Genomic DNA, 72,089 nt, shown 5'->3' on the forward strand with positions numbered 1-72,089 from the left:
TGAGGTCCCAGTCCAAAAAAGTAGAGTTCATTAAAATTAGAAAAAAAAAAAGATATCTACAAAACAAATATGGCTATGGGCAGCCACTACAAAATAAAGACATAAGTCGGCAAGCATGTTATGGTTACAGTCACATTTTTAAATAAACAGGGACTTACGTTGGAAGAATGAATGAAATGCGAGTGAAATGTTTCGTGCAATTTCAACAGTATGTGCACCTATCTGTTAATACACACACAAACTAGACACAGCGTCAGAAATGAACAATGAATTCATGGAATATAACGGGTGGCCAGGAGTGTAATACGAGCATGAATACGTTTAAACAGTAAAATGCATATGAAAGAGTTCGTAGTGGCCGCCATTAGGACGCGGTGAGGACAGGCCTATGAGGTACGTCATCACAACAACCAATATAAGCTAGTTCAGAGTGTAAACCGGTTGCTGAACAATGCAGGTTCATATCAACAATGGACAGCAATAATCAGTGAGGCAAGTACATTGTAGGCTGTAGACTGCAATACTTCTCATTTACAGTGCTGAAAATCTATTCCGGCATTCAGTTTTTCACAATTGCTAAAACACATTTTTTGAAACCTTCCACTCTTTTCTCAAAACTGTAAAAACGAACCCCCATTCCAGTATCCATTGTTTTTGCTTCTGCCTTCTCACCTGTCAACATAATTCATAGCAGAATTAGGCCACATATCCAGTTCAGTTTGTCACGCTTTCCTTCTTCCAAAAGGCCGCCAGAGAGAACACCATACTCATGATCAGCCCCTCAGCAGACTCAGACATTTCTCTATGGTAATGAAATTGCCCAGAATGAACGAGGCATTTATTTATTTCACCTTCCTTGTGCTTGGGCTGGCTGACAAGCGGCACACTGAGGACAAGAGTGAGGCATCCAGGCAGATAGCATCGCGGCCTGTCGGTGATTAGCTTCGACGTGCCATTAATCCTTTCTCTGGGTGTCTGCACAGTGGTGAAAAAAAAAACACCACACAGCCTTCACAAAAGCCACCCTTTTCAGGCTCAAACACCTCATCAGATAACGATTGACTTCGGGGTGGGGTGGGGGTGGGGGGCATTCAAGGCAAAAACCTTTGATATTTACCTCTGAAGACATGTCTCCCGTTTGGAACAGACATTCATGGCCATGGGCTGGAAAATCTTTGTAGAAGTCAGGTTTGGTGGAATGAATAGATAGATAGATAGATAGATGGATTGGTGGATAGATGGGTTGGTGGATAGATGAGCTGGTGGATGGATGGTTGGAGAGTTTGTGGTGGATGGGAGTAGAAAGGGCAGGCTGTGGTCCCAGCATCAAGATTTGATGCTGCTCTGCCTGTTTCCCCAGCAGCTCTGCAGCCTTCCACAGCTAACCTCTAGCCAATGGGGAACAAACAGCTTTCAACTAATGATCTGCTTTGCATTTCACTTAATTAGGTGTGTTTAAATAGCACACAGCTGTAATTAGCAGCCTCGTCTAGCTACCTCTTCAAAACACACACATACATACACACACACACACACACATTCAGAGAGACAGCCAAACACAAATATCTCAGGACACATATGCACACACACAGAGAGAGAGTATGGACCCCTCTAGGTTGTCTCTCAATCTGGATGTGGTATTGTCTCTGACCAAGTAAAGGCAGAAAAAGGACATAATGCCGACCGTGCACTCATGAAGGCGAACTCTTTCTATCTACCCCGCTACTCTCACGAGGCCCCGCAGCAACTGCCTCCAACAAAACCTGTCTCCCGCCTCCTGCTGCACGGACTAAAGCAGCAGGTCTGGGAGAACAGTGAATCTAGGAGATAAAGAAAGAAGTTACAAATTGCCAGTGTCTCCATGGTGACCTTCAGTGGAGTGTGCGTGTGCTGGGATATGTGTGTGAGGTTGGTAGGGGTAGGGTGGAACCTTTTGGGGCTCAGTGCAAGAAGCTGCACACTTCTGGGGGCCTCTAGCTTTAAGTCAGCATTAATTAGCTTTTTATGTTGAGGCTGCTGTATGCATGTATGTGTGCACGTGTGAAATTGCCGTATTTGTGTTAGTGTGTGCATATATTTATGTATGTATTTTCCCCATGTTGCAGCTGTGAACCTTGCAGAACTATCTGTTCCTATTTCTTATTTTCTTTTTTCAGCACTGCACATAATGTAACATCTGGCCCTAATTAAGAACAGGATTTTGGGGTATGGGGGGTGGGTAGCAGGTCACGGGCCCCAGGCACATCCTCTAATGGGGAATGATGTACACACACACACACACAAAAGCATGTTTGTGTACACACATAGTCACTCACATACACAGACATGTAAACAAATACAGACACACAAACACACAGGGGAAGAATTTACAGATCCAAACAATGATGGAAGTATGTTACAGGTTTAGACACATACACACACACACTTGCAAGCAAACACACAAAGACAGCTATACTACAGTGGCAGAAGGCTTGGGCTATGTCGGCTATGTCAGAGTCCACTTCTCAGATGTGATGTGACATCCTGAGCACAGACTCTAATTAGACACATTGAGGATGACCTGCGGTGATGGAGGAGGAGGAGAAAAAGGAGGGCAGTGATGAAGGCCAGAGCTGATACAGAAACTCAACTACAGCTGGAACTTTTCTTCTTTTTCTCCTCTCTCTTGACACCAACCCGTCTTTCCAGCCCCCATGGCCTTAAATGGGGTCACGCCTCCTTACCTTCTCTGCCGCAGCAGCAATGTCTCTGCGTTGCTCTCCTGGGTCTGCGCAGTGGGTGAGTAATGTGTGTTTGTGGGGCCAAGGAACAGAAGCAGCAGAGAAGGGGGGGGGGGTACAAAACACCCCTCTCAAGGGCTTTCTGCTGTATGTCTGGTCTCATGATTGGCAGCCTGCATGTTCCAAGTTCGCATGTGAGTCTGTTTGTGTATCTGAAGCGTTATGGTCAGGCTTGGAATTTCACCATTCTGGGGGCAAGGCCACTTGGCCTTCAGTTGGGCATATTTGGTGGAGGGCACAAAGGCCACATGTCAGGGCACCAAGGCCAAAGTTAACTATACAGTAGTAGGCTATAAAAATTATCAAAGTTGTATTTAGCCTATTCACTGCAGTAGACCTGCATCACTGTATGAAACATTACAAAAACATGAAACATGACATTACATAGAACTGTAAATCATCTGATTATACAAGGATACAAGGAAGTTTATTGTCACATGCATATAGTTACTGGAAGTAAGAAATGCAGTGAAATTATGTCTGGTGTCAGCCTATTTGTGCATTTATGGGGGGGGAGGGGGTAGTAGAAGAGGGGTTTAGTAGATTAAGTGGCAAGGGCTGCATAAGAAAGGTGGGGGAGGATTGGGATTGGGCGGGGGGCACCAACAAGGAGCACCCAAGAGCAACAGGGGCAAGGAAAAACTCCCTTACCAAGGAAGAAACCTTGGGCAGATCCACGGCTCAAGGGGCTAACCCAACTGCCAGGGGTCTTGGTGTGTGTGTTGGGGGGATGACAGGGGAGATGGGATAGTGTGCTGTGTATGTGGGGAAAGGGCAGTGTGCAATATGTGTGTTGGAGAAGCTTCCTGATGAAATAATGTGCTGTGTATGTAGGGGGCAGTGTACTGCAAAGTATGGTGAAGGGACTTACTATTGCAGAGTACTGTATGTATGATGTATGTGAGTGATGACAGTGAAGATGTGTGTGTGGGCGGAAGGGGAGTGGAGCAGTGACTGTGTGTGTGTAGTGTGTGTGTGGGGGGTAGGTGGGGGCAGTGTGCTGTAAATATGTAGAGGATGTGTGTTGGAGAAGATCCTGAAGACAATGTGCTGTGGCTGTAGGGAGGGGGGGGGGGCAGTGTGCAGCAAGTATGTAGAGGAGGCTTACTGTAACAAGCAGTGTGCTGTATGTATGTGAGGTGATGACAATGATGATGTAAGTGTGTGTGTTTTTTGTGTGTGTGTGTTGGGTATGGGGGTGGGGTGGGGGTGGGGGCAGAAAGGCTAGGCAATCAAGGACATGGGTAGATAGATGGAGGAGAAATCAAAAATAATAAATAAAAAGTTCTATGGAGATGTGCAAAAGTTGGAGAAATCAACATAGTCAGATATGTGTGTGTGTGTGTATGTATGTGTGTGTGTGTGTGTGTGTTTTGACGTGTGATGAAATAAGAAAATAAATAAAAGGTCTGTAGCATAGGGAGAGGGATGTAAAAGTGCTAAAAAGTCATGTAGGGTGTGTGTGTGTGTGTGTGTGGGGTCATGAGTGCTGAGGAGTGAATGAGTGCAAAGTCAGTATAGTGTGAGTTCAGAGTTGGGAAATGTTTGAGAGTGCTGAGGAGTGAATGTGTGCAAAGTCAGTATAGTGTGAGTTCAGAGTTAGGATGGCCTGGGGATAAAACTTCTCCTGAGTCTCTCAGTTCTGGCTTTGTGACTACATGGCGTCTTCTTAATTTCAGCGGTAGGAATAATCGATTGTTAGGATGAGAAGAGTCCTTCAGAATCGTTTGGGCTCTTAGGACTACTCTTCTGGAATAGATATCTTGTAGAGCAGGGAGTTGAGTTCTTATAGTACGTTCAGCTGAGCACACTACTCTCTGCAGAGTACTACAATCTTTAACTGTGGAGTTCCCATACCAGGAGAAGATGCTACCAGTTAGAACACTTTCAACCGCTGAAGTGTAGAAGGCCTTCATGATGGATGTAGAAACTTTGAATTTCCTTAGCTGACGAAGGAAGTAGATTCGTTGTCTGGACTTCTTCAGAACATATTGAGTGTTAACAGTCCATGTTAAGTCTTCAGTAATGTGGACACCAAGGTATTTAAAACTTGTGACTCTCTCTACAGGTTGCCCGCTGATCATTAGTGGGGTGTAACTGTAGTTCTGCAGCTGCCTTCTGTAATCCACTACCATTTCCTTGGTTTTAGTGATATTCAGTGTCAAGCTGTTAGATTGACACCACTGTGCCACCTCATCAACCTGATCCAAGTAGGCTGTTCATTGTTGTTACTAATCAGGCCCCAAGATCACTGTGTCATCTGCAAACTTGATGATGGAGGTATGACTACTGTTGGCTTTGCAGTCATGTGTGTAGATGTTGTACAGCAGTGGACTCAAAACACAGCCTTGGGGAGCACCAGTGCTGATGGTTAATGAGTCAGATGTCAGACCCCCACTCTAACCACTTGTGAACAGTTGGTGAGGAAGTCAAATATCCAGTGACACAGGGTGGTGTTCAGTCCCTAAAAGGCCTTCATCTTTGTGACCAAGGTGAGAGGTACTATCGTGTTGAATGCTGAACTAAAGTCAATGAACAGCATCCTCACATAATTCCCATTCCCCTCCTCCAGGTGAGTTAAGGTGGTGTGCATGAGGTTTGAGATGGCATCCTCTGTAGAGCTGTTGGCTCTGTAAGCAAGTGGGGTCGAAGGAGGCAGGGATGGATGAGCAGATAATGTTTTTCACAAGCTTCTCAAAACACTTCATCACTGTAGGCGTCAGGGCTACTGGTAGTCATTCAGACATGATGGACTTTTGTTTTTTTGGTACTGGAACAATAACAGACTGCTTGAGGCAAGTAGGAACTGTCTCTTGAGCCAATGATGTGTTAAAGATATAAAGTGAACACAGGAGCTAACTGAGCAGCGCGGGATTTCAAAAAACCTGTTAGAAATTCCATCGGTCCAGCAGCTTTTCTACAATTGACCGATCCCAAGCCCCGCCCCCTTTTACTATGTCACAATGAGGACGTCGGAGGACCTCGGTCAATTTTGAATTTTATAGTGTTCATTCTGTAGCCTACAATACGCTGGTTATGTGAATGCTAATGCTTCTTTTGCGAGTAGCCTAAGTAACTAAAAAATAACTAAAGAGCTCAAAAAGGTTCAAATATATGCCTGGGATACTTGTAGAAGTGACATCGATATCCTGACCGTGTGAAGCGTTGACAGACATAGGCCTAACTTTGCATAACTTTGGATAGGCTGCTACTTTTCAGTAAAGAAATCTGAGTGTGTACGAAAATGTTCCCTTTTTGTGTTCATAACTACATACAAAAACATAACTAAACCTGGTTTCCACTGTTGAAAGCGACAACATAAGCCCACGCAAAAATTATACCTACCTTGCAGGAACTGAACTCACACTCATACAATTGGAAGTACGCGCAAATAGGCTACACCTTCAATCGCGTATCGCCTTACACACACACAATAAGAATACTTTCAGCTTTTAGGCATAGGCTACCTTGCCATGTTTAACTTGGGATAGAAGACTGTTCACAGAAATAAGCTAATGACCATTTTTTCAACAAACGGAATAGACTACTGCGATGCATCATTGATGGCTGAACGAGAGATAGCCAAAGTCTTCTAAAGATCAAATCATGTGCCGATTGAAAACCTTGCTGTATAGGCTATGCAGTCTCAAAATCGCCAATATTAGGCCTACTACATTGCCCACATTTAAATTAAGTATAGCATAAGCGGGCACTGATTAAGTCTTGTGCAAGACAAATCACGTCTGCAAACTGCAGATATGTCGTGCGTTGTATGGGTAAACTCGGGTAGATCTAGTGGTTTCTTTTCAATAGCCTACATTTGTATCATGTTTATTTGAACTCTTCCTTCTAAAGCAGCCATTCAAAATAATAAGTAGGCTATCGGCCTACCCGGCTTAAGCTATCTCTCTACCTCCCCAACATGAGCTGCTTACCAGGCTAGCCAGTAGCCACTCTCGAAGTTAGCATTAGGAACTTGGATCTGCAGCACTTGGACCCGTCTTTAATTAATCCTCGAAATATGGTTAGATTTTTTTATGGACACGTCAACACCATATGTTTGCACAGACCTGTTTATTGAATCAGTCACATCTGCAGCAAATAAGGTAAACTACCTGCTTGTGATAATGTGCTAATTGTTTATCCCCAGTTAACATGCATCCCATTAAGATCCGTAACACCAGATTGGTTTGTCCTCAATTTGTGGTGTTCCACCTCGTTGATAACAGCAGACATTGTGAATGTGTCCTTCCAAATACTGAAGGCCTTTCTGGCCTCTGTTTTTGAATATATCAATATTACTTGGCTTCAGAAATCTAGCATACACTGTTACACTCTGCTAAATGGTGCTCGCACTCCATGTTGAACACGCGTTCTCGCACATTTTCCTGCAAACTTGTCCGACTTAGCAACAGTAACTATGGGACTGACAATGGGAGGAGGGGCTTGGGATCGGTCAATTAACCCTCCTAAAAGCATTGCTCACATCGACCTCAGAGACACAGAAAGGTGCATCCTCATTTGCTTCACATGCTGCAGCTAGTGCAAGATAGTCTGTGTTTTTCATGTCAGCGAGCATAAAAAAAGCATTAAGTTCATCAGGGAGGGCTTTACTCACATTCATCATAGGAGGGGACTTTTTTCAAAGCCAGTGATGGTTCGAGTCCTTTCCACACTCGTGCTGGATCACCCTCCAAGAAATCAGCTTCAACTTTGTCTCTATAGCGCCGCTTAGCATCTTTAATAGCTCTGCGTAAACTATAAGATGCTGCTGTGTAATCCGTCATATCCCCTGAAATAAGCCCAGCATTATAAGTCATGGTGCGTGTCTTTAATGCCGTTCTCACTTCTCTATCCACCCATGGCTTCTGGTTAGGGAAGCTTCAGATCTTTACAGTTGGGATGATGGAATCAGTTAGCATATTGATGTAACTCAATGATACTTCTGTAAACTCATTGATGTCAGCAGAGTTCGTCTTGAACATCTCCCAGTCAACGTTGCTAAGGGCGTCCTGTAGCCTGGCTTCCGATTGGTCAGTCCAGCTTGACCTCCCTTCGTCACTGGGGGTCCATCTGACTTTCTGCTTGTACATAGGCAGTAGGAAGACAGCGGCATGATCTGATTTTCGAAAGCTGGTAGAGACTTAGCTTTGTAACTGTTCTTGAACTGTGTGTAGCAGTGATCCAGTGTGTTGTCACCACGTGTAGGGGAAGCGGAATGTGTTGAATAAATTCAGGCATGGACGGTTCAGATGTACTTGATTGAAATCACCAGCCACAATAAGCGCAGCTTCAGGGTGCGGTGTTGTTGTTGTCTATTTAACACTTCTTGCAATTCTGAAACCGCAGCATCTGTGTTGGCTTGTGGAGGGAATGTAGACAGCGTTGAATATTACCGAAGTAAACTCACGGGCAGGTAGAAGGGTCGACAGACGATCGCTAGATGTTCTAGATGAGGCGAGCAGGACTTTGAGAGAACGGTGACATTGCTGTTCGTCATGATGCAAACACCGCCACCTTTCGATTTTCCAGATTCCTCAGTCCTGTCAGAGCAAGCAGCAGAGAAAAACTCCACCGGAGTGATGGCACAGTCCGGTACAAGTTCAGTTAGCCATGTCTCAGTAAAGCATAGAATGTTACAGTCCCTGATGTCTCTTTGAAACTGTATCCTCGCTCTTAGTTCATCCATCTTGTTCACAAGAGACTGGACATTGGCTAGAAGAATGCTAGGCAGTGGAGGCCTATGAGCTCTATTCCTCAATCTGTTACGGGCCCCGGCTCGTTTTCCTGTGTTTTTTTCCTTCTGTGCCGAGATGCGTCTCCATGGTTCCCTGATGCATCTCGGAGAATCTCAGTCGGCCAGGTAGAATCGTCGATTAAAACATCCCGAAACAAAAAAGGCAATTCATTTCCGATGTTTCTGAGTGTAACGCCATCATACGTAATCAGTGCAGTGGAAAAGTGCAAAAAATTAGGGGTTAATACAAGGTAAAAGAGTAAATATAAGCACAAATTAGGCGGAACAACCATCAATCTAATATTTACAGATATCTAGGCTATATATAACATTTATTTTATATTTGGCCTGTTATGAAATCATGTATTGAACAATTTAAGCACAGCTCAGCTTTAAGAAACTCAAATAGCCTAGATGCATGCTTAGCATTGTAATTATTAAAGGAAAATTCCGGTTTTTAGCACTTTAAGGCCCTTTTCTGGTTTGTTTTGGATGAACTAGAGTGGTGGACACCGAAATTTTGACGATTGGTCCTGTCTCGACCTGTCTTGACTCGTTTTGAATCGCCTTTGACTTCTCAGGGTGGCTGGCAATGGGCATACTGTAGTAGGCTACTCAAACATGTCCTAAAACAAACCTTAACGTTCGTTTTCAAAACTGTGCAACTCACCGAGTGGTTAGTGGTGTTCGTTGATGTTCCAAAACAAGTAGCGTAGCGAAATACAGTTTCTGTCGTGTTTTATTTGCCATTTTGTAAAATCCCATTGATTTCTGTTGGAAGACTCATTGCACGATAGCTGCGCCACCGTCTATGCTTCAGGTTCAAATATTGAGCGGTTGTGAATAGTTCCACAATGGCAAATAAGACGGCTGGAAATCATACATTACGGCGATATATTTGCGTTTAATAATCAACGAACACCACTAACCACTCGGTGAGTTGCACAGTTTTGAAAACGAACGTTAAGGGTTGTTTTAGGACATGTTTGAGTAGCCTACTACTATGACCATTGCCAGCCACCCTGAGAAGTCAAAGGCGATTCAAAACGAGTCAGAAAAGTCGAGACAGGACCAATCGTCAAAATTTCGGTGTCCACTCTAGTTCATCCAAAACAAACCAGAAAAGGGCCTTAAAGTGCTAAAAAACGGAATTTTTCTTTAAGGCTACTTTCACAAACTCTTAGTCAGCTGTCCTCTGATTTACCAATATCTAGGCGATATTTGTAACATTTATTTTGTATTTAGCCCGTTATGAAATCATGTGGAACAATTTAAACACATTGTAAAACTTAAAGCCCAAATTTGGAGACATCCATGTATGTCAAACTTTACTGCAAATTAAAAACTGTATTACTCTGGAACGGCTAACTGTACAGGGGACTGCTTTACACCTTTGTGTTCGGTAAGGTCTCCTGTTTATTCTGATATATGGTTTGTCATGTGTTAAAAGAAGGGTTCATAAAGTATTCCACCGAGATAAATGGGTAGGGAGATCATGGGACGCAAAACCTTCAGTAGAAAGTATGATTAAATTGAATTATATTATTTACTTTTCTCGCGAACCGTTCAACACAGCACTTGACTTGTGATGTCTGTGTGATGAATAGGCTACTTCGCGAGTAGTTCAACTGAGAATGGGTGAATTTGGACGCACTTTCTTTCTTGCGCTGTCACTTTCTCCACTGCGTAAAAGACTAAATTAATTTGCGCTGTGAATGCTAAGATAATTTTGACAGGCCACAGGCTAAATAAAAATCGCTATTAGTAGGACGCAAAGCAGAATATTGAAAGAAGGGGGCACCAAGGCCACCGTGGCCTATAAACCTCACGACCAACCCAAGGGGCTACGACGGCCATGGCCGTCGTGGCCACCGTGGCCACCGTGAAATTCCTACCCTGGTTATGGTAGCACTCAGTCATCCTTTCCCTTGCTGTAGCTGTTTGAGATGAGTCAGTGGGGGCGGGGGGTAGGCAGGGAGGAGTGGTGTGCATCCTTCACAGCCTCCTGTGAGTGTGAGAGGGGTTGCTCAGGTGAGGAGGAGACTGAAGGCCTCATGTGGCCTCGCATGGCTCCTGCTTTATGTAATGGGAGGGAAGAGGGTCAGATGCATTAGGGCCTCGAACAAGTGCTCCATTTTTTACTCTCCCTCAGACTATTTCTTACTTACTTTCTTTTCTTCTGCCTCATCTCTCCCTCTCTCTTTCTATCTCTCTCAATTAACTTTTGATTAAGTTGAAATGAGCTTTATTAACATGATAAACATTTTATAAAGCGGAACATCTAAACATCAGGTTTACAAAATACATTGAATACAATATATGGCAAACATAGATACTGTACATCTCTGTCTGTGACTTTTATCTTTCTTTTTCCTCATGTTTCACTCTCTGACTGTCTCTATGGCTCATTTCCTCCTCCTATCTCTCTGTATGCACTGTATTCAAATGACTTCTCTGTTCTCATCCCACTCATTCTCTTTGGCTCAGTTCCAGTAAAATGGGGGCGCAGAAGTAGAAATAGTCACCTTTATTGGCTCTAGCATTGGCTCTGGTATTTAGCTAGTGATGCAGGCTGATGTTTCTATGGTGCTTGATGGATTTTTTTTCCCAGTAGATATGGTAATAAACCTGAACTTGAACTTGAAACAAAGGTTTTCAAAAGACAAAGGTTTTTGAAAGTCTCTCCTTCACACCGTCTCTTTCAGTCTCTTTCTCTCCAACTTCTCTTCCCTCTCTGTCTTTTGTTCCCTCCGTCTGCGATGGCCAGATTGATGTGTGACCCAGGTGCCCAGCCACGGTGCTCTGATGAAGCTGAGAGCCAGACTGGCAGCAACACTTGCAAGCAACTAATGGAGCAGGCAGGGTCACCTTCCACTGGCCAGAGATGGACAGAGAGAGAGATAGAGGGAGAAAGGGGGTGGAGAGAGAGAGAGACATGGAGGGACAGAGGGATAGAAGCGTGACGAGGTCAGAGAGAAAGAGGGATAGTCAGAGAGAGAGAGGAGGTGGAGGGAGAAAGAGAAGGGATATAGAGACATGATATAGAGAGAGGGAGTCAGAGAAACATGAGAGAAAGAGTAAGGGAAAGAAGGAGAAGAACACTGAGATCAAGGGAAGGAAAGAGATGGAGGGACAAAGAAAGAGAGACTGAGAGGAGGAGGAGAAGCAGAGGATAATTTTAATTTAATGAAGAGATTAATAATAGATACTTGGCCAAACATCATTATGCCCTTTTCAACTGTAGCGCAGTGCTAAAAAGCATTTAAGTTAAATAAATAAGTGCTAAACTTAGATTAAATAAAGTTCATAATTGCTCATTAGAACTAAAATTATCTTGATGTTATATAATATTAGAATTTAGGAGTAAGCTCAAGAAATAAGCTTATTGTAGTTCATCTCCATTCCATTGATTTTGGGTAAGTGAAAGGGATTATGGGAGTTGAAGTTTGATACACCATTCTGTTTAATTCATGTAGGCTATGTGTTTAAATTCATTTTAAGAGTTTTTGTTTAAAATATTTCATTGGTAAAGTAAAATGTATAGTGTAACATGTAATATGTAACATGTAAAATATATTTCATTGTATGACCTTTGTATGCATGGAATAGACCTCTCCAGAATAAGTCCCGCCTCCTAACTTCCGTATCCATCCAACTTCCTGGCGTCGATTGTCTATGGGAAATAACATGGCGTTTTGATGATCGTACCTGTCAAACTCTGTAGTTGACAAAGTAGAGAAAGCTGCTGGGCAGATTGGCCTACACACTTCTGCCATCTAGTTTCCACTGGATTTTTTGACCGACAATCAAAAAATCCAGTGGAAACTAGATGGCAGAAGTGTGTAGGCCAATCTGCCCACCAGCTTTTTCTACTTCGCTACCTACAGATGTTTTACCGGTATGATATTTTCAAACGCCATGTTATTCCTTATAGACAATCGACGCCAGGAAGTTGGATGGATACGGAAGTTACGGAGGCGAGACTTATTCTGGAGAGGTCTATTACATGTGAGGTGAAAGGTCGCAAACCGCGGGAGAGAGGAGACTGGATAGTTGATGAGAAGCCTCGTTGAGGACTTGCTCCGTGCTTTAGTTGCAAAACTTTAAAATAGAACGTGACACACGTTGTATATTTTGCCAGTCGGACTTCGTTTTGGTTCCGTGCAGTCGGACTGAATTGGAAATTTGAAAGCCGAAGACTTTGTGGTTGTCGAGTTGATGTTTTGCCAAAGTTGTCATCTCGCCACTGAGAGAATGCCTGTAAGTGAGCTGTTGCCAGTCCATGGTCATCGCGTGTGAGAGACTGCCTGCCTCTGCCGGTGCTGTGACTCGACGGGAAACCTACCACTTGGGATTAAGGTATCGTTATTTGTTTCTCTTGCTCCAAAGGGAGTGAAGGGGTCATTCTGTTTTTGGCCACGCCGACCACAAGCGAACGCTCAGGCCTGCAGCGGTTAGCTGCTAGGTTTTAGCTCATTTGCCGGCTAGGACTGGGGTGGGTGAATCACGTGTGTGAGTGAGTGAGTGCGTGTGTGTGTGTGTGCGCGCGCGTGGGCCTGCGTGTGTGTGTTTCATGTTAATGTTATGTACTGTACTTTAAGCTTACTGTTAAAGATGAACTGAACTGGAATTTGAAGTAAAGGTGATATAACAGATGTATTTTATTTCTTCTCATTGGTACAATGATTAAAATGGCTGAATTTATTAAAAGGGATAAAATTGTACGTTGAAAGTGTTGTTGTTGTTACATGGGCGCCGCCATGTTGGATTTCAACAATCGGCTACGTCACTGGCATGGTAAGCTACTCGCACTAGCACTAGCAGCCATAGCAGATAATGAGTCTGAGGCTAGCTGACATGGCTGAGGAAACTAACATTAGGCCTAGCTGAGTTACATATTGGCCATAAGCTGTTTATCATAGGCTAGCCTACATCACAAAATCTCATACAAAATGAAACCAAACTAGTGAAACAAAGGCGAACACTTTAACAGGGGAAATTAATTGGGCATGAATCATACTGAACGCTATTTTGTCAATGAGCAGAAACACACACGACATTCAAACTATTGATAAGATGTGCACTATGGAAACTGGTCTGTAACTTTGGACGAATAAATGCCATTGACTCGACATATCCTGACTTAAAAAACCCTTTTCTTGCTTACTTTATCGCAAACTCGGTGGGGCAGCTTGTAGTCTTTTTCAATTCATAGAAGGGCGAGCCCACAGTCTTATGTGCCATGGAGCCTAAGTTTCAACTTTGGCTTCGTTCACCCAATGCAGTCACTGGTCGCAATTACAAAGTCCGGGAAGGTGTGTTCAATCTTTTAAAGTTTTAAGTGCAGTAGCCTATCTGTCCCCTTTGAAATAATATCTCGAAGTAGCCTCAGATGAGTTCCAGTGTTAGGCTACCATACGATCCAACCTAGGAAAGGGCTAGCAGCTAAACACCTTGGAAACACTCTTATGTCAAACTCCACAAGCTAGCACTCCGACCATAGAGAGTATAAACCATGACTCGAGACGAAATCACAGATCGATAATAATGCATTTACTAGCTGGTAACTAAACCACAGCGGGTCTGTAAACAGAATCCAATGTCCCTTTCTACTCACCCTGAAGCCAGTTGTTCACCGTCTCAGGGCAGATTGTTGATGCGAGGGAGTTTTAACTCGCAGTGCTGCTATCCAAGAGACTCGTGCAATATCAACATCCACAAGGTAAAAATCTGCAAACTCTCTGTAGCGGGGCTCTACAGTCAAAATGTCGAATGAACTGTCTGGGGGCAGGGTTTGTGCATGTGTGTGTGTATGCTTGTGAGACGTTCCTCCACAGGTGCTGCCGATAATGGAGACAATTGACAAGACCCGTGATTGGTGGCTGCAGGGGATAAAAGCTGACTGGGCCCTCTCATCGGTGCGTTCCCTTTATCTGCAACAGGCGTCCGGATACTTCACGCACCGCAACCCACGAGCGAGGCGCCGGGATTACCGCCTCTGACTTCCCAGCTACTGGCGGCGAATTGACCAAACATCCGTTCGGACACCGTGAGGGCGCGAAAGGATTATCCAACGCACCCGATTCTTCACGTGAAGGAAAGTAATTGTGCTGTTGTCTTGTGAGTGGGTTTTACCCCGCGATTTATTGTGGCTACTTTGCTGATTCACTTCCTCCTCCTCGCAGTTCCTGGTGGAGTGCCGACTGTTGACATTCAAGAAGGAGCATTGGCTAATTTAGAGGCAAGCTACCCTGTTTCAGTGCGAGAGACAAGGAGGCCGAGGCGGCGGCGACTTCCTGGTTCTGTGTTGTGGATTACGAACTGTGGGCTGGGTCGTGAGTGGTTGCTGGACTATTCATTCATCCTCTGTACAAACAATTGTGTGTTACTAGGCTGGCCATAGGTAAGATAGAATGTCAGGCTGCTCGCTACAGTTTCTTTAGAAGTGTGTGCAGGGTGGGGAAATCCATTGTGTAAACAGGACTTTAACGTAGTAGCAATTAACTGTGTGTGCGTGTCACCCTTTGGATTGCGTGTTGTGCTAGTTCGATTGAATACTTCTACTATTTACATTTGTGGCTATTCTGCCCTTGTTTTCACAATAGTGTGATCTTTTGTGGGTGCGTGTGATGTGATTTTGTGCACAAGTGTGAATCGCTAGTAATAGGCCTACCTGCGTTAGAGTAACTGTGACTATATGATTTCTCTCCCCTCTAGAGGGCGCCAGATCCTCCACACTGGTTTAAAGCAGTATTGTGTAGCTGCTTGCACTTAACTAGCTGCTATCCCTGAGATCTTTCATACTGGTTTGAAGTAGTTAACTGGCTACTAGCCCTAGACCTTCCACACTGGTTTAAAACAGTATTTTGTAGCTGCTGACATTTAACTAGCTGCCATCCCTAGATTCCCCACACTGGTTTGAAGTAGTTAACTAGCTACTTTCTCTAGATCTTCCACACTGGTTTGAAGCATCAGGACCTAGTTACTTATACATATATGTATTGTGTGTGTTTTTATATGCCTTTTTTAATGTTGTAATAAAACTGAGTTTTATATATATCCAGTGTGTCTGTTGTTGTACCTCAAGGGTCAGTAGCATAATTCCTGCTCCCGTTACATCTCCACTAACGTTAGCCTAAAATAAACGGCAAACTCGTGTATCCTCCGTGTATCTAGGGTCAACTTGGGGTGACGAAGTTTTTAACAGTTTCAAGGGAGGGAGAGAGCCCGTGTGAGTTGCTGTTACGAGTGCCAGTAGTCCAGACTGCATTAGCCTACATTGCCGTGACGATGCGTGTTATATAGCTTATTTGTATATGCACTGTAGCTTCGCATAGGCCTAATGTAGTAGTGAGTATGCAGTTGTGTGGAGGATGTACAGTAGGCAATGTGTGTGTGTGAGGGATAGAGGGAGACAGAGACAGCATGCGTGTTGCTGTCTCAAGCGCCCCTCGTCTAGTTTTCTACATGACCTGTAGGCTAGGTCTACAGTAGCCTGTGTTGTGCCGCACAAAATGTATCTATGTTCTACATTGCACAAAATGTATACCCCCCCGAAATAAACACATACATAAATAAACATATTTTCTCCGTCACTTTGGCTTCCTCGAACATTTTCCCTACGTTTCGCCACTGCTTTGCAACAGATAGATTCCAGTGTCCATGCTCTGGCAGCACCCACAGTCATTTTCACCTAAATGATCCTACTGAAGGTTGAGCTGGAGCCTGAAACCGATCGTCCCCCATCTAGTGGTAGTCAAGACACTACAGGCCTACAGGCTCAAATGTGTAACCCATGCCATTAAAATTACTAATTTTCGTGTATACATAATATGCTGCAGCTGTTGCCTATAGAACTTCTCAGGTCCTACCCAGAGCCATAGAAAAAGAGAGTTGCGACACTCTTTGAAGTCGCCGCCACGCGGTCACGTGGTTCACGTACGCTTCAACAGTTCCAAACAGCTCTTTGCGTGTCGTGTTATTTCAATGGGATAGACAGCAGCGAGTGCGTTATTGAACGGGAAACATTACAACAAACCAAAAACGTGTGTTATTACGTGTTAGCATGCTTACATTATAGTGTCAATTATATAGTGCGAGTATAATTAGTTTACAACATCGATCTAAAATATGTTCTTTGGTAGTTCTAACATTGAACGTTTGTTTCCTTGCTGGACATGAGCTGAACTGGATTCCTACATTTGCCTGTATCACGCTACATACTTTACTTACATTGTCAAAACGTAGGCTATTCATTTTGTATCCTTTTTGTGTGTGGACATTAGATCCAGTGTCCTTTTCAGTTCGTTTGGTGAGATGAAGGTGCCCCAATCTACCACACAACTTTGATCATTGTAAGACTAGCAATAAACGTCTATCAAATATATAAATATATGAATGGCATTCAGTAGCCTAACACCTTAAATTTTAAAAGTTTGATCAATGCATTAAATCTGTTCAGTTCTTTTAGAGAAATAGCATAAAGGTGGCCACCACACTGCCTTGGTAACATTTTAAGACTAAGCCATTAATATGTCAAACACATAGGCTAAATAAGAATCAATAACAACTTAAATGTGAAAAATTGTATTAATACTGCAAGATAAGACACCCACTGTTTCAATAACACACTTGTAACTCAATAAGCAATCAACTATTTCAATAAAACTTACTTATAACTTATATATTTCAGCCGGCTGGTGAGACTATAGCATGAAAAGGATGACTGATACATGTTAGGTTTTCAATAGAATTTTTATTAAGTTTTCAATGTGTGTTTAAAACAATAATAGGAACAAATGCAAAAAAGACTGGGAGGAAGGTATGGTGACACTGCAACATAAAAGGAGGTCTGACACTCATTTAGGTTTCCAAAAAATAAAAAGATTTCAGTTTCCAAAGTTTGAACAACACGTGTGTGAACTACACAAAAGACAAAATGTGGAAGGGATGTAGCCCTCCGTGTACTCTGTACATCTATAAGAGGGACATGGTAAGGAGGATGCAACATTTGGCTGGAGTCGGGAGTGTTATGGGAGGTGTGGAAGATGCTGGATCAACACAACTCCATTTGTGTAAGGGCCCCATCGTGTGGACCTTAAAGGACAAGTTTGGTATTTTACACTTAAAGCCCTGTTTTCAGATAATTTATGATTAAATAGAACGTTTAAGATTGAAATTTGGACAGATGCTGCTGTCCTGAGAATTTTCGGTTTCTGTGGTAGCGCACCCCCCTCCTCCACAACGCTGCATAGGTGCACTGGAACAATCCTTCCTAAAACGCATTAAATTTTCTTTAACAAAGACGTGAAACTCACCGAATGGTCAAGGGTGTTCACTGATATGCTCACACAAAAATCGCTGCAAAAGATTCTTTCCAACAGGTTTTATCGTAGTTTTTGTCCAACTCCATTGACTTGTATTGGATGTGCTGTGAGGTACGGTATTACTCATCTGCCGGAAAACGGATATGGAGTTGTTTGTATTCTTTCTGTAGTCTTATGCAGTCGCGGTATCGTAGGCTACTACACTATCCAAATTATTGTCACGTTCAACCATGGCTAATGCTAAAATGCCTTGGAACTTGCACGATGTGAATGATAGCCTACGTGAATCATTACGTTTTCATCATGAAAGTTCTACAGCCAAAAAAATAGTAAACGTACAAAATCATGTAGCCAAATTATTCATGTAGGCTAGGTTTAGGCTTATGATGTGAACAGGTTATGGACATAACAAATAAGTTCATTTTCCGCCTGTTACAAACGTTACGTTACAAAATGTCAACCTTACCCCAAGTTCTTCCAACTCTGTCGTCCCAGGAGGTAATGTGGGAACCGCTGTATTTCTCAGGCGAAAGAGCTTTTTGGGGGCGATTTCTTTCGACCTCCAGCAAAGTTCAGTAAAATGCAGACCGCAGAGACACAGTGATCAGTTTTCTGCAGATTCTCAACAGGTGTGCTCACATTCAACCCCAGAAATTCCAGCCACAACTTTAGCCTTTCTGGATCGTTGAAAGGAAGTCTGTGACAACTTTTTTTGCTATGAATTTTCCCGCAATTCAGAACTCCACTAAATCGCCTCATTTTTAGCTGTCTGTTGCAAAATACTTCAAGACAGCGATCTTCTGCTTCTTCCGTGTATTCAATGAAATGCCAGTGGTTTGCTTGTAATTTGCAAGACGGTGTAAGGTGCATTATCGCCACCAACTGGTCTGGAGTGTCTATTATTCAAGCTCTAAACGGAAGAATGTACGGGTGTGAGGCGTTTGGAAAAATAGCTCCACAGTTTTACAACGCATGGTAAAACACCTGTTGGAAAGCATCTTTTGCAGCAATTTTTGTGTAGGCATATCAGCGAACACCCCTGACCACTCGGTGAGTTTCACGTCTTTCTAAACAAAAGTTTAATGCGTTTTAGGAAGGATTGTTCCAGTGCACCTATGGCAGCGTTATGGAGGAGGGGGGGCGCTACCACAGAAACCGAAAATTCTCAGGACGGCAGCATGTGCCCAAATTTCAATCTTAAACGTTCTATTTAATCATAAACTATCTGAAAACAGGGCTTTAAGTGTAAAATACCGAACTTGTCCTTTAAACATAAAAAATTATCTTATCTGACCATTCCAGTCATATATCGCACACCCTTCTTGTCCTCTGCATCCTTGGTCCTGGATAAGCAGAACAGGCACAGTGGAGAATGGAGGGAGAGAACAAAGCAGGTAACACTCGGTGTATACTTGGGACAACACATTAAGTAAGTAGCAGAAACCTAAGCAAGAGGCCATCTCCAGCAAGAGGCCAGCAAGGGTTTTACATACCCATACACAGCCAACCATTTGCAAGGCTGGTTGGGGGTGCCACAAGTCCACAGAAAACTATAACAATAACATGAAGAATGATTTTGTTGGGGATTACTTTCAGAGTGATCTACAGTGGGCAGTGCTTCGACTTGGCCAGCTTCACTCGCGGTCCACGCGTGGGATCACGCGACTTTAATTTGTATTTTCCCAGTGTGACGCTGCAACAACCCAAACAACCGATAGATGGCTCAAGTGAGCAGGGTGTCTCGTAAAAAGAAATGGAGCCTGGAAAACCCTACACAGACTTCACTACAAACTTTAGCAGACTGGTTTAGAAATAATTTAATAGCCAGAAATATGCCTGCCCTGCCCTAATAAAGAAATATTTGGTTAACTGCGAGTGAATCCCGTTTGCAGCCGTAGAAGAAACATGAGGACAAATTAAACATTCTGGTTTTCTCCGAGTGCAACGATGATAGACAGACATCATCTGGACAAAATATAGAGCATATTAACCTCCGTTGCTCAGCCAAATGCCTTCCTGTTACGTCCTGTTATCACGGAGTTACAGGCGATAAACGATTTTTGATGGTCACAAGTTTACTTCATTAGCGGTTTATTTTTTTGATTGTTAAAGAGTGTTTTTCATTTAAAGGTTTGACTTCGTGCTTATTCAGTAGAGCATTTAGTGCTCTTCCCAATCCCAGACGTTCACATTGCATGTTTGTTTGTAATGGATGCAACCGCGAGATACGCTTGTCATAGGCGCCGATACCGTGGGTGCTCCGTCTCTCGGCACCCACTGAAAACATCGAGCACCCACGTGTGACAGCTTACAGTCCCGGCTAAATTTACATTCATTTAAAATCAAACATCGCAGTTTATGTTAAATTCAGCATCTCTCATAATGTGATTGGATATGTTGCTGTCAATTCCCTACTTCATATACTAACCACCAATGAGAGCGTCTCTCGTATGAAAATTCCTGACACTTCCCACCTGAAGAATTAACGCAAGGCTTTGTCGGGTCTTCAGCCCCGAATGTTATAAATGTATATAGCCCTGAATATCATTTTAAAAGTAGTCTGACAAAGCTTATTGTTTTGTGACACAGCTAAACACTGGTACCTCATAGAACGTCTATAACATAGCCTAGCAGATAGAAAGAACTCACGCAAATCTAGCCTACAACACGCAGACAGCTTTATGCTTGGGGAGAGAGCGTCTTGTATACAAGACTGTGCTTTATGATTGTTGCCTTCTGATGGTCTCTTGCTAATTCACTGAACTGCATTAGGTGACACAAATGGTATTGCCTTTATCTTATAACTTTGTCTGAGCGCCTGAGACATTCGAAAATTAAGAATTTAATTAAGTTTATTGACTTGAAAAATACACTAATTTTTGCAAACTCCCTTCATTCAACCCTTGAAGACATCGCGGTCTGGTGCGCTATGTAGATCGTTTCTCGTACCATTTAATTTCTCAGAATTTAGGTCTACTAGGCCTACAATAACGTCATCACCAAATACATCTTTTATTTTTAGTTGATCAACCACAAAGAGTAGCATAGGCCTACTGTGCACAGTGCACTGACGACTGTAGCAGCCCAACGTAACCAGTTGTTGTAGATGAGAGGCAACCCCTTGTTTCAGATAGCCTGGACAACATGTTACCTGGGTGTTGCCTACATTATTAATTAATGGTAGCCTACAATAGTTAATTGATTCGCGTAACATATTAGTTGGCTCAAAGAGTAGGGAATCAGGATGGAGAGAGTCACGCGTGTGTTGCTTTTTCTTGGGATCGAATCCAGTTTAATGCTAGTTTTCAAAACATATTTTTTACATGTCTTTTGTCCAGTGGCTGTAATGTAGCCGAGCACTCATGGCGCATGATGGCGACTTCAAACCGCCTAAAACAACTTGTTTGTGAATGTCTGACAACTGCTGCAGCACATGCACGCGCAAGGAAACCAGTAGGTGGAGAAACCAGAACGAACACAACACCGGAACGATTTTAAGGCTACTCAATGGTGCTATTTCACACGCATTATAGCGACCCCCACTCACCGGGGTTAGTGGAAGGTGTTAATAGACGATTGGCGTAGCCTACAGTGGACTAGGGCTGTCAAAATTGCTCAAAAATGACGTTCGAATATCCCCTCTAAAATAAACACATGTATTCGAATATATTGGAATATCTAGGCTATATTATTTGCGCATTATGTCGTGCGCATCATTTCATCTGTTTTTAACTTTTTGTATGGTTATTGCTTGACAGGGGGGATCCCAAGCAGCTTTCAGCCATAAGGCATTTCCTAATTCACCTGACACTGATATTCAAAATGTTGAAACTATTTCGGCATAGCCTATAAGCAGTTTAATTAAATGTAATGTTAGTTGTAAACAAACGGGCTACTTGGTGAGGCTTGGCCTCACAGATGCGCTCGTGCCTTAAATGGCAATACAAATCTTCACGATAGGCCTATTAACTGACCGCCCGATTCACGTTGGCTGGGGGGGCAGGGGGGGCCATCAGACATTTGTTCCCAAGGGTCTATGAATTAACCCGCCCTGCACCCCAACTAACGCAACTTTCCACCTCTGAGATAGCTGAAAAGAAGTCTAGAGGACTCTAACTCACTAGACCTACTTACTGTAGGCTGCGCAAACCACAAGCCTGCATTCAAGGCAGGCCTTCTGTTGAAGAATTTTATATAAATCCTGCACTAACAGTAATCCTCCTACCCCCGCTACCACAGCTGTGGATAGTGTGGCATGCTCACGCTTTATGTCTCCTTCTTGCAAACTAGGCCTATAGCCCAACCATTTACGTCTTCAAAAAATAACAACTTGCCAGATATGCCTTCATAAATTTGGGCTTCATTCAGCATTTTGTTCTTCCACTGGAAATGACTCTTCTACATTTGCTGCCTGCTGCATCCTTTCTGTTTGTATTGTTTAGAAAATGTTTGACGTCTTGAGTTAATGCATTAAACATTGTTTGCTGGTAACCAGCCACAAATAGCCTACAGATTCTTGCGTGCGTTCTCTCCAAAATGTGCCCGTTCTATAGGCTATCCAAGTGCATAATTCTGCGGCATAAAGCAGATGTATTTGTGTATTGTACAGAAAAATAAAAATAACCTGTCAAGCAGTCAATTGACTACATTGCAGTCAATAAGTAGTGCAAATTATGAAACCAAAACGTGGGTCATAGTTGTCTAAGCCTCTGCTGTGAGGCCAAACCCATGAACAAAGACGCATTGATATCTGCAATAGTTTTTTTTTTTTTTTTTTTTGGCGAAACAAGCTCACAGCCGAACAAGTCATACTGAAGGGAGAGGCAACTGGCATGTGATCTCCCCACGGGCCAATGGATGTACAGGTTTTCTCCTGTGCCTACGATATTTAATCCAGTGTTTTGTCAAGTTGCAAAATGCTATTCGTTTTAACAAATTTTTATGATAGTATGTACTTTTTGTATAGGGTACTATCTTAATTGCTTTATACTCAATACTTGACCAATGGCTATTGCACCTGTCTATTGAAAGTGAGAATGTGGCATGTGATATACTGTGTAGGCTTCATAAAATAAAATAAACAGATTGCTAATGGCCTACAAGCTGATCTGGGGGGCGTTTCCCGTACAACTACGGAGGTTAGCTTTTTACTAACAGGATGCATCGTTCAACTAACCAACATGTAAGTTACGACTGTTTCCCAAAACTGGCGTACTTACTGTAAGTTTGGACCATGATAGTTTCCAAACTTCAGTAGTCTGGACTAAGGTGGTTAATGACGTTTAGTAGCACGTGAACGGGCACCTGCACATACTTCTGTAGCGCATTGCGTTAAGGCCGGCAGATGACAGCCGCCGTTGCACAGCAGTCACCGGTCCCCTGTCCAAGAGTTCGAATCTGGGTTAAGACGTTGACAACAATATTGCCATCGTTGTTTACCTAAGTTTATATTTTGTGCAGATCATATTATCAAAATCAGAATCAGCCTTCTTGGCTCGGTTTGTGTAAACTAACAAGGACCCCCCTCCATGAAAATCAAAGGCTACATATTCTCAGCTGACTCGTCAAAAGTGCGCACCACCTTATTATTATCTGCAAGTGTGTGACTTTTTACTTACGTGCACATGGCTGCAAATTGACTTTTTAATTTATGTATTTTCTGCCTTGGGCATTTTAAAATATGGATGTATGGTGGTTAGAAGTGTAAATATCAATTAGAAACCTAAATATATTTATAATTATTAATTTGCAAACAAATAACTGGCGTCAGTGACGTCTTTGACATGAAGATCCCTGGAACTATGCTTCTAGCATTCTACCACAGGTCGAGAGGTGTAGTTGTAACTACACAACTTTACGATAGTGGTTGCGAACGTTCGTTGCTACTATGGTTTTGGGAAACACTAACGTAGTGGAACGATGCATTATTGGACTATGTAAGTTCCAAATATGAATGTAATTCTGCGGCATAAAGCAGATGTATTTGTTTATTGTACAGAAAAATAAAAATGACATGTCAAGCAGTCAATTGACTACATTGCAGTCAAGAAGTAGGGCAAATTAATTTACGAAACCAAAACGTGGGTCATAGTTGTCTAAGCCTCTATTGTGTAGCCTGTTAAAAACGTCGCCAGATAGTATTAAATCGGCAACAACATTGTTTTCTGCAGAAGCCTACCCAAGGCTACAGATTCATTCTGAACAGTTATTTCTCTACTGGCTCAATTATCACACCACTGTTTTGATTTGCGTAGTTGCGTTAACCCAAACACTGACAATAATGTAGACAGCAAATTTCGATTTTGATTTTCGTTACCACCGTGTAGTCAAGCCTTAAGCCATACCCAAGTAGCCTAAATCGAGGTAATGTTTAATTATGCATGATTTATTTTGTTATTGAATTCGTAGGCTGGGATTACTCTCGGCAACAATTATGTTTAATGGTAGATCCTGCTTTTTCAGAAGGGACCGCAGGCAGAGCGATGTACAGTGGTAGAGCGACGCACAGTGGCTGAAAGTGGTACTAAAGCTTCACGCAGTTTCACGCCGTGTAATGCGTGAATGAAGTGGTCATTTGAAAGTGATGCCCACTGTATGCCCTATTAACCTGACTACACTTTTCAGTTATCCAAAAAAAGACATTTGTCCTACTTACAAGATCACTGACCTAATGAAAGGCAATGCCCTCCTGTCACGTCAGTCTCTTCCATGCAAACTTCGCTATGTATTTGACAAATTACTTGGCAGATAATGCAATCAAAATTATTACACCAAGAACACCAACACGAAATGTAAAATTACTGAAAACTAAATGTACTGAAACCGATCATCAGTTGGAGCAAAAACTCCTACTATAGGCTACAGACGCTATACTGTCCCACAACCACGCTCGTGCCACACCCGCCTACTGCTTGTGCCACTGTCCCGTTTGGAACAGTGATAGTGGCACAGGACTGGGCTGGCAAGGGACACAAGAGCCACGCACCAGTAACAACAACAATAACTTATAATAGTCTAGGTTTTGCTCCTACTGCTTCCCCTGAAATTCATAACTGAAATCCTCTCGTTCACGAGTCGTGGACACTAGCCTACTTCATGTCATGTTCCGCCCATGGTTCAGTTCATAACGCCATAAAACTCGCCATCTAGCAAGCTAATCTATATCAGGTTTAAAGACAATAATCACATTCAATTCCTCCATTTTTCACCTGAAGAGCGTTAATCACAAACCCATTGATAACCAGCACATCTGAATATAGAGTTACCATGCTATATGAAATGTATTTTATCAAGATAAAGTTTGTGTTCCCCCTCATAGCATGTCTAACGTTAACACTATGTGAATGAGCTGACTAGCTAACGTAAGCTAGTAAGCTAACGCAATCAGGTTTGAAAAATATAGCATTATAAACATAATAAAAACCTGTTGACAACCAACCTATCATCTAAAGTTGCCCTACTACAATAGGCTAACCAAATGTGTTTTGTCTGAAATTCATTATTGACGTAGGAACATTATCTTTAAGCTAGCCTCTCTCCACATCAAGGTTTGCAGGCTAACTTTTGGCTTTAAAATTTCGGTCAACATTTAAGCAATAAATATCAGTTAAACAAGCAGCACAAAAAACTCAAAGAACAATACCAGTATCTACTAGTGCAGTTGGTATAGGAAATGCATTTGCCAATTGAAAAAAACGTCGTACCTTCATCTACTTACCACTGACAATATCAGGCAGAAAGCAATGGAAGTGAACGGGGCTAAAGCCGTGAATGTCAAAGTTAGGAACTTTTGAGCTCTGCATAACGCCGAAGTAGCTAGGAAAAACCGCCGCCATTGTTTCCTATGGGAGTGTCGCCACTCTGTTTTTCTACCGCTCTGGTCCTACCATGCCAGTGACGTCATTGAAACGGGCAGCGTTCTAATACTAACAAACACAATTTTGGTGTTGCTTAAAAAAGGCTACGTATTTTTTAGTGTCATTTATTTTTAATTGTCATCAACACATTATCAATGTTGATTCTTTCAGTTCAGTTCAGTTCAGTTCATCTTTAAATGTTAGCTGTGAGGCTAATGTAGCCTACTAGTTTCTAAGCTCCTATTGAGGCTTTTGAGGTACGTGTAACACTTTGATTTCTTTTACATTTTGTGGATATTCCAAACTTGAGGTTTGAGGTGATTTAAATAAGCTAAGAAAGTATTTGTTGAATACTTTTCGTCATTGATACATTTGTATCTTATTTTTTTGTTTATATTGATAATTCATTCTTTTGGTAAATTGAATATTTCTATTCAGTAAACTCTATTTTTATTTAACATTTTAATAACTGAGTTCTGAGTATTTACTTAGATACCATTGGGTAATAGATTGCATGTGTAAATGCTATTTCATGTGAATATGGTTTAAGTCAGTTGCGCACAAGTAAGTATACAGGGTTAAGATTTAAAAGTTTATTAGTTTATTCAAAGTACAGGTAAAGACACACAAACAGACATTTAAACAGAAGGTCAGCAAGAATTCTATATATTCTATATATTTTACTGGGATTAGTTTAAGAACACGGGAATGCCCTTTAGTACTAGGAGATAGGCCTAGGGGGGCGCTACACAACTTTTCAAACGCAGAGGACAACAAGGTCCGGGAAACTTTGGTGTTGAGGAGGCAGCCGAAGTCATTTTTCAGATGGAAATCTCTAAAAAAAGCCAGAAACCTGACAGGCAGAGCTTGTGGAAGAATAAACAAGAATGGTCTGGCTGAGTGAGCAAGCTAATTAACTTGAAAAACTATAAAAATGTAAATTGCAATTTGCTACTATGGGCGCCTAATTAAATCCAGTGGAATGTTAAGGACCAAATTGAATTTGTGAGTGGAGAGAGCGAGAAATATGATTTCCCCTTCCGGTGTATCGATTGGCCACAGCGGACCAATTACACCCATGCAGAGAAGTGGAGGTGGGCGATTGGAGCACAGGGAGATACCTGCGTGGTGCTTTGTGTTAAAAACAGAAAGAATAAAAATAAGAACTAAATACATGTGGAAAAAATCACAAAGCTCCACTGACACTTTCTTGGAAGTTTAGCCTAGTTTTATCGGGTAGTAATTACAACTGATACTTGGTAGGTAGTGGTGACTTCATAAAATATATGGGTTTCAATTCAGAGAAAACATCCAATTTTTTCTCAGTAGACACCCTTTGAGTCCTTTGGTCAGTGATGATGAATGGATCTAACAGATATCTTTATTGCTGCCATTGCAACATCTGAAACATTTGGAACAATGCATTTTACTAGCAATGACTACACTGTGAGTGTATATACTGTCCCCTTGCATGGAGCAAAGCATAGAAAATAACATCAACCTGTTAATTCCTTTACAATACATAAATGGATATAGGATGACAAATTACAACCATTGCAGTGTAGGCTATTAACAAATGCTTTCCTGTATACATGTACTCATTGTGAATAATAATGACTGCAGTTTATGGTCTCTGTGTGTTTCACTGCAGTGTGTTGTCTCTCTGCAGAATATTTTGTGGTGTTTTCACGTCTTCAAAAATTGTCTTAAACTGTTTTTGGGTGGTAGCAAGCAGGACTGCTGAAGGAAAATGTTGTTTATGTTTATTTATTCTTTTTATTTTACGAGAGTGCAGCTCTGAATATTTAAGCTGCCATTATCACAGATGGGAACAAGAAGGCTCGGGCCTGTGTGTGTCTTTTTATTGGCCTAATAAACAATAATCACCCCCAACTCCCTCATCCCGAATAAGGGCACACAGCCGACGCTTTCTCATATGGCTATTCATATAGCTGATGTGAGTGATTATGAACAAATGGTGAAGGGTGTTTGAAAAAGAGACAGATGTTAGGACAAATAAAAATCTTATTTGCTTATCATTCCCTCTCTCCAGCCTTTGACTTCCTCTCTCAGCTCTCTACTACTATTTACACAAGTGTTTTTTTTTTTGTCTCTTAACACCCCCACTTTATGTGTGCTGTGAAGAGGGACATGCGCTGTGTGTATGTGTTTGCATGAATAGCTACAAGCAAAATTCAGCACTGTGCAAAAGAGCCTCCCTGGACAAATTTACAAGTGGCTATTAATCCTTTTGCTTTCTTCCCTCAACCCTTCCCTCCTTCCAGCCCTCTCTCTCTCTCTCTCTCTTGCTTTCTCCCCTGACGCTACTTGCAGTTTGTTATCTTTGATGCCCCTGTAAAAGTTTTATCTGGGAAAAAGAGAGAAATGACCCTGTCCGCCAGCGGCGTGAGTTACGGGTGGCCGTAAACAAAGTTGAGCAGGACGATAAATAGCTCCCAAACTGCAGCGGTGGTGGATGGCAACTCCAATAACAGATTAACACGAGCAGGGTTGGGTGGGCCACCGACAGTGTCACACAGCCCATGCATGGCATCCTCGGGCTCAGCCTCCAGCAGTCAGGGGCCACTCGGGAGGGAGGAGGAGAGCCAAATGGGGAGGCCATGCCCCCACAAGCAACACTTAACGTAGTTAACACAAACACTTAATTAATCATTATTTTTAAGTATGTTTTCAACATTAGTGCGTATGTCAGGTTAAAAAACATTTTTGACAAATGAAGGGACATGAAGCAAGATAGTAGTGAGTAGTGATTTTTCTTGAAAAATCAACTATAAATACAATAGAACAATATTTACAGTTATTTTAATAACTGAAACTCAATGTTTTTAACCTGACATACGCACTTTAAGGATTAACTAATATGTATTTCCTCGTCTTATTTAGTAGGTGTTATCAGTGCATTTTCCTTTGTTATAAATTATGAATTCCTGATGTGTACTGAATTCATGATAAAGGTACAACTACGGTACAAATTAATAATGATGAATTAAGTGTTTGTTAATGCTTAACTAATACTTAACTAATGCTTAATTACAGTGCATGAAAATGCACTGTACTGTTCTTCCTAGGCAACTTCTTCTTATTATGACCGCCGCGCAGCGAATATAGGTTTAGTCAGATTTTTTCTTTTTCGCATGTCCAAATTTCCGTCAAGGATTCCCGGGACACTGAAAGACCGGGGTACACGAAACTTAGTGGGCATGTAACCCTACATAGATAGCATGGAACCATCGTTTTTCGTTTTGATCTGTAGCCCCCCCCGCTGGACTGGACCCCCCGAAAGGAGGGTAGGGCAGACACAGTTTTCTATGAATATCTCGAGAACCGTAGGGTTTAGGAGGATCATTTTTTTTTTTTGTATGTTGATCTCAAGGGGCCATGTCAACCCATTCCATAACCACTCATTTCATGTATAGCGCCACCTAGTTAAACACAAAAAAGTATGGAATGGGTTATGTCAGTCTATGTATCAGCCCAATGGCTTTCCAAAAACCAAAAGTGTATCTTGTAAATTACCCCACTAATAATGTCCGGAATATTACCAAACTTCTACAGTAGTACAAAAAGTGTCTGTACTCATCAAACGAGGCATTGGAAAGTTTGTAAGTAGCCTACACCAGGATTTTATTTAAATAACACTTGCCTGATAGTGGTAGCAGCAGAGAGTAGAAGCTATGTCGACATCACTTCCGTGACTTGTGAAAAGCCCGTAACAGTCCTTTGCAAAACTCATAAGTGTACGTACAAGTGAAAATACAAGCATTTATAAAACGTATGCATCGCTTTCTGCCAGGACTTTTACGGGCTTTTCCCAAATCATGAAATGACGTCGACATAGCGTTGCAGTAGGTGTTGTTTATGAGTATGAGCATGAGTATGTTTAGACCCTTTTAGTACTACTGTAGAAGTTTGGTAATATTCCGGACATTATTAGTGGAGTAATTTACAAGATGCACTTCTGGTTCCAAAAGTGCTAACGCTAAGCCATTGGGCTGAAACATAGACTGATAGCGCAAACTTGACCAAGGGAAAAAAGCTTCTGGGGGTGTGTTTGGCTCGTGGTCATCGTGCAAATGACCCTAGGGTGAAATTCACTCCGAACCATTGCTTTAGACTCTCTGCTCTCCAAAATCCCTCTAACGTCTATGATTTCTTTTAACTCAAAAGCTAGTTAACCAAAGATGAAAACTTTGGGTGAGATTTTACCAACACAGACTAGGAAGCTTTGTCTGTAAAGGGTTTATGCATGGTCAGTGACAAACAGGCCAATGGTGACTTGTTCTGCTGTAACATGCATTCTGCTCTAACATGCATATAGACAGACTTAACAAAACATTACAAGCACCGAAACATGAACAAGGAAATGTCCATGGGTACTAAAATATAACAAGCCATTTTCATTCATACCCATCTTGCCACTAGACGTACCACTGCTACCATCGCTGCTTTAATGCTTTACTGTTTTTTTTTATATTCATTTACACTTACCAAGTATTTCTTTATGAGTTTCTCAAAACCTTCATTTAAGTACACAAGTGCTTTCAGGTTGCAAGCTCTCAACAAGCCAATGGTATGATTCTGCAAAATAGGGAAATATGATTGAACACTACTTTACTTACATTTACAAATTAAGCATTTTAATGTTTACCTTGCCTCCAATGTTAATTTTGAGATTTGGGGATTGGGATTTTGGGATGCAATGCCTGTTACTGGTCCATGGATAAATTTACCTTGAAAATCAATGTGTTTCAAAAAACTCTCAATACATTGGAAATGCATTATAAGAACATATCTGGTTCAAGAGGGAGGTGGGACATGTGGCAATGCATGTTTAATCATAGCAGACATAAACTTTCAGAAAATGGTAGGCTTTCCCTCAATATTACAGCCGAAATTAGTAGAAATAGTCTTTCTAATTGATTTGCCTGGTGAATCAGGTGAAAAGCCTATTAGTCTTTCTTATGTAGGGAAAGATAATTACACCACTAAAACCATACCTTTTCTCATGTCCTGCTTATTAAACATGCAAAGACAGATGTCCCACCTCCCCCTACGTCACAGACAGTACATGTTCATAGACAGTACTTTCCTGTGTATTAGCTGCCTCGTGTATAAGCTGCAGGACAGTGTTTTATTCAAGTTAAAAGAAACAAAATCATATTAATACCATATTAATTGCCCCCGTGCATTAACTTCATAGCTGAAGAATTTTGCAAAATCAATGTATAAGCCGCTGCTAATAGTTGGGAAATTACGGTAATGCATTTCCAATGTATTGAGAGATTTTTGGAACGCACTGATCTTCAATGTAAATCTATTCATGGGATTGAAACAGGCAGTGCACCCCAAATATGTCAATGTTAACTTTCAAATTCATGTCATGTCAGCAAGGTAAGACCTTTCAAAAAAAGTTAGCAGGTGCATGGTAAGGTAGCTCATGGCCTAATATTGGATCACAGGTTTTCAAAGTGGGAGGCACAAAACAACTTCTCACTAACCTGGTCAATGGCAGCCATGATCTCCTCCCTTCCAACGCACACACAGCAGACCTCCTGGAGCAGATGATGTCGAGTTCTGACATTCTGACAACGTTATGAGGGGAGAGGAGATAGAAAGAACAACTAACAATACAACCCAGCATTTGGAAATACAGAAAGAATTACAATTAGCATATAGTATAGGTGTCTGCGACCAAAGTGACCATGAGCTAACCTGTAATACTTTAATAAATGAGACCTTGATGACACTCCGGTCTTGCGCTCTTTGCACTGTCACATAAAGGCCTGTGGGGAGAAAGAGAAAGTATATCAAACTCAACAAATTTACACTAAAATGTGTAAAACTATAATAATATTAGATCACAGAATCAATTGAGCATTTTAATAGAATTGAACTAGGAAGAAAACCTTTAATTAGATTGGCTTGTTTGTGATTTAATTAGTTACTTGTTTGTGATTAACAAATCATTCAAACATTTTGGAGTATGCAGCCTCTAGCTCCCAAATATAGTGGTTGACAACAAATGTGTGTGCTTAAAATGGACAAGTTTCCATGTAAGAAACTGCCATTTGCTTTGCTCTTTTAACTGATATATAAGCCGGATGAGAGCCAAGTAGCCTATGATGGCAATAAAAAATAAAAAAAAATCTGATGTTCCTGCAACTGCTGTCCTTCAAAGATTGCAGCTAGCAGCTACACGTGGCTAATGTTACAGAGAGACTTGGCAAGATGGCAGAGTTTGCTACACGAACATTAAAATGATTCAAATGTTTCTTGACAGACTTTAGAGTCTGCATCAAGGCTAATTGTTAATGACACACAAGGATAATTTGGTTGAACAGAGTGGGGTGCACCTACGTTTAAACATTAAACTTTTCCGATAATCCAACTATTAGTATTCACATAAACCCAGGCAGGGTTTGAATGGGGCTAACGTTAGCTGCTATCTTATCTTAGCAGTTAAATACATTGAGTCATCCTGACCTTGGCACTTCTATGAACATTCAATTGTGTTTTATATGAAATAACCCCATCAATGCACCACCCCTGTCTATCTTCAGTAGGGAGTAAAACTAACCTGTGAAACATGATAGAATTCTAGCCTGAGATGACTTAGCAGCTAGCCACCATGACAGATTTAGTAGCTAACATTAGCTGCTCGAGTTTAGTAACACATAACACTTACACATAAGATCTACTAAAATGATTATTTAAGTTAATAATCAAACTCGCTAAACTCAAAACAAAAACACTATGAACAGCAACAAATATATACCTTGCAATTACAGGATCCAAAAATGTTCCGTGAGCAAGCGAGGAAAAAATGGCGGACCTTCACTTTCTCAACTGTCTCTGGCGGAGTCCTCACGAGTCCTCACGATGGTCCTCATAAGTTGTGAAATAATGCTATGGCAACCATAGAGGGACAAATGTCCTAATCAAATGCGTTTTGTTCAAGAAAGTTGTGTAGAGCCAATGCAAACATGTTAAGTTATTCTGCAAAAATGCATTATTGATTTGAAATAACACAACTAACTCAATTTCATCTTATAAACTAATTTTGTTCTGTAAATCCTACGAAAGAGGATTTATTAAGATGAACAATAGTGAGATTTCATTTTTTTGAGTGTACATACATCGATGATCCAGGCTACTAAGAGGAGCACAGAGAACACACAAGGTGAGGTGCCCCCTGCCCACCACAATAATTAATCTTTAACAGGTGCGACTGGACCAGAAGGTTGGTCCTTCTCTGGTAAAAAAAAAAACAAAAAGGTAAGGAAGGGGTGCACAACATTGTTTCTGAATGCTCCAACATGGCAGGAGATCACAGCATCATCAGTGGAACAAACTGTGATTTCTGGTATTTCGCTGCAAACAAAAAGCCACTTGATTCATGTAATTCAGCTTTTTTCTCAGTGTGGAAACACAAAATGGTATGGATTAATGCCTCTTCCTACATAATGGATGCAGTCGTTGACGTCAGTGCAACACAATACATGCAGTTATGGCTTTACATAAAAAATGTTATGTTAAGAGCTGATAAGTGTATAGGCTAGTGTTAGAATGCCAGTGATGTCTTTGTGTAAGCCAATGTGGGCGAGAGATTGAAAACTGTGTGACAACTCTTTGTCTCAGCTAGGCCTTAATGTTATTCTAAATAAAGGCAGAGAGAGAAAGACAAACTTTGACAATGTTTATGGCTTCAAAGAGACTTCTTCCAAAGAGCACAGAATAATCTGGGAATATAATTGAAAACAGGAGGAAGACCGCAGTAGTCCTAATAAAAATAATGAACAAGATGAATTTGAAGAATTTCTAGTTACCAAAAAAGCCTATAGCTAATCTTCATATTTTCTTGTTACATTTTTTTTATGAAAGACCGATGTCTTGTATGGAGTTATTATGTTCATGCATACAAGATTACCAGGTTTGGAGTGATAATGTGACTAAATCATCCATCTCAGATATTGTGTGACAGGCAGTGGAAGAGAAATCATGGTATGTTGGTATAAAGAAAGGAAAGTGCATAGACAAGAAAGGAATGTAATGCAATGTTCACGATTTGTGCTGTTAGGACACTTCCCCATTGATATTGGCCAAGTTATATCTGGGTAGGGACACAAGCATTCAGTTCTCCACAGACTTGTGTGTTTTTTTATTAAGAGTCCCAGATCTGAGGGAGCGGCGTAGCGATTTCTGGAGAGGGAACGAGGAGATGATGTATAACATCTGGGAGTTTAATTAGAGCCATTTATAAATGAAATGTTAGTAATGACCACAAATAGCTTTCCCATGGGACTCTGCCTCTGTAGAGGGAGTTGTTTGGAAAAAGGAAAAGGAAAGCAAATATTAGGTTTCTTTAAAAGTAAGCAAGTTCCTTGTTTAGTTGCTGTGCTGCCACTATAAAAACTGAGATATTTTGTTTTGGCAAGCTCAAACGCCTTCATGTTTCCCTTGCCTAAGAGCATTGGAATTTATTACAACAAACAACCTATTAATAAGAAATCAATATGAGGCTCCCAGCAGTTATTTGTGCCTTAATGAATAATTTAAAGAGACTGTGTTACAAATTGGAAATGTAAAGAGACTGAGACATTGTGGCTTTGTGAGGCAGTAAATGGTGTGTGTGTGTGTGTCATCAGATAACAAGACACAGATATACAAGGCCATTAAATGCTGAATATATGCATTCCCACTTGTCATTGTAATTCACAGTTATGAAAGATGTTTTATATATACTAAATGCTCCACTAATCTTTGCTATTGTTGATTTATTAATTAGCCCTGTTCATGCCCTTTCCTTATACCTGTGTGTGTCCCAACATCCTTCACTCAGAGGGCTTTTCATTAGCCAGACTCATTCTTTTGTTGATTTAAAGGGCCTCAAGAGACTGATTAAAAGTGTTGTAGAATAAAGAATGTCAAATGGCACTGAATGAAAGCATAATGTAGATTTTTAATGCATACTTACTTTTCAGATGTTTCAAATGAAATCCAGCATATAGTTTCTAGGTTCCCATAAAGATACATTTGTTAAAGCTATCCCGATGTCTTATGCAGACATAAAAAGTATACATTTGTTTGAATTCATATTCATATTTTGATATTTATGACTATCATGTCTAGTTACCCAATTAGGCCTAATTCTTTGGTCAACCACTGACAAATCGGAAATCATTTTATAAAGCTTTCAAAGCCTCTGGCATTTTAGGAGCCAAGTGCCTTGAAAGCTAATCCTGTGGAAATGGATGGGTACATGCATAGCAAAGTTGCCACAGAAAATATTCATATGGGCTGTCACATGGTGGAAAAGCGGTACACACACTAAACACACACACACACACATGTAAGTCCACACAGAGAGTGCCTGAATGTGAGCAGCCTGCTAAAACCTGCAGATCTTATTTATGTATTTATTGCACACTTCCTAATGGAGAATGCCATTGTTAGGAAGAAATTATTGTATATGCTGTACAAGGATCCCTCCTGTTACTATATGCCTTAAAGAATTGAAAAGACCTAGACTTGCACTGTTTGGTGAAAGCTGTATTGTTCATGAATTGTGATCTTTAGCCTTGTCTCTGTATGCACTCTTGTTCTAGGTGCTTCTCCTGTGTGTGGAGGAGGCGGGGTGACTGGAGAGGGCGAGCACAGAAGGTGCTGGCTAGGCTTGATCAGCCAAGCGCAGCGTACACAGGGAGGGAGCATGCACTCGTACTGCGCACACACACACACACACACACACACACACACACACACCAACACATACACATGCTCAAACACACACACACACACACCAACACATACACATGCTCACACACACACACACACACACACACACACACATACCACACACACACACACACATACCAACACACACACACGGCAACACATACACATGCTCACACACACACACACACGCCAAAACAGAGACACACTTTCACACACACACACACTCACACACACACACAACCCTCTCCGTTGGGTGATAGACCTACTGTACACTCTCAGTAGCAGACAGACAGTCAACAGTCTGTCTTCAGGCATTCCTTTGAGAATGTATTGACAACATCATTGAAGATGTTTGAAGTCAGAGTCAAAATCTCTAAAGATGTGTTAAAGGACAATTCCAGAGATCTATGTGAAAAATTGCTGGAATTATCCTTTAAGTCAGAAATCAGAGAATGCAGAGGCAAGACAAAGACATTTAACAAGATTAAATAAAAAAAAAATGTTATAGAATAAATTATCTTTTACATATTAAATTCAAGATTGTTATAGATTTAAGATTATATTAAATCTATAACAAGATTAAGATTAAATATTATTATAGATTAAAAAAAGATGATAAATCACAAAGATTACTGCAATAGATTAATAATACATGTCCAGATATTCTGTCAATCTACTCTCTGACTTGTTTTGTTTTACTCTCTGGCATAAGATATAAGTTAAAGACTGTCAGTTCTCGGTAGACAATCTCCACAAATGCCTGAACCTGACAGACAGAGTCTGTGAAAGAGAGCAACAAAGACTAACAGTAAGAGAGCTTATTAGGTGGTATTCATATGCACACATATTTCCATTACTTGATAACGAATGCGTTATCAAGCGAAGGGGTGATATTCTCCGACACAAAGAAAAGCCCCGGGGGAAATACACCACATCAAATCAAACGCTACACACACACACACAGACAAACAGAGAGAGTAAGGGAGAGAAATGAACAAACTGGTGATAAATAGCAATATATCCACTCTGAAATGAAAACAAACAGGCAACAGAAGAGAGCAAATGGCACAAATTGAGTCAGAAAAAGAAGATATTGAGAAAACACACACACATCGAATGATCAAGTGCATATCCTGTCAGTATTCAAAATCAGCGGCCGCTGCCTGTCACAGCTGCTTTTTGTTTACAAAGTGTAGCCTATGCATTATGTAGGCTAAAGAAGAGAAATCTATTGTGCGTAGGGCAGGCTAATACTTGAAGTAGGCTAGTCACGTAAGTGCGCACTTGAAATTGACCTATAGTATTTGTATGTGTGCTTCGAATAAACATTTATCTGTTTTCAACGTTATGTAGGCTACCAGAATCTGGTTTGCGTTGGAGAGAGAGAGCATGCACAAACTTTATGGTAGGCTACCAGCCAATTCAGTAGGCTAACTCAAGACTTCAAGGCCATCATACAACGTTTTTAACAAACAAAATACTGACATAACAGTGAAGTTGTTCGTTTTTTCATGGTTTATTTTTTTCCAAAAGCATCTTCTCCCCATGTGTCTATTGCATTTACGTAAGGAGCTTGGAACAAAGTTGGGTTTTCTTCGTTTTCATTTTCTCTAGGCATATATGCTCAACAAATATTAGCGAGCTCAGCAAGTCATATGGGAAGGCTATCAATGAACAGAAAACCGTGTTGGTTAACAATTCATTAAATACTCCTATTATTGTCGTCAACGACGTCGCTGTAGTGCCTTTTCAGCGCCTTCTGCTTATGGTGATTCAGTCTTTTGAATTCGTTTGGCCTTGCCATGCAGTTGTAGGCTACAAGGTGTCTCTTGCCATTCCCTTCATGTGTTCTATCAAAATGTTGTATGCCCTCATGGACAGTAGCTCCGTGATGTCTGCATCTTTCCAGGTTGGAGATTTTCTGGACAGCACTATGCCACTCCATCATAACACTGGCATTTAAGTCAGATCTAACCACATGGACGGACACACGAAAGAAACGTCACCAACACGCCCTCTCACTAGGTGTGAATTTTAACCGCATGTTCTACGCCTCGTTCAGACACAGCACATTTACATAATGTCCGGAGGAAATACTAGGGGGGGAGTAGTAGAACAACCGGCTAAATTCGGACTTCCATATGACCGTTATGTCGTTCAGATATACGGCCCCACCGTTTAACATCGGCAGAACCTCTGGTCTTACACGTATGTCTGAAAGCGCTTTAAGTGTGTTGTGCATGGTGTTTTTATTTTTACATACATTTGTATTATTCATATGTTATTTGTTATTATGTATCCTTTGGAAGTGGCTGGCAGGACACATTCTGTACACAGCAAAGCATGTTCATGAATATCAGCCGTATTCTGTTAGTGCTTGCATTCCAATCCTGCTGCCAGCAATGAAACTGTGATTGTAGGCAGTGTTATGCTGTAGGCAGTGGGGATGCTGTTAAGCCCTGTCCAGTGGGCTAATAACCTCTCTACACCCACCCACCCCCCACCCTGCCCCAGAGCAGTAGGCCTGCCTGGCTGGCTGACCTCCCGCAGGAATGAAGTTCCACTTACATCTTTCCCAACATCTGCCCCGCGCAGCAAAAAATCCTACATCTCCCAGCACATAGTCGAGGATTAGATTGTTTATCAGAGTCATGGTATTTATCCTGACCTTTCTCTTAAAATGGACAAATGCGCGTGTGTGTGTGTGTGTGTGTGTGTGTGTGTTCATCTTCTGTTTGGCTCAGGGGGGCAAATGTAATTTGTTTCAATATGATGATGCAAAAAAGAAAATGTAAAAAGAAGAGAAAAAAGAAAGAGTGAAAAGAGTACAAGCACAAACACCAAAGCTAAACAAATCTGTTCAGCTTTTTCCTGTGATATAATGGAGGATGTCAGCAGTTTCCCTTTATACGGCATAAAAAAATACATTGACTCTCACCATAATGCAATCTAGCCTTCAATCTGGTACAGTATGTGCTGGTCAGTGAGATGACCTCTGACCCCTGCGCGTGTCAGGGTGGTTTGGGGTCGTGTGCAGGTTGGATATAAAATGTGCTGCATCTAAAGGATCCAGACAGCGAGGCCACAGATGCCTGCTGATTTTGTTGGCATCCCTTCATACAGTAGGTGGATGTGTCTGAGTTTGCTGTCGCTGTATTTTGAGCGATGGTAATGGCAGTGTGCTCAAGAGGGCATTTGAAGTATGAAGCAGAGTCAGCCTATAAAAGCAATATACTGTAGGCTCTGTGTGTGGGTGATGAGGTGTGTGGGTGATGAGGTGAGTGTGTGTGTGTGTGTGAAAAGAGAAGTCATCCCATTCTGCAATGTTCTCCGCCCTGTGTCTCCATCAGCTGAGCAAAACACATGCTGCTCTTTCCCTGAAGAATTCAACAGTGGCATTCTAGTCTCTGAACTGTTACACTTCAGCTGCCCCCCCACACACACACACACTCTCTCTTTACCTTTCCCTCTTGCACACGTCAGTCTGTCCGTCCTCCTACTGCTACTTTTGACCTGTTGCCTCCTTACACTGTTAGTTCTCCTGACACAAGCCACTCTACACCAAGTCTACATGCCAGAGACAGACAGCTGACTGTCTGTGTGAGTGTGTGTATATACATATATACTGCACAGTATTTTTAAAGCTGCAGTTTGATCAACCCCCCCGCCCCACTGTGAAAAATCATTGAGTGAGACATGTCAGTATGAGCTGCATGGAAGAAACACTGCTGATGTGTCCTTCCACATAAACAGCTCTCGCTTGAACAGGGCACAGATCCAAAGAACCCAGAGCTCTGCCAGATCCAGGTCAGACCTAGGCCAGTTCCTCTGCCCTCTGGGGTGCGACTGGACCTCTGACTGAGAACAGGTGCCAGTTGGTGTAGGTGGCAGCGTGGCACATTGATGCCCAAAACATAATGATGCTCCTGAGGAGGCGTAAAATGGGCTTTGTCTCACATAAGTGTGGGGCTATTGGCACTAAAGGTTCGGCCTGTGTCGCTTCCAGCCCCAGCAGCATCTGTTAGCTGAGCGTGGACCTGTCATTTTATGCCTCTATTCACACTTTATTCATGTATCTAGTGCATGGCACAAGGAGCCATTTTCATGGTTAAGGCCAGGCCAGCATTTTCCATCTATTCTGTGTGTATGTGTGTGTGTGTTTGTCATTTGAGTCATTTATTTGCTGAATTTAAATAAAGCTGTTTTTACAGGGTGACAAATAATTAATAATATAATATGTTCATTGTGTTAATCTTGAATCTTGTTTTCATGGCACATTTGAGGTAAACAAAGCATGCTTAGGGTAGAGGCTATTTATCAACAATAGATTATAGGGTCTGAACAGCACTTTCAATTCCACTTCTGTTGTCATGTTCATCTTATGATATTTCATGTGATAATGTTGCCTAAGGTTTCCTGTCACCATCATTTTACATCTTTGATTGGCTAATCTTTCAGTCACTCTTAATTTCTAGTGCACACTTTACATGAGCAGGGGCTTCTACTTGGGTGGCAATAGAAGGAGCTATCGACTTTACTTTGGTTGCTGTTAAGCATTAGCGTAGGTCGGGAACTTATGACTCACAAGCCAGATATGGCTCTTTTGTTGACAGCATGTTGCTTGCAGAGGACATTTTGCTATGCACTATTGTGTCAATCCAACATAGAGCACCAGTGACTAACTGTTTCGAAATGAAAACAGCTAGTTTAACCTCAGTCATCACCAAAACTACATTTTCATTGGACAATGTGGCCTGATGGGCTATTGTCATGTCAACTTCAGACTCTTCAAGTTCAATCGTCCTACCCTTCTAGCTTGCATTATTTTCATTATAGAAAAAAACATGCATGATGCATTCCTTTTTAATACCTATTAATCAAAGGACATGGAGGAATTGGAGCGAGATTCCCAGGTGATGAAGATTGCCATCATTGGTGGGTGGGCAACCTTCATAGAGGAGTCAATGAAGACCCTACACATTGACGTCGCCAGGTCCTGCGCTTTATTCATGGGTATACGTGTTCGCTTTTGAGGTATTTCAAATACTTTTTTCTGGACCTTGATGGGCAGAAAGCTATAGCTCAAAGGTCATGAACTTAAAGTTCAGTATTTTGTATTACTAAATTCTAGAGTTCCATATGACATGCACACACACACAGTTTGTTGAAGTTTCGAAGCACTTTTTGTCTGTTTTCAATGACTACTTTCAGTGAATGAGAACACACGCACACACACAAATATGTAAACATGAGACATACAGTTAATCTCATGCAGATTTGTTCTAATGTAAGTATAACTGTTTTATTATTTAAATATTAAATATAATGTGGTGTGGGTTGTCTCTTAATGCTGACAAGTTCTGTCTTAAGTTTTTGCCTTTGACTTGTGTCTGCCTGTGTTTTTAGTTGTGTACAAACATATTAACAGATAACAGAAATCATATGCAAAAATAAATATTAATCATGTCCAATATTTTGTTTGACTTCATTCATTCTGATGAGATGATGATACAAGTTGGGGTGAGTAAACACATTTGCAATACACATTTGGTATATTGCAATACACATTTGGTATTTATGGCTCTCCCAGCTAAAAAGGCTCCTGACCCCTGCATTAGAGAGACTGATTTGTGTTGATGGGTTTAAGTCACATTTAGAAATTCATAAATCTATCACCTTAATTTGCCCTTTTACTAATCATAGCACTTCTTGAAAGGCTCCAAACAGAGACCCCGTGGATCTTCAAAGCTCTAACAGTTCATCCATGATTACCATGGCACTTTTTGATCAGGATGGGAAAAAATCATTCCGGAGATTTAAATAATCCTCCGTGAAATGAATTTGGAATGAGAAAAACAATCCTTTCATATCTCCTCTTTCTTATTTGATGAAGGAATGTGCAGAGCAAATGCCATTCTAAAAGCACACCTGTATGACCTATTATAATGCTGTGTATCCATATTGAACTATTTCTTTTTTTATAATTTACTTCAGTGTTTATGATAATGACAGGGGATAATGCCCCTGTCTTTCTGAACAGGCAGCATCAAGGTTTCCTCTAGGGGTTTAAATCAATGGGGCTCAGGTCAAGCTTGTGTCCCTTCCTGGAGAAGATTAATTTGTAGATATTACAGTTTTTCACAATTGCTAAAACATATAAACCACAATTTGCAGTGGTGGTGTTATGGTTTCAACCTCAATGATTGTTATTAAATGTGGCACAACATATTCAGCATGTTGAAGCATGTTTAAAATGATTCTCCTTTAGCATAGATGTTGCAAATGCCTCCTCTCAGTACATGCCACCTGTCACGCAATGACATTGAAATGACATGAATAATTAATGTAAGCTTAATTTAAGCAATTTCATTGGAGTTACTTGATCAAATTGGGTAACTACGGCATGAATCAATTTTGTAAACCGAAAGAGAAATGCTGGACTGATTCTAGACATTTCATTCATGTGCAACCGATGTACACAATAAAATCAAGTAAATCCAGCGGTTCTTTTTTTTCACTGTAATTCAGAGTGCAAACAGGTTGCTGAACAGTGCAGGTTCATATCAACAAAGGCATTAGAGTACATTATAGGCTGTAGACTGTAAGGCGCTTCTCCTTTACAGTACTTAAATGCCTGTCTTTTCCAGTATACAGTTTTACAATTGCTAAAACACATTTTTTTGAAACCTTCCACCCTTTTCCCAAAACTATAAACACAAACCCCCATTCTCAATATTTTATGTTTACTGGATTTAGAGTAAACTAGCGCAGTACCCATTCAAACATGCTATTCCTGTAGAAAACCTGTAGCCCAATCACATGCCCGCAGGTAGGCCTACTTTAAAAATAGGAAAAATAGGAATAGCATTTTTTTACAGATCAAAATTACATAAGCCTACCATCTGTTTTGAGTCAAGGCTACTTATTTAGCCTATTGAATAACTTGATGATAGAGAAGACAAACCATTTTGTGAATGATGCATCATCATATGAAATTTGCAACGATGTGACTTAAAAACAATCTCTGGTAGCCTAAGTGACATCACTCTCTGTCTGCAACTCGTTTGCTGATCAAAATGAAATAAGCCTATTAAGCTTTGAGTTAAGACTATATGTTTAGCCATATTGAATAGCTTCATCATAGAGTAGAGAAGACAAACAATTTTGTGAAATGATGCATCATCATATGAAATTTGCAATGATGTGACATCACGCTCCGTCTGCCACTTATGTAGCTGGTCATGCTAAGGACAGTCCAAAGTAGCCTGGGCTATTCGAAGTGTCAGTTTATTACACATAATTTTTATGTGATTTTGAATAGCCACTGCATACCTGTGTTTGTTGGCGTGTTGTTGCAAAATCCATGGAATCATTTTATGCAAGCAAACCACATACGTCTATATTTTTGAGGTCAGACATGATAATCATCCACACATCTTGCACTTGCTTAACTTTTTACCCATGTAGCCTACACTGACTCAGTTCTACCAAAGCCCCGCTTCCGCCTCTCTGGTAGCCTACAGTGCTGTGTATGAGGGGGAGTGGCTACAGTAGAGCGGCAAAAGCCAATGTGTGCTATTTTTACCGATATCCTTAACGATATCTTTTGCATTTCTTATTCAAACAACTTGACTGCACATACTCGTGCCCGTACCAAGACACCTGGCAAGTTTGAAATCAATCGGACAAACGGTTCAACAGATATGCGAATAACAGACGTTTTACAGATAGATGTTGAATCCACTGAGTTATGAAATCTTTTTTGCTTTGTTTTGTTTTTTAGATGCAAAATGCATTTATTGTAAACAATGAACATTTACCCTGGAGGTATATGCCCTACCCTGAACACTGTGTTTTCCATATTTTGATGTAGTGTGTAATGACTGCTCAGTAGTGTTTTCATTTAAACTGCTTTGTGAATGATCTGCAGACATGGTTTGGTTTTGTTTTGAGGTGATTGTTCAGTTTTGCAGAGGTTGTCAGAGGTTTTGTCAGTGTAGTTTGAGATTTGGGGTTTGTGTTTACAGTTTTGAGAAAAGGGTGGAAGGTTTCAAAAATGTGTTTTAGCAATTGTTAAAAACTGTAGTAGCTTTTCCTATCCACCAGAGCCAAATTATGAATTTTGCATCATATCTCCTGATTAAAACATGAATACACAGAAAGGATGATTACCTCTTTGTTTTGATGGTCAAGGATTACAAGGACACCATGTACAACATTATAACTATATTGCTTTCTGCCATGACTGAGTTATGCATTTTGTGTTATACCCCTCGAACATGATAAATCACAAGAGGGGATGTGTACCCCTTTGTTTTGATGCTCAAGGATTACAATGATACCATATACAATAGCATAGAAAGTAACATGGTCCCACTAATATCAGATTATGGCTTTAGAGGGATAAACATACCAAATTTGGACTTGGATCTGAAGAGCCTATCAAGCCCATTTCTACCACCACCACCAGGCTTTTTGGTGCGCACTGTTGTAAAGATGGTGCCTGTTCTGTCACATAGTGCTTTCATTTGCTGTCTTACTGGAGTTTCTCAAGTTGTCTGTCTCTGCCTCTCTCCCTCTCCCTCACATCCCTCTCACTGTCTGCCTTGGCAATGAAAATCTCCCCTCTCTTCACTCCCCCTCTACCACATGCCATCTCTCTCTCCCTCTCTGTCTTTCAATCTCTTTCCTTCTCCATTTGTCAGCCTCGCTTCTCTTCTCTTCTCTTTTTCTTCTTCATCTCTCTGCCAGTGCCAGCTCTCGCTGTGCTCGGCGGTGGTGAAAGCAGGCCACTAATATTGCCTACTTATCCCCCCTGGGCAGGATAATACCATCTATCACTCGGAGAGAAGACCCACATTGCTGCCAATATAGAAGGGGAAAAAAGAAGAGCTCACAGGACCCCCGGCCGCAAAAGCCATATGGGTCCATCTCCAAAAATAACAGTTTGTATATGGCACAGATGCGGCAGAGATCCGGCGCAGAGGTGGTACATGGTATGGGGTCTGGCACAGAACTGGTGAATGAGGCCAGAGTTGTGGAAAATCCGGCTATCAGGCTGAGTGTCATTATTTTGACGATAAGAAACAGCGCATAGGGAGGGAAAGTAATTTCATCACCACCTACTGGTTGCGTTCCTAGAGTTTAGCGGAGTGGGTGAGATTGTTTTTTTGAAAAAATATATCTCAGTGCACATTGGGATCTTAATTTAATGCCTACACTCTAAAAAATAATACACTTACTCAACTTAAAAAAATTGAGGTAACAATTTGCATGGATCTTTTTAAGTAATTTCAACTCAAGCCGTTTTTGAGTAAATATTGTGAGACTTATATAGTTAGAACAACTGAATTATATTATATGATCAAATTAATATAATTAAGTTGGTTCAACTTAATTAAGCTTTTAGAGGACAAATCAGGTTGATTGTGCTAAACTAATTGAGTTCTTCTCACTATAAAAGTCTCACAATATTTACTCAAAAAACAACTTGAGTTGAAATGACTTAAAAAAAAATTAAGGTAACAATTTGCATGGATCTTTTTTAAGTTATAGTAACTTACTTCACTTCTGTCTGAATAAAAGCACACAGCAATTTAAATTTTCTGAAAGCATTGTTTATTTTTAAAGCAATGGCAACTGGTCCAGTTGTGCAATGAATGAATGTAGAGCTCCGTCTGAATTCGTCATTTATCTGTATAAAAGAAAGGCACAATGTTAGAAAATTTACCTCAAGACAAACAACAAAATGAACAAAATCTACATGGTTTGCAGGGATTGACACATAATATTTCTCAAACTTCAAAAATAAATAAATGTTGGCCTACCTATTAGGCCTATGTTCAGGTTAAGCTAAGAATGTCAAATGGCCCACAAACCTTCATAAATAGTGACAATGTTAGGCTTAACTAGGACGACCAAATATGATCCTCAAACACGTGCAGTGTTAGAACTAGCAATGCTAAAATGTTAAGTCGGAATACAGCTGCCACGGTGAAATTTGAAGACACTAAAATTACACTAAATTTACCTTTACTAACTCCAAATGATCAAAGGGCAGGCTGCAGGTAACTTTGAAGACGCCAGCTACCAAAGTCATCTTTTCAAATGGTTTAATTACCGTGCAAGCAGCAGCTAGCTTGGAAGACACGATAGCTACTGTCTGTAGATAGCTAAAATCCATCTTTTCAAATATTCAAATTAGCAAAAGGGCAAGCTGTAGCGTTAATTTCATTTGAGTGTCACGTGACAAAGATTTTGATGCACTGTGTGCCGTTGTTTGATAGCTGTTGCTTTTAAAACAAACACAAAAATAGTAGGCTAGACTACTTTGCACGTACCTGTGATGTTCGATGCAGGCTACAGGATCCTGTGCCATAATTTCTGTTACTTCTCAGGCGTGGTCTGGAAGGTCCTGAACGTTCAATCGTGTTATTAGCTTTATAAGTTTGGTCACGAGATTTACAAGTTTCAGGAACTTAATACTTTCTATTGTTAGGTGAAAGCAAGACTGTGTGTTGAAAATCCATATATGAATAAGTTGAGACAGCTTTCTTTCTTTTTCAGTATTACAAACTCCTTAAAATAAATTGTCAACTCACCTATACATGTACAAGTAGCAAACTTAATTTTTTTATGTCGAAAATGTTCTTCATTTTAAGTTTTATCTACTAACCTCTGAATCATTTTTTAGAGTGTATGCTAGGCACTGGGGTCACCTCTATTGCTTCTAGTGGTCATACCTTATTTTTAGGATCAATTGAATTGTTTTGAGTTTTTGTCATAACATGGTGATAACGAACTACAGTTGCATGTGACGTCACAGGTTTGGGCGCTTAATCTCTAACTGATCAATACAGCAATTTGCTTAACTGGCTTAACATATTTTTGTAATAACGGAGCGTGATGTAAACCGCGTGGTGATTACCTTTATGTCTGGATAACTGGTTTTGTGCTTCGACTCACATGAAGAGCTGGCAGTAAATGTTGTATACACACTGATGTTGACTGAAATATTTTTAATGGATAACTTCGCTGATTTGGCTTCACAATATTTAAAAAGAAAAAATAGGTCTATGGGACTTAACATTGGAGCTGCTCTTCGATAGGAACGCAACCACTTGGGATGCTGGTTTTCACCTTATCACGACGCAAAGTTTATTCTTACATTCAAATTTTTCGCCATGCGCTTCTCTTTTATTAAACAATGTGCCCAGGGGTGTGGCAATTAACGACCTATGGTGTGGTCTGGGGCATTATCTAAAAATCGCTATTTTACACCATCTAAAAAGCATTACGCCACTGACCAAGAAAAACCTGGTCTTTAGCAAAAGGCACATATGAAGCACAGCTAAAGACGCACTGTCACGAGATGTAAGCAGCAACTCCTCTGCAGGATAAACGTCCTTAGGTTTTTTATTCAGTCATTCAAACATTATTGGGGTAAGTGCAGAGGTGTCAAGTAACAAAGTACAAATACTTCATTACCTTATTTAAGTAGAAATTTTGGGTATCTATACTTTACTGGAGTAATTATTTTTCAGCGGAACATTTACTTCTACTTCTTACATTTTCACGCAATTATCTGTACTTTCTACTCCTTACATTTTAAAAATAGCCTTGATACTCCTATTTCATTTCGGCTTGTTTTCATTTCGGCTTAGTCATCGTTCAAAAAAAATAGCTGGGATGATTGAAACACTTGAATTTAGCGTAATTTGCTGAGATCGGACCACACTGAAATATTAATATTAACTAATATTTTGTCACTAGCAACATCTATCTTCTGTCAAATAGGCTACCATTGCATTTTCAGCTCTGAATAAAACCGTTCAGGAATTATTTCAACAAAAGTGGAACGTGCCTGTTCGTTCGTACCTCCTGGTCTGGATTAATGAAACAGGGATGGGGGACAAAATGAACATGCAGTTTGCTATGTAAACCTCCCACAACTTCTTCAATATTTTACAACATATCCGAATGGTCGTTACTTGACATCAGAAGCAATAAACAGATCAGAAGCTAAACAGATGACGACAGCACAGCAACGTTGGAAGTCCGGAATCAGTCAGTAAACATTGATCGTCATGTTATCCAATAGCGTCGAAGTCCAGAATCAGTCAGAGTAAACATTGGTCTAGTGTTATCCTAGCCTAGAAATCTAGACGCACCCTAGCGGCAGCAAATTACATTTGCTTCCAGGGCTAGTCTAGCAACTCTCCGTTGGCTTGTGAGCTCGAAAAATTAAACTTCTATCAGGCCAATCAAATCGTGTATAGAGTCGTTAGGCGGGCTTAACATAATGATTGATGGCAGAGTTGCAACGGTTTGGCTTGAATTCCCTGCTACTTGAAAACAAAGAAGATGGATGTTGCTGTTGGCCAACAGTGTGACACGAGTTAAGCTTGTTTTAAGTTGGCAAAACTAGCCAACTAGCTCCGCTGGTGGGAAAACGCATAAGACTCAGCACTGTCCTATTGCGTGCAGAGGGAATTTGAAAGACAACCGATTATCCCGCCCTTCGACTTGGGCCATTACATTATTCGTGGCCAGACCCTTAACCCTTAAGAACGTAGGTTTTAATTAAACCAACGTACTCCACTGGGTGAGTTTTTTGGGCTGCATCACTAGCGTTCTACACTGACATTCTATAGGGAGGGAAAGTAATCTCATCGCCATCTAGTGGTTGTGTTCCTAGAGGTTAGCGGAGTGGATGGGATTTTTTTTTAGAAAAAATATATCTCGGTGCACAGTGGGATCTTAATTTAATGCCTTCCATATGTTAGGCACTGGGGTCACCTCTATTGCTTCAAGTGGTCATACCTTATTTTTAGGATCAGTTGAATTGTTTTGAGTTTTGTCGTAACACGGTGATGAGGAACCACAGCTGCATGTGGCGTCACATGTTTGTAGCTTAATCTCTAACTGATCAATACGCAATTTGCTTAACTGGCTTAACATATTTTTGTAATAGCGGGCGTGATGTAAACCGCGTGGTGATAACCTTTATGTCAGGATAACTGGTGTTGTGCTTCTACTCACATGAAGAGCTAGCTGTAAGTGTTAAGTGTCAATGCTAACCAGGCTAATAAACAAACCATGCTACCGTGAGTAACGTTGAAGGGTAAAGTCACGTGACTTCTTTTGTAGTTCGTTTATGAAAGAAAAGGAGCAATTTCGATTTTCTTAAATAAGGCAAAATAGGGTCTGACATTTTCACAGTTAGAATATTATTACTGTATAGACACTGAAAAATATTTTTGGTGGATAACATCGCTGATTTGGCTTCACAATATTTTTTTTGAAATAGGTCTATGGGACTTAACATTGAAGCTGCTCTTCGATAGGAACGCAACCACTTGGGGCGCTGGTTTTCACTTTCCCTCCCTATAGTCATTATTAGGTGGCCTACAATCTATGCAGTGTTAGCATTCTGTTAGCACAAATCCAGACGCGGCATGAAAGGAATTTAGCGGTTTTGAATGAACCCAATGCACACAATATGAGAATTGTATTTTCTGAATCTTGGGGTTTCAATATCTGATAAAGGATGTTTCAGTTTAAAATTTTGGAAACAAGGTAAATGACAAAAATGAATGTCTAAAACGGTCAGATTAATTCAAGATTTTTGAAGCCATTTATTGGAAGGCCCATGAGGCAAACACGTGTGCCTTATGTAGGCATGAACACACAGACACACGCACACACACACACACTCACAGACAGACACACACACAGGAACAGGAACACAAAGTTGTTATTTGTCTGTTTAAAACTAATAGATTATTGAAATATTAACTACTGAGAATGTACAATGTCAGCCCATGTTAAGCAACAAGTGGTAGCCCATTGTTAAGCAGCAATTAAAATACTTATGTAGCAACATTCCAAACACAAAAGTGTGACGGTACGCTTTTACGGATAGTTAACGGCCGTCACACCAGTGTGACGGTACGTTCTTAAGGGTTAATCTTTCTAGATTACCAGGGTCTGGATTTTCCAGGCCAGCAACTTCGGCAGTTGGACTGCGAATAAGTAACCTGACTCATTGAAGAAGGAGGCGTGGCAAAGTCACGCTCCTCCCGAACTTCCGGTTGTAAATGCCATTTCACTAGTTCACACTCCGAAATAAAGACATAAAAGCATAACAGAAGAGCATGTTTGGCGAAGTCTCTGGCCAGGGTCCTGAAGTGCTTCGCGGAATCGTGCCGGAGTGATGAGATAGCCAGGCAGGATTCCGCCATACACCCCAAAAATTGTGTTAAGATGAAGGACCCTATGGCCAGAACCACACGGAGCAAATTCAGCGGGAGAGTGTGAGGTGCGCTTTCCTCAGATCAGAGAGATTTGATCTGATATAAGAGTTCTAAGGCTGATAGGCGTCGGAGGACCACCGGCCGAGAGTTTTGAGTTTCTTGATTGGACAGACCGTTTTTGCCGCAGTGGTGGCTGTACCAAACCTAAAAGAATGAGTCGAGTAACAGTCTGCTGGGATTCCGACTTGCGTTAGAACAGCTTTGAGCTGCGTTTGAAACCAAAAGCGAGTGATGGAGCATCTGTCGTCTGTAGCAAAGAGGGAGATCTAATGGGGATGCGTTGGAGAAACGACTTGAGTTAAGACAGTTATGAGCCGCCTGTCGTCTATAGCAAATGCCAATCTATGAGTTGACATTCCAAACAAGCGAACTTGTCTGGCAAGATAGCCAGGGTCAAGGAGTGCTGTGCAGATTGGTCAGACCATCATTTGCCGCGGTGGTGGCTGTACCAACCCTAAAATAATGGATAGTCGAGACAAGGCAATGGGCAATGAGCTGGCAGTTGCAGAACTTGGGTCAGTGTAGGGGAGTACAACTACAGTATGTTCGAACCAAAGCTGTTCGGACCAATCAAATCAGGCTTTACGATGATGGACAGGTGAGCAACAGCGCCTCGTCTATCACGTCATCTGAGCACGCTTAGGTTGATTTTGTTTGCAACAAAAACACTGTGGCTAGAAGGAGACCCCATATGGAAAAATGCATATTATTTCAATGAGGTTTTATCAACGATTATGAAAACGTTTTTCATTCCTGTTTTTCTTTCGTTTCATTTCTTTTCATTTTTCTTTCCTGTCAGTTAGCAGTTGATGTAAAAGCAAATAGGATAGCAGATAGTTGATGTAGAAGCAGATGGGGCAGCCGTGGCCTACTGGTTGGGGCTTTGGACTTGTAACCGGAGGGTTGCCGGTTTGAACCCCAACCAGTAGGAATGACTGAAGTGCCCTTGAGCAAGGCACCTAACCCCTCACTGCTACCCGAGCGCCGCTGTAGCAGGCAGCTCACTGCGTCGGGATTAGTGTGTGCTTCACCTCACTGTGTGCGGAGTGTTTCACTAATTCATGGGTTGGGATAAATGCAGAGACCAAATTTCCCTCACCGGATCAAATAAGTATATATACTTACTTAAGCATAATTTGACTTCAGTGGTGAGAGAGAGAGAGAGAGCGCGATAGCGAGAGAGCGCACCTGCAAAGTGGTTCTATGCGTTTGGTTCAAGTCAGAAGTTGGTCCATCTGGTCCTGCAATTACGCCGCTCCATTATTAGATTAACGTTATTAGACAGCGCTGTAAAATATGTGCGGGAATTTCTCGCATTATGATGGCTAGAGTTGTGGGACTTGAATAAATCATGCGCCATAGCCTACCCGCAATCACGGGCTGAAATTTAGGTCCTGCAAACTTTGCCGAACATGCAGGAATTTGGTGACTGTTTTTATTTTTCCTGTTATTCTCGGGATCTACTGGGAAAGTCCCAAAGATCTACAGGTCGATCAACGGGTTGGCGACCCCTGGTTTAGTGGAATACCTGTTCCATGCAGACTCGCGTGCAAGCAGATTCCTTCAAATGCGCCGCTGACTGTCAAAATACTGATGCGCTGTTTGAAATTGCGCTGCTTGCTGTTAAATTGTTAAACTGTTATGTTATGTTATGAAAATGTTATATCATTTTCATTGGTTTAAAGGATGTCACGCCCAAAACAAACCCATTATTGATTAAGAAACATAAGAATCGCCTTTTTGCACCAAGCGCCCAATGTTTGATAACAAAACCACCCCGAAGTGGACTGAACAAACCCCTAAATGTATTTAAGCTACTTGCCAGTGACCATGCATTTTAGATCGCCAAAATAGGGCCCATTGTGATTTAGGCCCATCCACGCTTTCAATCATAACTGTAACAATAACATGGCAACATGGACAATTTAGCGAATAGTAGATACACAGAATTCCTGAGTTCCTGAGTAGTGTGGATGGCCCTTTACTGTAGAGATTGTCTGACCCATCTTTTGTGCTTCTACTCTATTCTATGCTTGCTTGCTGTAGATGTGAATACATTACAGTGATGTAAAATATGCATGAATAAGACAGGAGAAAACAGACACAGTAGGATGGTGCCCATTAGAAAGAAGTCAAATAAAAAAGAGGAAACAATCAGAAGAGAGAACAAAGCACGGTGAAAAAAAGAGTGGAGAAGAGCGTAACAGCACAATATGTTTCTCTCAATTTACAGCACAGAGGTGTGTGTGTCTGTGTGTGTGTGTGTGTGTGTGTGTGTGTGTGTGTGTGTGCGTGTGTATGCGTATATGTGTGTGTCAGTGTATGTACATGTCTGTGTGTGTGTGTGTGTGTGTGTGTGTGTGTGTGTGTGTGTGCATGCTTTGTGCATGGCAGACTGAGCCCCAGATCCTCATTACCATGATGGCAAGGATGGCTGAGTGGCCCTGGAAGTGCTGCCCCGACGCTGCCAGCTGTCCAGCCTGCCAGCAGAGCTTTCCCCTGGGACATCATGCAGGGACACCTCTGGGTGGTGCAGCCACTCTCGGTGTCTCTGTGCCTCTCCCCTCTCCAACCCTCTCTCTTCCCCACCATGCTATCTCTTCACCCCCATTTCCTATCTCCCACCCTGCTAACTCTCATGCACAAACTCCTTGTTCCCCCTCTCTGTCTTTCCTTCATCCCATCGCCCCCCCTCTCCATCGCCTCTGCCTCTTTTTTCCACTTACTTGCTTTTACTTGGTTCACTCTGTCTCCTTCTGTCATTTCTTCTCCTCTCTACAGAATACAATATTTTACCACCCCACAGACTGTTTCTGTCTTTCTCTCTTTTCTTCATTTTGTTTGCTCTTCCTATCACTCATCAATTCTGCAGAAACCTGTGTGTCTTCAAGTACCCATCAAAATAACAGTCACATACCCAACACACACACACAGAATGACACAAAATGGAGGGGAGTGGGAGAGAACATATTAGTGTGAGACACACACACACACACACACACACACACCAAACACACACACAAGCCTATTCATAATGCTACACGCTACTCTTTTTTCACACTAGCCATTATGTGCATACACATGAGCAGAGATAATGATTACTGGCAGTCAGTCAGCTCCCAGCGTGTCATCCAGGCCATCGGAAGCAAATTGCAAACGGAATGACCGACTGGATGGAGTTTGCCCCTTTTTTTCTCCTTGTTGCCACGGCAAATTCAGCACCCCACTCACCAAGACGATTCAAAAAGCAGCGGTCTCCAGGGAAACGCACAGTCCTGGGTAAGTACTGTAAGCTGAGAGAACGCATTCTGCACCTGAACCCAACCTGTGCGGCCACCTTCGTCATTCCCGCTCTACTCCGGGATTGAAATCGACTCCCGCTGTGCCCCCAGACACAGATGGCAGCAGACTGTTCCGAGTCACGGATCAAACTGGAAAAAGGAAAGAAAGAAATAACCCCAGAAACATCAATTGAGTCCTGGCTGGAGCTCTCTGGAGGAAAGGAAAGCTACCCATTTTCCTCCATTATTTGTGATAATGTGTCTTTCCTCTCACACGTTGACCCTCATTAGTAGACACCACAGACCTGCACATGCTCAAGCTGGTATGATACATTGTGCACAAAGAATATATATTAAAAGTGTGTGTGTGATCTCTCTGTAGCTCTTCGCATTGCACACACACACACATACACATGCATGTTGTTACCACCATGTGGGTCTGTCTGCATAGTCTTTGTGTTCGCTGTTTCTGTGCGTGTCTTACAGGAAGATTGGCGCAGCTGAGTGGTGGTGTGAACCCATTGGACGTCAGGATAGCCTGCCCCTTTAAAAGTAATTTTCAGTCAGTCAGAGGTTTCTCGCTCTTGCTCGCTTTGGAGATCACTTCCGTTGGCACCGCCACTGCCGCACTTTGCCGCCGCACTTCGCCGCCGCACTTCGCTGCCGTCATTTTTCCACGTTACTATTACATTTTGTGTCTGCCTGTTTTTGTTATGTCCCACATGCCCTAGACCGGGATATAACAATGTATGATATGTACCTGCACCCACACACACAACCATGTTAATGTGTTGTATTATCACCTCACTCTCCTTCATCCATCCGCACTCTCAATTTCTCCTCTTTTGCAATTTTGTCCCACCCTGTCTGGCAACATCTTTTGCTCCTCCCGTCTCTCCCTCAGGTGGTAAAGTGCGTATGTGCAATATTCATATGTCACATCACAAAATGTGTTTGAGTCAATAGGCTACGACCTTTGACCATTACGTCACTACTGTGACTTTGCATCTCGTAGTTGGAGCATTGCCAGCATACTGTAGGTATAGGCCTACATACAGTATTGTTTGTGATCAACAGGCTCATGTTGTATTTTTTCTTGTAATAGTTTTTTTCTTGTAACATTAATAGGTCTATTTGTGTAATGTTCTGATGCAGCAAGATTTGGGCTATGGTTCGTTATTGTAAGATTTAGCCCTAATGCAAAATGTTAAAGAAAAGGTGTCGATGTTAGGCTACTTGAATCATGCAAAAGAAAGCGCACTTTAGGCTATATATGTATTGTTCATTATCTTAAGATTTAGATTGAATGCAAAATACTCAAATCAAATGTGAAAGTTGATAGGGGCCAGTTAAATGTTTGTATTAGGCTATTTTTGTAGCCTTATGTGCTCCAATAGCGCAAAAGAAAGCGCCCGTTAGGCTGTTTCATTAGCCCACAGAGAGCTTATATTGTGATGTTGAGAGGTGCGAGATAAAAATCAAGCACTTTAATTGGAATGATGTTAGCTTGTGTGTGATTTATTGCGGACATGGGTCAGGTAACCGGCCAAATAATAACGGGTCTGGGCGGTGCGGATTTAATTTTGATATTATCACGGGTGACGGGTCGGATCTGGTGCTGAACTTTGCGGGTGCAGGCGGTGACGGGTCTCCAAAAATGGACCTGTGCAGGCTGATGAAAATGTGTGGTTTTCTTGCAGTGTTTCACTTTGTTTGTAAGTGTATGTCAAAAACATGAAGCAGCATAGATATTTCTTCACCCAAAGGACTGACCTCTATTCCAAATCTTCAGGCAAGCAAAAAAAGCCTTTTTCCAACAACACCAACACAAAGCCAGACTGAAGTACTGCTGATACAAAGCACAACCACTTTGAGAATATTCCATATTTTGACCTCTAAAGTTATAAAGCCAGCTCCCTTGTGTGCAGCTAAGAGTTAGAGGTGTGAAGAAAGCGCTTCTAAAATGGTCCTTAGCAGCAGATGCCATACATTCACATACAGTGTAGATTTGAATTGAAGTATCCACTTGAACATTCCTACACAAAGAAAACATATTTCTACTTACCCATTTTAAGTGTAAATACTTTAAATTGACTCCTTTTCATGGTCAAGCAAAGATCAATTCATTACGGGTAATACATACAGTATGTGTCATACGTATGAGGCCATGAGGCCACTTGTCAAACTAACACACCACTAATCATCAATAATGCAGGCCACAGTATAGAGAAATGAAATCAAAAGCAAACACAAGCAGTTGACTGCAAACCCTCACCCCTGTCAGGCAAAGTGTAACCAAATTCCAGCATCAGCATTCTGAGCCATATCTGGATGATCATCTAGGATGCATGTTGACCCACTGACTTCCTGGCCCGCGCAGCCTAATGACCCACTATACCTGCCCTATGACAACTCATAATCCCCTTGGACAATTCATTCCTACACTGGAATATTTTAACTTTCTGACTGATTCAATTGTTTCATGCATTATCATACTGGATATGTAACCATCCCACCTCTTTGTAACAAACCTCAGGTGGCCTTAAACACCATGTTTTTTTCTCTACACCTAACTGACTTATTCATTTATCATGTAAACAGACCTTACTGTTCTGTACGGACCCTAGGCAGATGGGTCAGGCCCTTGAGTCGTGGATCTGCTCGAGGTTTCTTCCTACATGTATCTCCAATTCTAGGGAGTTTTTCCTCGCCCCTGTTACTCATGGGCCTTCTCTGATTGTTTAACACTCTGTAAAGCACCATGCGACATGTGCAATATTTTGGCGCTCTATAAGTGATATTAAATTGAAATTTAAATTGTATAACAAAAATAAATAAAATGGAGCAAGTTTTAACGTCCATCACACATATGATAGACAGTCGGGTGGTTGAACCAGATAACAATACCTTCTTCCCTCTTTTCAGGGGCGAGGATAATGAATAAGAGGACTCCACACCATGATAACTGCATCCCTAATCTGTGAAAGTGTTGAGAGCATAATGTAAATGAGTGGCTAACCTGTGTGTCTTTTCCCAGGCAGCACAGCAGCTCAGGGTGTGGGGAGGTGTTAATAATGTTTTACTTAAACACCATCTGTTCCCAAAGTCTAGGACAAATAGGGATCCGTCCTGCTTCTGAGGCAATTAGCTCAGCCAATGTGTGGAGTGCCTGGAGGGTGTATGTGTGTGTGTGTGTGTGTGTGTGAGGTGGGTGTTGGTGGGGGAGGTGGTATTTGCGTAGGGTAGGGGGAGAGGTTGCAGAGGTTCAAATCCAGTGATAGTCGCAGATGTGACAGGAAGTACTCAGATTCCCTTAGATGAGAGGAGAAAAGAGGGGAGGGAAAGGGGGGGCATAGTGTAAAGGGGGACTTTTTTGGGCCAGTTTCCACTGCCAAATCTCTGATTGGTTCCCCCATGTCATTTCCCATGCAGGGATTTTTCATAGAAATATAAAGGGTGCATAAACGGCTGTCTTGTCTCATCAGTCTGCTTTGTGCTGAAACCCAGCAGCATCTGTTAGGTGAGCTACAGCCAGCCACATCGCTTTTGCTCAAGTGACAACAAATTGTGTTTGCATAGCCACGCTGGATATAACCCTCCCTGTCTCTCTCTATTTCTGTGTATCTGCGTGTCAAAGAAGAGAGAGAATGTATGTGTTATGAAGCATGGCTGACATATATATATGTATCACATACAGTACACACTGCCTCAGTGGTTCAGACACCTTGGCCTGTTTATAGCTTCATGTAATAAAAAAATAGAATGCCAAGAAGACATGTCTTGGTCATAGATGTGAATATTGAGCATCTCTCATTTATTTTTTTAAGTATCCAATCATTATCTCCTGGTCACGTGCCAAGATGACAGCTCTTGTATGTATTTTTTTTTAATGCCATTCCATTATCACCAGCTTGACACATTTCCTTTTGAATAATCCTAGTGACACTGCACATCTCTGCATCCCTCTTGCTGTCAAATTGAGGCTTATGCCATGTAACCTTGAACTTCCTGTGAACGTTCACAGCATTAAAGGAAACCAAAAGCAAATATTACAGTTTTTCACAATTGTAAAACACATTTGAAACCTTCCACCCTTTTCTGAAAACTGTAAACACAAACCTCAAATCTCAAACTACATTCACCTACAAAACCTCTGGCAACCTCTGCAAAACTGAACAATCGCCTTAAAACAGTTTCAAAACCAAACAGATCAGATCATTCACAAAGCAGTCCAAATGAAAACACTACTGAGCAGTCATTATACACTACATCAAAAAAAGAAAACAGTGTTCAGGGCAGGACATACAGCTCCAGGAGAAAGTTTCATACAATAGAGTAAATGCATTTTGCATAAAAAAATAAATTAAAAAAAAGCAAAAGAAATCTTACATACGGTTCCTTTAACGTATGACATCTGTGCTTTCTTTGTGTTTACCTTTTGCCACTTGTGGTTACCATTATGCATCACAGGTGCATGACTTTACGTGTTTTATTGCATGAGAATGTGTTTAGACTCTATGTGATATGCAAATTGTGTTTTATATGTTAAAACTGTTTATAGTTTTGCCAAAATAGTGATCAATTCAAGAAATGTGTTCAGGCAACTGAGCATTTGGTTCAGATAATTGGGTTTAGTGTTTTAGCAATTGTGAAAAACTGTAGGCCTAATTGATTGCACATTTTCATTTTGAAAATATTGCCTCTTTGTGTACTGTCATGGGCTGATGGGAAATTTATCCTCTTTCACGGTGTACTGGGACTCAGATATGAGTTACTGAAGCCATGTTGATTAGATTATTCATGATGATCAATACAGTGTGGCTTTCTACTGCCTGCCTGTGTGTCCATAGGTGTCCCCAATTGATCCACTGCTAAGATCCATCCAAAGTTACACAGAGGTCTTTGAGAGCTATATGAAACTCCTATGAGATTGTGGTGCATCACACGGGCAATAAACCTACATGGCATGTGTCCCTTTGGAACTATTATCACACAAGGAAAAACAGAATCACCAAACAAGAATGTAATAGCTGCATCAGAATATTTGATATAAAAGTACTTATTATCATGGTTATATTATCCTTCATTTCATGGATGACATTAAATTGCCTGCACATAGGCTACAAGCACAGATAAGAAAAGCCTATAGGGCTGGTGGATGAGCTTGGCAAGTTGTGATAGAGGCCAATGTGGCACATTGCTCATGCGACCCCATCCACACTTCTCACTTCATGATAGTGACAAATAGATGAGGCATCTCACCCGGGGCCCCTGAATGACAGACTAATAGATGGCCCCATCAGGTGATTTAGAGCTAAGTAATTGGCATGCACACACACCATTTCCACACTTTCCTGCTGTTTTGCTCTCTGCTTCATTCTCTCTCTCCTTCTCCCTCCCTCTCTGTCTCTCTCCATGCATGTTTTCAGCACATTTTAGCTTCCGTTTCTCCAAACGTGTCCTGCTTTTAACAATGTCATAATTGCTGCCATCCTCGCTGTGACTGCTGCTGGGGCATGGTGGTGGCTTGGCAAATGAGCCGGAGATGAAACCAATGTGGGGATGATGAAGACACGGCGGACAACAACACCAGCAATTTATCACATCAGCTGAGCTGCTGCTGGCAGTTTGCTCCCTCTCTCTCTCTCATTCTGTCTGTCTCTCTTGTTCCTTTACTGTATCAATTTGTCTTTCTGTGTGCTTATTTTTTCAGATAAAAAAAACTATAAGAAAATAAAAGAAAGAAAGAAAAAAGAATAACACACACAGTGACACATATTGTCTGTAGGCTCATAATAATTTTTCTGTGAAATACACCTTTGTTTGGGGATAACATGTAAAGCATGTTTGAAATGCATGGATGTCATTTTATTTTGAAGCCCATCAAAGGAAGGACTGATTTCTGTATGATGTTACAGCAAAAGAAAACGGTCACAAACTCGAAGGAAAAAAAATCAGAGGAAAAAACAAAACACTTAATTTGTCTTTTGAATAGCCTACACAAAAGACAGTAGAGGGCAAAGTGATCAGCACTGACAACAACCAAGGTAGTCTGCCTTTCCTCCTCCCTTGTTTACGGTCCCTCTACTCACAGCAAGTGTCCCTCTCAATGGGACCATAAAAAGCAAACAGGGGCTTTTAGAGAAATTGCCTTCCCCAGGAAGATTAATAACTGTGTAGGTCTGTGGAGGAAGTTTCCAGGAGGGATGAGGGAGATTAAAAAGTGCCACACTCTCTACTGGAATGACTCAGCACGAAGCCTTGGCACAAAAATGTCCACCATTGCAGACATTAACTCTAGCCTAATGAAAAACCAGAAATAATGTTCCTGCTGAAAACAAGAGATAGGCCTAGCCTTGTAGGTAGGCCTAGGTAATTAGCCTAGGCCTATATATTTTTTTTCATGCACAAAGTGCAACACAAAGCACTTCACACATTGACAACAAAGCTCAGAGAATTCAATCAATTAAAAAAAAACATGTTAAATAAGGTTACATGACTGCGCAAGATGCAATGATGACTGCGGCAATGACTGCAATGACTGTATTATTGTATGTGTTGTACTGTGTATTGTAACTGCTACGTTGTCACAGTAGTTCATTATGTAGCCTATGTCAGTCCAGAAGGGTGGAATTAAAATAATTTGTAATAGGTTAAGGCTGGGCTATCATAAACACCTTATTTTAACCATATTTTACACGTGTTGCTTTGCTTCAGGCTGTGTGGTTGCCATATGCCGACGGAAACGGGAGTGACGTTCTGTGTATAGCAACCACAGCGCGTCTTCTAAGTGGATCCTAGCAACCCTAACAGTGAAGAGTGTATGCTAATGTTTTATCACTGTTTTAAAGCAGTGCATTTTAACATTGTCGCCGAATTCATTGCAATTTTTTTTAATTATACCCATGTGCACAAAAATGAGACCCTTAGATATAACCAAAGACAGGAGCGAGTTGAGAACAGAGGGATTTACCGTGAAATCAACCATGAAGAATTCTGTGGTAAGTTTGATAGATTAGAAGCTAACCTAACGTTTACGTTGCTATGTTAACGGAGTCAGCAGACAATTGTAACGTTAACGTTAAGATAACGCTATTAGTGAATATCTAGTGCTATGATATGCTTTAACGTTAAGATTCCATTTCAGTTTCCTGGTTTGGTCATTTAAGCACGTGTGTGTTTCTTCAATGGTGTAACTTGTAAATTCCATCTTCAATTAGCTAACATAACATAACGTAACGTTAACTGTGCACGACATTCTAGCTAACGTTTCCCTTGTTATTGCTAAGTATGATAAGTTAACGTTAACATTTCCCAAAGTGTCCCTCCAAAATCACCTCTAGGTTACATGTCCCGCCAGGTTCGCCACATAGATATGATAGCATTTCAGAAGCGGTTTTTTTTTAAATACATAACCGTCTGCTAATAATAATAATAACGAAAATTGTTGTTTGGTAACTTCAGATTGAGCCTTTCAACTTTATCAATCAACGTTATCAATTTGCTTGTTCCATCATGTAGCTACACAACATTCACAGTAGCCTTCCAATTGAAAGAGAGACAGAGGAGGGGAGGAAGAGGGAGATACAGGGCGAGAAAGCGAGAAAGAGACAGGCAGAAAAAAAAAACCCGAAGTAGAGTAGGAATCAAGGGAGGTTTTCATCCGTGTAGAAAATGTTCAGTTTGTCCATCTATGCTGTATCTAAGCACGGGCAGTGAACTGCAAACTATCACATTATCAACAGTTTTTAAATAAAGGTTTCACTTTCTCTTCCCAGCCCACCAGTGAAATACCTCTAGTGAAATGCATTAGTGGACTTTCTCTTGATTCAATACATCCTGTCCCCTGGGATCTTTTCTCCTCCACGCCTCTCCCACCTCCAAGCATACACTCGTATTCTACACTGAGACGCCCGCCCTCACTGCCTGCTGGCTGGCCAAGTTATTTTCAACAATAGACTGGCCTCCAGTCGTTGTCTTGCCTGGTCTCGAATGAAGATGTATTAGACGGTGATAATAGTATCTGGCCACATCAGTTCTAACTGGCAGTTGCTATTGATCTGGTCACACACAACTCTCTTTTTTAGGTCAGGCAGCCGCTTTGTGGGACAATTTAGAGCATGAGAGCTGTCTTGAAATTAAGACGACCCCCCTATTTCTACTTTGGCAGATTATTATTATCATGGCTTTTGAAAGATTTTTCAGTGCAGGGGAAATCAATGATAGGACAGAGTGATCTAACACCTTGACCTAGATGTCAGTGGATAGATAAGCAGATGCTTTGGTCTAAGCTCTTTTTTAGGATTGCTGTCCATCATGCCAGATGAAGTACACATATGATGTGACATACCAAGTAATTTTGTTTTACTTCTATGAGCTAGAATATGGTTTTATGTGATAAACCTACAATCACGAAAAAAAAAGTTGGAATAGTAGCCTAAATCGTGAACTAGGATCTTAACATAATAATATAATGTTCTTGTTGACTTTTGTGGGGGTCTAACAGTCACACAGTGTTGAGAAATTGAAATGGACCCTACGCCCATCTAACACAGATGAAACAGTGGCAGTTCAGCACCAGCCGCACAGGCCCAAACTTCAGCTCTCAACACCATAGACATGCATTGATAAGCAGAAATACTGGTATGTGGGTTTATTGAGGTTGTAGGCTAGTTCTTCAGGTGGTCTTGTTAAAGCCAATTTTGGTGTTCATTGCCAGCCAGTTGCCAGTGTTATGCAGCAAACGTGGTTAATGGTCCGACCTTCAGACCTTCCAAGACAGAGAGAGCCCCCGCCTACAGGAAAAAATCACAGATTAATGAAGGACACCACTGATGACACTTATGGCTTGGTCAGATTACATGATTTCAACCGGATTTTGCCACAATTTTGTCGTAGCTGATACAAGGATATAAGATACAAGGATACAAGGAAGTTTATTGTCACATGCATATACTGTAGTTACTGGAAGTAAGAAATGCAGTGAAATTATGTCTAGTGTCAGCCTATTTGTGCATTTATGGGGGTAAAAAGTGCAGTAGAAGAGGGGTTTAGTAGATTAAGTGGCAAGGGCTGCATGGTGGGGGAGGATTGGGATTGGGGGGTCACCAACAAGGACCCAAGAGCAACAGGGGCAAGGAAAAACTCCCTTACCAAGGAAGAAACCTTGGGCAGATCCACGGCTCAAGGGGCTAACCCAACTGCCAGGGGTCTTGGTGTGTGTGTTGGGGGGATGACAAGGGAGATCGGATAGTGTGCTGTGTATGTGGGGAGAGGGCAGTGTGCAATATGTGTGTTGGAGAAGCTTCCTCACGAGACAATGTGCTGTGAATTGGGGGACAGTGTGCAGCAAGTATGTAGAGGAGGCTTACTGTAGCAAGCAGTGTGCTGTATGTATGTGTGGTGATGACAGTGATGATGTAAGTGTGTGTGTTTTTTTTTGTGTGTGTTGGGGATGGGGGTGGGGGGGGCGAAAGGCTAGGCAATCAAGGACATGGGTAGATAGATGGAGGAGAAATCAAAAATAATAAATAAAAAGTTCTATGGAGATGTGCAAAAGTTGGAGAAAGTCAGACACAGTGTGTGTGTGTGTGTGTGTGTGTGTGTGTGTGTGTGTGTTTTGACGTGTGATGAAATAAGAAAATAAAGGGAGAGGGATGTAAAAGTGCTAAAAGTCATGTAGGTGTGTGTGTGTGTGTGTGTGTGTGTGTGTGTGTGTGTGGGGGTCATGAGTGCTGAGGAGTGAATGTGTGCAAAGTCTGTATAGTGTGAGTTCAGAGTTCGGATGGCCTGGGGATAAAAACTTCTCCTGAGTCTCTCAGTTCTGGCTTTGTGACTACATCTAGGCGTCTTCTTGATTTCAGCGGTAGGAATAATCCATTGTTAGGATGAGAAGAGTCCTTCAGGATCTTTTGGGCTCTTAGGAGTACTCTTCTGGAATAGATATCTTGTAGAGCAGGGAGTTGAGTTCTTATAGTACGTTCAGCTGAGCGCACTACTCTCTGCAGAGTACTACAATCTCTAACTGTGGAGTTACCATACCAGGTGATGATGCTACCAGTTAGAACACTCTCAACCGCTGAAGTGTAGAAGGCCTTCATGATGGATGTAGAAACTTTGAATTTCCTTAGCTGACGAAGGAAGTAGAGTCGTTGTCTGGACTTCTTCAGAACTTATTGAGTGTTAACAGTCCATGTTAATTCTTCAGTAATGTGGACACCAAGGTATTTAAAACTTGTGACTCTCTCTACAGGTTGCCCGCTGATCATTAGTGGGGTGTAACTGTAGTTCTGCTGCTGCCTTCTGTAATCCACTACGATTTCCTTGGTTTTATTGACATTCAGTGTCAAGCTGTTAGATTGACACCACTGTGCCACCTCATCAACCTGATCCAAGTAGAGCTGTTCATTGTTGTTACTAATCAGGCCCAAGATCACTGTCATCTGCAAACTTGATGATGGAGGTATGACTACTGTTGGCTTTGCAGTCATGTGTGTAGATGTTGTACAGCAGTGGACTCAAAACACAGCCTTGGGGAGCACCAGTGCTGATGGTTAATGTGTCAGATGTCAGTCTAACCACTTGTGAGGTGTAGACCCTGTCAATTTGTACAGCAGTGGACTCTAAAAACAATACAAAGCAATAAAATAATAGTTATTTTAGTAGGCCCAAGTATTGTTGGGGATTGGTTTTACGATGTCACTTCGTTTCATTCACACAAACTGATAACGCTGTTCTGAGTTCTGGAAGAACTGTGGCCAGATCTTTTTCTCATCCCTTCTCCCCAGTGCGGTGACCGTGTGGTTATTGGTTGTGGTCTATTCAGCATTTCTCCAAATATGGGTCCTCAACACTGATGTCAGAAATTAGGCCCGGTGCTTCATCTGATAACGCAGTTGATCTTGAATCGACGAAAAAAAAAAACAACCTACTTGTCATTAAACATGGAAGTGGTGGTATGTTGGTGAGAAAGTATCAAAGCTCTGCTTCAATCCAGTTGGGAACTTCCTTAGAAACAGAGCAGAGACTGTATAATACACTGTATAGCATTGAGTAGGCCTATTGTATAGTCAAATTTCAATATATGGCCAAAGAGCTATTGTAGCCTTCTTTCTGGGTACATGTAGATGAGCCCTATGACCCAAAGACGGGCCTCAGGTAATGAGAAAGGCTGGTCTATATAACCTGCATCAGAATGAGGTTTGCAAAAAAAGGCACGGGTTAAGTTTCGATATGCACATTTGTGTAGAATTCATTCCTAGGTAATCAACATGACCAAAATTGAACTTTTTTTTTACTTTGAATCTTGAAAAAAAAATATTGAACCACACCCATTTTTATTTTTTTTGGCTGTTACTGCAAACAAAAAATATTTTACGATGGCCTGACCGAGAAAGTCAAATAAGTAGGGCTGGGCGATAAAAGCGAGGCGATAAATATATCTTGCATTGTAGAACTATGTGACCAAGGCTAAATATATCTTGCAGAGCTATAGCTTCGACCAGAGTAGCCGAGAAGTAGGCCTACCTCAACACAGACTCTCAATGAGTCCTTGCCCTTGCACACTCTCTCTCTCTCTCCCTCTCAACAGGCGCATCCCTCCGCAGCATGCACATGTAATCCAAACATTTACAATCGTGCAAGACGACTGCTAAATTGCTATTAAATCCGGTTAGCATCATTAGTACGCTGCACAAATTTGTTAAAAACTGTTGCATTCAAATTGACTGCTAAGTTCTAATCATCTCAATCCCGATGCAAATGGAAAAGTATTTTCCCAGACTCAAACGGGCCTCAAGGAGAAAAAGTATTCATTTGAAACATAAACACACGTGGGGAAACTGAACAGTCTAACCAGTAGACTATGATAAACTAGCAAATTAAGCTACTTTGTTTACAATATTTCCAGGCTTCAACCAGTGCTGCTTTTCATTCAGACTTATGTGCACATTTAGTTATTTGAGTGTTTTTCATCATTGTATTGCTATTTTTCCCCCTGTTTGCTTTGATTGATAACTGAGGTGATTAAAATCAGAGGAATTGGTTAAGTTTAAAATAAGTGTTTAAATTGAACTTTTTTTCTCCCTTCTGGTCCTTATCTGAAATAGATAAAAAAAAAAATCAATAATTATCGATATCGACTGATATGAAATACTTATATCGTGATAGAGTTTTCAGCCATATCGCCCAGCCCTAATATCCAGTGACACATGGTGGTGTTCAGTCCTAAGGCCTTCATCTTTGTGACCAAGGTGAGAGGTACTATCGTGTTGAATGCTGAACTAAAGTCAATGAACAGCATCCTCACATAATTCCCATTCCCCTCCTCCAGGTGAGTTAAGGTGGTGTGCATGAGGTTTGAGATGGCATCCTCTGTAGACCTGTTGGCTCTGTAAGCAAATTGGAGGGGGTCGACTAGGGTTAGGGTTAGGGATACATTTCCCAAAGTTCCCAAAAAACCCAAGCAAAACAAACAAACAAACAAAAAACAATGGAACCCAGAAGCTGACTCTATGCCTAACCACTACTTCGAAGAAGCCTCACAGCCTAGTGCTGGTCAGTAATCTTAGAGTTTACAATAGTCTATATCGCAAGTAGTTAGTGGATAGATAGTTAGTGAATGTTCAGGGTGAGGCAGATGGTATACAGTACATTACTGTTTATTAGTCCTGGCCTGAGCAAGGTACTAGTTAAACTAGGTTTGATCATTCACAGTTTTGGCATGCTTTGTAGTGTTCATTTTGTGTTCTTCAAACAAGATGTAGGGAGTTTTCTGTGTGTGTGTGTTGGTATGTTGCTTATAATAAACCACAGTGTCTCTGCCTGTCTTTATTTTAGATGGAAAATAATTAAACAGGTGAACGCCGGAGAAGCCGAGTTTACACAACAAAGCTTGTCACAGTCAGAGGTCTAGAGTTTTGAGTGTTCTTTCTGTCATACTTCAGTAGAACCTGTGAGCTTTTTTTTTTAATGCTGTACCAGTCACCTCTTTGGCAATTATTCTCAAACTGCTGTTTTAGCGACAGAGGCAAGCTTTCTATTACTAGCATTTTGTGTTCAAATGGCAAGGGAGGAAAAAGATTTTCTTTTTTTTCTCATTCCGTCTTGGTTATATTTTTCCCTGTGTGTATGTGTGACAGAAGTGAATTGTGAACATGACTCATTGCAGTTATTAGTATAAAAAGCCTTGTATACCAGAAGCACAATTTTTCATTTGTGTATGTCTCTCTCAAAATTTGCTGATCATTTTTTCTTTTCACGTGAAATCAAAATAGAGGAAGAAGAAAGCAGCTCAAACCAGTTTGAGGTGCAGCCAGACAGTAGATGCATAAGGGAGACAAAATGGACATTGAATTGAACATTGTTGCACAAAATCAAGTTTCAAGCCCTCATCAAAAGTCATTCTCTTAAAATTGGCCAAAGCATCACGCTTGTTATCTCTCAATACCTACCATTATTTTGCTATTATCTCGTTAGTGGTGTGACTCCTCTTCAATCTGATCATTTTTTCATGCAAAACTCCTGGGACACACGCAGCTGTCCAAGGAGAGCTGTCTGTGGTAACTGATCTGTGTCTGAGCCGTCACGTTCTTCCCCGTCAGTCATGTCACATCACGTCACATCACATCATACCAGGGAGACAGAGAGGAGACATCTCCTCACTGCTCCAGCTCCTGCCACTGCATCAGTCCGTCCAGATTTCTCTGTGTTACTGCTGCCTCTGCCACCGCCACCACGGACGTGTGACAAACTGCCAGACGACGGGCAGATAATTGCAGTGACAGGGGTAACCTCTGTGCTGCGCCGCACTGCCTCGAGCCGAGCCAAGTGGTACCAAGCCACCAGTGGAGTACCACTCCGGGCCTTCTCAGAAAGCTCCATTCTTCATCCCCTCTCTGCCCAAGGTCATAAACAAATCTCACGGGAGGCGAATCACGGTGGGGGCTAAAGACTTTAGATATTCAAAAAGTCAGAGGCAGGGCAGAAAAAAATAAAAACGTCAACTACCCAAACCTGTGATGCGAGAGGCCGCCAACCCCAAAAATCCGGCGTGGAAAAAAGTGCTTACGCTTGGGCCCTGGCTGATTCGGCTTTCTGCCTCAGCCCCCTGCACGCGGCTGATATATTTCCTGAGCTGTAGAGCCATTCAGCAAACGCGCAGAGCTGTGATTTGTAGATAACAGTAAGGCCATTTGGCCGCCTTTAAGGGGGAATAGTCTTGAGGCATAGGCTTATTATGCTGTAAAGTATTTGTGGCCATAGAAACAGAATCAATACTAGGCCTTGTGCCATCTCTCATCTCTCTCTCTCTCTCTCTCTCTCTCTCTCTCTCTCTCTCTCTCTCTCTTTTTCCCTCTCCTTAATTCATCTCTGCTCTCCAAAAGAAGAGAGAGAAACAGAAAGAAGGAGAGGGAGGAAGAAAGAGAGGAAGGAGAGAGAGATGGAGATGCCATTTTATATTTTGTGTGGAGGTCATAACTTCCTTCAGGAAGCTGAGTTCTAAGAATGCTTAGATGTTTGGCTGCGGGATCTGGATCCAAGGATTTGAACGAGTAGCGGTGTGTAATGATATCAGCCGAAGGCCTAGAATCCTGCCTCGGAATCCCTTTACCCCCCCATTTTGCATCAGTTTGTTATATGTTTTTTTCTAGAGTACTGCGATGTGCTAAGGGAGAGGTGTGCGGGCTCATTGGCTCGTTTGAAAGCAGCAGGTCAGGTGTAACATAATGGCCACTAATTTCATACTAATGTGCAGTTATACAGAGGTAGCCTACAGTAGATGCTTCATGCACAGACACACGTACACGTACCTCTGCTACAAGAAAAGCTCCAGAGGTGAGAACTTGTGAAAACATACACATAGGCAATCACTCTCCCACCTACACTTAACACACATTCACTCTCACATACATGTATACTCACACACAGACACGCACATGTACAGTTCACACACACACACACACATCATCCCGAGTCTGATGATAGCATAGAAACATAGTTGTTCAGTGTGCAAGGTGTGTAGTTGGCGGTGTGTGTGTGAGCAGATCGATGAAGTTGCTGAGGGATTCACTCTGCGGAGGTACATGTGTTCGGTGACCTTTGCAGTGCCGCTGAGCAGACCGCAGAGCTAATACCGGCTGGAGCTCTCCGCACACACCTCATTTAACGCTTGGCCGCTGGGAGATGAGTGGAGCGGACTCACACACACACGCACACACACACACATACACGCACACATACACGTGCACACACACACACAGACACAGCAGAGTCTATGATACCCAGATTTGCCACCATTTCATGTATCAAACGATTAATTTTTTCTTAATCGCGATTAATCGCTGAATTTCTATTAATCGCGATTAATCACATATTTTATCACATGATTAAAATTCTATTATTTTGCATTTCAGAACTTTCCAGAAGTCCATATTAACAATGTAAACAATTATTAGCAGTGTATCGTGATTGGTAATCAAATGAATGCAAAGAAAGTTAATTTATGAATTAACTTTAAGACATATTTGATTATTTAAAATCAAATTTCAAAAGATGTGCAGCGGGCCTGAGGCAACACAATGTCTTCTTCAGAAATATAGCTGAATAAACTGAAATTAATGCTACAGCAGAAGTGCATGCACAACATGTAAGACACATGATAAAGGGCATAACAAACTAGGAATACTCCGTATGTTCATTATCTTTGAGTTCTGTTGAAAATAAGGACGTTTTCATATTGAGAAATGCAAATGTAGCCCAGGCCTACAGCACGTTTCAAGTGCATAATAAACAGAAATAGCCTAGTCCATATCTCCATTAACTATGTTCAGTTCAGTTAACTAGTTCAGTTGAAAACGTGTAACAGTGTAGGAGTGTAAACAATGTTTAGCTCAGGAGTCTCTAGAGTATAGGCTACTATTAAATGCAGCTCCGGTGGATGGTCTATTAGTCCACACCCGCATCCAACCGGAGAACGGATAAAAAAAAAACTTGTGAAAAAAAATAAACCATGTATGGGCCCATTGATGGTATACTTGAGTAATTAATTTCTCTTGATGAACTCCCTTTCAATATTGTGAATAGTAAATGTGGGCACTTCTACACTAGGCACTAGGCTACAAAAATTTGGCATTGATGGACAGTTTAACACAGAGCCTGACTTATTATAATAATTTCTTTGAATAAAGTCTATCTTACTTTTATTCTTAAATAGGCTACTTGGTTGACCCATCTCCTGACAATTTTACAATGTTTATTGTTTGCCTACAATAAATATTAGCATGCAGAGTGAGGAGCAAAATACAGGAGTTAGCTGGAAGAAATTGTCCTTGACAGCGGTCTGTTATACTTATATTAGCAATGGTCTGTTATCGAGAAATATCAGACCACTGAACGTTGGGAAGCCCATTCAAGTGAATGGAGCTTTCTGCAGCATTATGAAGAGCCGTGTAAGAAGGCGGTGAGAAAGTTATTGAGGGTTGCAGTAGTCATAATTATATCCTTCGACTGTTTCTGTAAGAAGAGTCTCAACTCCCTATTTCACATATTTATGAAATAAATGTTAAATAAATACATAAATATCAAATTATGTGCTTATGTCACAGAGGTTATACTCATGTATTTGACGTTCTGAAATTGAAAACACACATCAGAAACTCAGCCAAGTTGGAAGGCTATAGCCTATATCAATCACCATATTATTCATATGAGTAAAATCGTCATGCAGCATGGTCTCAAAACACAATACAAAGATGAATCTCTGCAAAACTAAATAAGACTGCTCTTAAGCATAATTTTGCTTGACGTTTTTGATTTATTTTGTCATTAAAGAAAGCACCTTATTTCAAGTTACAAAATACCCTTATTTAAGGTTACAAAAAAGCTTTTTTTTTTTGCAGTTGTAGCGCCCCCTATAGAAGGAATTTCACGAAATGTAGTGCCTCCAGTGAATGTGTGGTGAAGTGGTGAGAATGTTGTGGTAAATTGCTTAATGTAGCACCCAACTAAAGTCGTGGTGAGTTAATTATGTGAGATCCCTCCATGGCTTGGAAGCTCTACCAATTTTGGTGCCTGTGGGACTTACAATAATTTCTGCTCAACTATTTTTAAAGCAGGAAAGGGAAGCCGGCATAATAATAATCCTTACAAAAACATAGGGTTTCAGCAGCTTATATTTTAGACTAATCAAACAATACGTCTGAGTTGATGTAGGCCTACGATGCCAGCCACCCTGGCTACTACTAGCATGTACAGTAAGCAAGCAACTGCCTGCGAAGCACAGCCTTGTTGACTTGTGCCTTGAATTACCCATATGATGTTTGTCAATTTTAAAGACAATTTTTCATGTAAAGACATTTGCAGTTTTTTCGTAACTATTGAATTACAACATTGTGAAAGATCGTAATTCCAACGACTCCAAACCCATCAGTTGCGCTAGTGACGTTAGCTCATTCACAGCCACACTAGATTGGACAAGCATACCAGCAACAGGTCTTAATTGGGCTTTCCTTGCCGATGAAAATACCATGAGTCAGAGGATTAAACACATCAGGCAAGTTGTATTCGTCCATAGACTGTACATTAGATACTGTTAAGTGACATAGCAAGATGCAACTGTTAACTAGCATAACAGCTAATCTTATCATTTCATTACGTTGGTGACGTAGTGCTACATCGTTCGAGACGAGAGATGTAGTCCACTGAGCGGATTCGCTCAAAACCAACATAACTTTTGAAGTCTATCGAACAACAGTACTTATAGTAAATAGTAAATTCACACACATCATATGTGAAATTCGTGGCACAATTCAAACTGGACCAAAAAATAATTGTTACCTCTCCATTAACTCCCGTTCATATTTTTTTGAAAGATAGGTCCCTTGTAGCGGAAGTAAAACGGAAGTCACTGGGACACTCTATTGTTTTTGGAGCTACTAACGCCATTCAGAGTCAAGCTAGCTATTGGCCTCCTGTATCGTTCCTCCCTCCACCTCATCTTCATCTCCTTTGATATACTCTATCTCTTGCTCCCCCCACCCCTCTCACATGTCTCTGTCACTCAATTTTTGCCATACATTCCACACTCAGTTAGATCAAATGAGGGTATTTGGCATAAATGCATGATGTATGAAACCATGTTGAGTGTAAAGTCATATTGATTTTACAAGAATATTTTGTAACATGTACAAAAACAAACAAAACCCACACCCAGCAATACATATGTCTAATGTGCATAAGATAGTAGAGGGAAGTGACACACACACGTACACACACACCTCTCCCACCTCCATGTCTCACCTTATCAACTGGGCCAACTTTTGTAATCCATTCTCGTAAGCGGCTGTCATGTTTGACGGAGAAGTCGGCCTCGGTGTGCTGCTTGCGATCGGCAGTCTTTGCCTAAGGCCTGCATTTTAACGCCGTCACTTGGCCCGATCAATCACTCGGCCCCAAGGCCCTGCAGTCCGCCCCGGACACTGCCCGACTGAAAATGGCAATGTTTGCATATTCTCCTGCAACCCCCCACCACTCTCACCTCCCCTCCCCGCTGCTTTCTGGAGCCCCGCTTGTGTGTTGTATTTCAAATGCTGCCGACATGAAACCCTGGATTAGCAAAACCGCTTTAGAGGCAGGAATAGACACACTTTCTCCTTGCACACACGCACACACACACACACACACACACACACACACACACACACACACATACACACCCACACACACACACACACACAATCCCTTCTTTTTAAGCTTGAAAATGTTGATAGCTGTGGTTTTCTTGCAGCTCGGCAGATCTATCTGAGTTAATCACCAACAGTTCCTGCACATGAAATGGCCGTTTAAAGATTAATAGATAGCAGGGCTTCTGAAGTATGCCACCGCCGCAATTGCTCTGACCTTTCTCTCGGCGCTCCACAAGCTGTCTAGCAGCCGCAGCCCCACGGTGTAATCAGTTTTGTGGTGAATGTTTTCCCCGTCGCCTTCCATAATGACCCCGCTGAGGCGAGGCCCTGGCCACAGCCATTTTGTTTGCCACCT

The 72,089-nt window shown here is 41.4% G+C and overlaps 1 protein-coding gene and 1 long non-coding RNA gene across 4 annotated transcripts in view; one reads left to right on the forward strand and one right to left on the reverse strand.

Moving 5' to 3' along the window:
* Positions 1-19,154: 19,154 nt before the first annotated feature.
* Positions 19,155-32,572, reverse strand: LOC125284606. The gene is made up of 5 exons (XR_007191900.1): positions 32,496-32,572; positions 31,433-31,503; positions 31,219-31,302; positions 30,209-30,298; positions 19,155-19,186 (listed from the first exon to the last, which is right to left on the reverse strand). It is a non-coding gene; the product is annotated as an uncharacterized LOC125284606 (long non-coding RNA).
* A 27,249-nt stretch (positions 32,573-59,821) lies between these two features.
* The window catches only part of pacrg (PARK2 co-regulated), a 195,370-nt gene continuing 183,102 nt past the window's right edge, over positions 59,822-72,089 (forward strand). For all 3 annotated transcript variants that reach the window (XR_007191832.1, XM_048227909.1, XM_048227911.1), the window contains exon 1: positions 59,822-60,052. Coding sequence is in view for 2 of the 3 variants with exons in the window: in XM_048227909.1 (XP_048083866.1) it covers positions 59,957-60,052 (96 nt within the window). In the remaining variant the exon portion in view is untranslated. The remainder of the gene's footprint in view (positions 60,053-72,089) is intronic.

This window comes from Alosa alosa, chromosome 19 (genome assembly GCF_017589495.1).
Source record: "Alosa alosa isolate M-15738 ecotype Scorff River chromosome 19, AALO_Geno_1.1, whole genome shotgun sequence".
Classification (NCBI taxonomy): domain Eukaryota; kingdom Metazoa; phylum Chordata; class Actinopteri; order Clupeiformes; family Clupeidae; genus Alosa; species Alosa alosa.